The sequence below is a fragment of the Adiantum capillus-veneris genome, chromosome 18 (assembly GCF_014529385.1).
Source record: "Adiantum capillus-veneris isolate H3 chromosome 18, ASM1452938v2, whole genome shotgun sequence".
Lineage (NCBI taxonomy): Eukaryota > Viridiplantae > Streptophyta > Polypodiopsida > Polypodiales > Pteridaceae > Adiantum > Adiantum capillus-veneris.
This window is the reverse complement of record NC_140948.1, coordinates 38,405,092-38,477,180: the sequence shown is the minus strand read 5'-3', so window position 1 is coordinate 38,477,180 and position 72,089 is coordinate 38,405,092. Positions and strand designations below refer to the sequence as shown.

The following is a 72,089-nucleotide window of genomic DNA, read 5'->3' as shown; positions in this document are numbered from 1 at the left end:
AAGTCTTTAGGTTCAAGTGATCACTAATGTGGCTAAAAATGTCACTTGTTAGAAGTATATATTTATGCATATATGCAACGTTCAGGTTGTTGAACCAACCATATGAACATTGTATAAATTGTATCTCCGTGTATATTCAATTTTTTTTTAGTGCTATATATGTGGCATATGTACACAAAGTACTTGGTCAATAACATGGTTGTGGAGAGTATCTCATATACAAATTTCCATGTTGTTTCCTTTTGTCGAAAAATATTGTATAAAATCATAATATACGTATAAAGAAAAGAGGGAGTGTCATAAATATTTGTCAACTAACTCTTCATAACGTTGATCATAGCTATAGACAAGCCAAAAAAAGAAACTACAGTAACCATACACAAACGAAAAAAATCTATGTTAAAAGGTCAGTCATTATCGTGTGCTTCATCTCTCTATCATGTTCATAAATTTCGCATTGAAAATTTGTGTTTCATTCACAACATAATGCTTGCTTTTCTTTTAAACATATTGAAAGAAGATTATCGATTCATCTAAAAAATAAAGTTCATATGTCCTCTCTCTCTCTCTCTCTCTCTCTCTCTCTCTCACACACACACACACACACACACACACACACACACATCCACATGTCTCTAAAGAGTACAAAAAAAGTGAACATTTTTTAATATGATTAACAATCAAAATGTGAACTAATGACTTTGACAACATCTCTCTCTCTCTCTCTCTCTCTCTCTCTCTCTCTCTCTCTCTCTCACACACACACACACACACACACACACACACGCGCGTCTCTAAAGAGTAATGTCTTTGATAACATCTCCTTTTGATGGTTTAGCACATGATTTTCAAGTGTGACATGTTTTTAATGTATATGGTTGGGAAGATTGAACAAATGTATTTGATAAGCTTATCATGGTTTCACCAGTGTCTTTGATTATGTGACATGCATGAAATGTAACATGGGTGAATTGTGTAACATGCAAGAATTCTATTTTATTGGAACTTGGATGCACTATGCTAAACTTTTGAATCATTTTTCTTAATTGCCCCGTGTAAATATGACACCATAATGGAAAGAGATCGGCATGCAATCAATTTGAAAAGAGTGCATATTAGCAATGTGTGAAGATGCTAAAATTCATTAGATGAATGAAAGTGAGATTTTTCAAAAGGATTTTCTTATCACTATGTGAGAGAGTATGGAGTGTAAGCTACATGTAATGGAAATGGACTATGAACATTGAGAATAGCGGAATTAAGAAAACTATAGTGAGCATTTTTATGAGAATACTTTGAGAAAATAGAGGGTGAACTTGATTAGAGGTAGCAACATAATCATTTTACTTACTCAACTTGGTATGAACAATACTTTGCAAGAGAGAGAATTAGAGAACTTGACAATAGGTGACGACCGGATTTATGTGGAGTTGGTCCCCCCTCCAAAAGGCTTTTCTATTATAGCTTCTCCCATAACCAGAGACTTCGTACAATACAAGTTTTTTGTTACTTGAGACCTTGATGGTGCAATTACGATAGAGAGCTTCATGCACCACAATTAAGCCCATAACTTAGCTAATTGAAAGCATTAACTTGTCCTCAACCTTAGTCCCAAGACCTCAAACACCTTCAAAGGTGAGAGATCTAGTAGGGAATGAGGGTAGGGAAAATAAATAAGAAGTATTCTTACAAGAAATAAATAGTGTCCTCTCATACCCTTACTCATAGAGCTTAATATAGCATAGTAACATAGGAATGGAGATGAAGAAGATGGCCAGCATAGCATTGAAGCATGGATCTTGGTTGGATTTGCATTCCATAGCCAAGAGTTATTGGTGTAGGCTCTCAACTTCTCAAGCTTGGAGAAGGAGATGGAGTTCTTGCACTTTCACAAAGTGAGAATAAGAATATGAGGTGTGTGAGAAAGAGTATACCGCGAAGCACACCCCCAGCTTGCTTTGGTCGACCCCTCCTTGTAGCTCATTCTTGAATTTGATTGGACCCGTGCAAGCCTAGCCAATCACATGCTTAATGCATATCCATCAACAAGGGTAACATTTGGACAAGTGTTCTCCTTACCCCTTTGAGAGAGAGGACTTGGTAATGACTAGATAATTATTTTAAAAAATTAAAATCTCACTGGACCCCTTTAGAGATCAACCAATAGTCTTTAGGCACCTTATGAGGGCAACATGGGGAGGAGCTTGACATGTGTCCATGGTTCTGCTTTGGAATTGTCTTGCCTTGAGTTAGTATGTGTGTGTTCTCTCTGATGCACCTACTTGTAGGGATCGCCCCCCCCTTGTGTAGGGATGCATGTTGACTTTGGGAACATCGCACCCTTGAGCCCCTTAGTCATGAAGCCCCTCCAGAACCTTAGTCATAAAACATGGCAAGCACCTCAATAACCTTAATCATCAAGCATGAAAAACACCTCAAGCACCTTAGTCAGCAAGCACGGCAAGCACCTTAAGCTCTGGCCGAGTTCCCACCTCAAGCTCAACCCTATCTTGCCTAAGGTCTTAGGTCTAAGGACTTTTAACACTAACCTTTGAATTTTTTTAATGAAGCTAACCGTAAGGTATTTCAAGCTCCATTAGCTAGCATTGCTCTCTAACAGACCTCATTTGGATCTTTTGACTTTGGTCCTGTACTGAGACAGATCCATAAGCACATGTCTATATTCTAACTCTTGTTCTAATTTATTCTCCCATATTAAATGATCAGTTTAATATGAGAAAATCATTTGGGCTAGCTAGATATTATATTATATGACATTACCTCTCTCTTGAAATCATAGTCCTCCTTGACTATGAGGTAGAGGAGATAGAGTCTTAGTCATTAGTCTATGTTTTTTAGCAGGAAGAGGACCCTTTTTGCCCTACAAAGTCATTCTAGAATTGATGACTAGTCCATTTGGTCCTTGGGAGACTTAGCTACCACAAGCATGTTTGCTCTTGAGTCCATTTCATCTCCCAAAGCAGAGTGAAAAATTCTACTTGGTGTTTTAGAGACGGCGTCATCACAAACATGATTTTAAGCATGCATACTCCTTAAGTTTGTGCACAATAAAAAAATAACTAGTCTTATAAGACAAACAATTTTTTTCATTTAATAAAGTTTTTACATTTGCTTACACTATTGTATCATTGTAAGCATTGATCAGGTTCATACTATCTTAAGATGTGTTCCTTCCATCCATCTAGCATCTTCAAAAGGATGATTTTTGAATTTAATAAGATACCATCAGATAATCTTACCATGTCGTAGTACCTTGTTTTCAAATTAAACAATCAATTTGGGCTAATGCACCTCTTTTTGATCTTTGATCTCAGGCGGGTCCTCAATGATTGGTTCTTGTGGTGGCTATCCTTTGTAAGGATTAAGTAGGCTCATATAAAAAACATTGTGAATGAGCCAATGGCTGGGAAACATGAGTTGATTGGACATCTCATTGATTGTTTTTATAATTTGAAAAGGACCGTAGTATCTTTTTGCTAGTTCAGCATAATACTTTTAGTGGCCCGTAGGAGTTTTTTGCGTCAATTGAGCCTTGGGAAATTTGAGTAGGACCCAATCATTTTCCTTGAAAGTTAAGGCCCTTCTGTGCTTATTAGTAGTAGACTTTTGCCTTTTTTGCAAGATGGGTATAGCCTCCTTGATATTTTGGAAAGATTCTTGTAGGTCTCGGCTATACTTATCGACAGTGAAGATCTTTCCATGTACCTTAAGCAGAAAGCGACTTCATTTTTCAAAAGGTGCCTTTCCCGTAGTAGTATGGACAGTGTTATTGTATGCATACTCTACAAGAGGTAGGTACTTTTCCCATTGTGAACATTTATCTACTTCAATAACATAGGTCTTCAGTAGATCTAGAATGATAAGGTTGGCTATCTAACTTTGGCCATCCGTTTGTGGGTTATAGGCCGAAGAGAAATTGAGCCTAGTACCTAGATTCTCAAAGAGACCCTTCCAAAACTTATTGGTCATTCAAGGATCTCTATTTGACACTATTGATGATGGCAAGACATGGTGTTTAAACATTTGAGATATGAAGAGGGTTGCCATTTGGTGTGCCTTAAAAGACTTTTTTGACAGGTATAAAATGTGCTTGTTTACTAAACCTATCTACTACTACCCATATTTTTGTATTCACATGGATGGAATTGGGCAATCCAAAGATAAAATCCATGGATATACTCTCCCATTGTGAATTAGAAATTGGCAAAGGCTGAAACAATTCAGGTTTCTTTTCCCTATCATACTTTGTCTTTTGGCATATGACACATTTTGACACATATGTCTGTCTTTATGGCAAGCTAGTAGAAATATGTATCTACTCTAAAAAGGGTTGGTTGAATCCCTCAATTCCCCGCATAAGGAGGAGCATGGGATTCATACATCACTTTCTCTCACGACGAGAGTGAGTAGCACATAGCCTATTTCCATAGAGGAGATAACCATCTTGCAAGGTCAATGGTTCTTCTTTCTTCCCTAAGGCAAGGGGGCTGAAATTACATCTTCAAAAGCAAGGTCAGTAGCATACTCATCTATCATAGAAGATAGATCATTGTGAGTTTTTATGGACACCACCGTTGGCTCTTTGATGTCTTGATAGTGCATCAGCTACTTGATTGTGCTTGCCATCAATGAGAGCAACATGAAAACTGAATTGCGAAAGATAATTTTCCCACCTCATTTGTTTGTTGGAGTGCTTGATTTGCGTCATGAAGTAAAGACTTTGGTGATCCGTATGTAGGATGAATGGAGTCCCCAAAAGATAGTGCTTCCATGAGTTGAGGGCATGTAGGAAATCTAGTAGCTCCTTCTTGTAGATGCCCAATACTCGCTCATCAAAATTGAGTCTTTGACTCTCATATGATATGGCATGCCCTTCTTGAAGCAAAACTACTCTAAAGCAATCTCCACAAGCATCACATTGGACCTCAAATGGTTTTGAGAGACCAAGAAGTGTAAGCACAGGCTAAGTGGTAAGCTATTCAAAAGCACTTTTCTCTTTAGCAGTCCGTATGTATCTAGCATTTTTCTTGGTCGAGTCATGTAGTGGTCTTCCTATTTGGGAGAATTTAGCTATGAAGCGTCTGTAGTATGCACACATAGCAATAAATCTTTGTAGCTCATGTAGATTCCTTGGGTTAGGCCATCCTTTTTTTACCTCAAGTTTGGTTGGATCCATATGGATACCATCTTGAGAGATAATATGGCCTAAGTATTGAATCTCTTGGAGGATAAATTCACTCTTCTCTTGGTTAATGAAAAGTTTATTCTCCCTCATAGCTTGAAAAACTACCTAGAGATGTTGCTTATGCTCCTCCAAAGATTTGGAGTAGATAATAATATCATTGAAGAACACTCCAATGAACTTGCAATAGGGTCTAAAGATTTTCTCCATTAGGCGGTTGAACGTGGTTGGAGCATTTGTCAAACCAAAAGGCATGACAAGATATGCATAAAGACCAAACTTTGTACGGAACGCGGTCTTTACGATATCTACATTCACTATTCTTACTTGATGATAGCCACTTCTAAGCTCAATCCTACTGAAGTACGTCAAACCTTGTAGCTTATCAAATAGGTCTTTTAAGTATGGTATGGGAAATTTGTTTTTGATAGTGATACGATTTACTTCTCGGTAGTCCACACACATGTGGTGTTTGCCATCTTTCTTTTGCACTAAAAGGAATAGCCCAAAAAAAAGGGAGAGGAGCTAGGCATCACCATCCCCTTGTCTACTAGTTCGTGCACTTGCCTCATCATCTCCTCTTGTGGAGCTTGAGAAACTCTATAAGGAGGCTTATTTGATGATCTCCGAGGTAGAAGCTCTATCTTATGGTCATCATCCGCTTGCTTTGGAGGTAGCTCCATAGGAATTTCATCAATAAATACATATTGGAATCTATTCAAAAATATATAGAATTCCAATTCTTCTTGATTCTTACCACTTTCTTTTGTTAAAACATTAGCATCAGTTGGAGACTCTTTGACAAAAATCATGTACGGGGAAACTGAGCTTTTCATCGACTTATCAAAAGCAGTGAATTTACAAGTGGTATAGTACGCCCGGACTCATTAGCACCTATATACATGATCTTTTCCTTGTAGGTGAAGCAGATTCTCCTTTTAGGTAACTTCATGTTGGCAGCTTGCAGTTGAACCATGGTGCCCCTATGATAACATCCTCATGTTGGAGAGTCGAGATGAAAAAGTCTTCTTTGTCGACGTAGCTTTGGACATGAAGCCTCAAATTGCCAATCAAGGGAGTAACAGAGCCTTTGTTTTCCCTTGAAAGCCCCATCGGTAGTTACAGTGTCTCCCATCTTGAAAGCTTGTATGTCCAACTTTGTGGCCAACTCTGTTGATATGAAGTCATGAGTGGAGCCAAGATCAAATAGGATGAAGACATCATGCTCTCTCACCTTCCCCCAAGAATATGAAAGGGATGATCCTTTGCAATGAGCATCCTCTTTTGGAGCTTCAATCATGAAAGCTCTAGGAGTCTCATTGGAGGCATTTGTTTTGGGACAAGAACGATAACCATGTCCTTCCTTGCCACATTTAAAGAATTTGTGTTTTGTAAAATTTAGAGACCAACAACCCAATCATGTATGCTACATCAAGGAAGTGTTGCATGCTCAATTCCTAAATTCCCCCAATGAGGGTTTTTCAGCACAGTGGCACAACAACCAACCAAGCCGTAAATCTAGAGAGGACCTATCATGGAGGCAACATGGCAGATGTAGAGTGGGAGTGGGCAATGCAAGAAAAGGGAATTAAAACAGCTAGCAACGGGCTCACTCTATAGAAAACAGCTAGCAACGGGCTCACTCTATAGACAAACTCCCGCACACTATGGTTGGGAGGCAAAGCATCTTTGAAGGACAAATATGTAAGTTTTTCTTCAAATTGAGCCTAAATTGGTTCAAAAAGGTTTTAGTTTATAAATTTCTTTTGTTATTGCCATCTTTGAAAAATATCACTCTAAGTCGCTCAACCAAAGAGATGGTCAAGTATCAAGAGCAGCACACAGAATTCTATACTTGGCAATGGTTGTTGCAGAACCATCACATGTCTCACTGTCCTATAGCTTCTCTCCCATGCTAAGAAAGATACCAGAAAGATGCACATGGAGCTTATTTGAATTTTACTTGTTGATGAATGATCAGTGTTCAGGGCTTGCTGTTGAGAGGTACACTAGTATGTCAGTTTAGTAGTAAGTCGGATATGTTTTGCTGATTAGTCAGATATGCTATGTCGGATTGTAATGAATCATATTGTAGTCATTCGGATTGTGGTGAATCGGATATTTAACAATTATTTTGTATCAAGACTAAGGTTGTTATACCAGTTTCTGGTGAAGTAGTTATAAGTGTGCTTTGCGCTCTGTGAAGGATCTGACTGTAATGGGATGACTTTGTAGTTCTTTCCTTGATAAATGAAGCATTCCTTAATTCTATTTTAGTTACTTCTCGTCTCATATCATATCTTCTGTGTAATACTTCACTGTTTCTGAATTTATTTCTAAGCTTTGTGAGGTTAAGGATAGTATGATGATTTAGTTTTCTATATGTTGATGAACCACAACAAATTTTGCGATCCTGTGGGTCATGTTCTCTTTTCATGAGGACATAAGAATTTGTCAGGTATTCTTCTGCTATTTATGGATTCTTTTTTGGGATGTTGAATGTTCGAGAGGGGTAGGAGACTCTCTCAAATATATTATACAAGGGCTCAAGGCCAGGGTAGGCAATATAAATCCATTTCATTATGATGGTGTTCCTGAAGATGATGGAATCGATCCACCACCTGTTGAATTGCTGTTAAATTCTGGTGAGGAGAGTTCTGGTGCAGCAGAGGGAAGGGCAGTGAGACAATTGGTTGGGGTGTTACTCTTGACAGGAGGACTTGCAAGAAGTAGAAGGCGACTCCACGTTGACCCAATGAGGGTTTCTAACAGGTGAATACCTATGAGAATCCCTAATCCTATTGCCATGGCTCAACCACGTTCAACCGCCTAATGTCCAAAGAAGATGCAGATTGTCACAAGATGGCAAGCTAGTGGATATCAAGTGATGTACCCGGATCCTATCAAGCTACAACAATTTGTAGCTACATTGGAAGGTAAGGACATGAGTTGGTTTAACCAATATGGTATGGCTCATTTTCCTACTTATAATGCACTCAGTTTGGCCTTTTTACAAAGATTAAAAAAGGAGAGAACTCCTACAGATATTTTAAGAAAGTTGAGTCGTATCAAACAAGGTACAATTCTTGTAAAGGATTTTGGTCAAAAATTCAGGATTTTTGTTGAGAGATTACAGGGCAATGAGAGACACGCTGATGAAATGTTAGCTGGTTATTTTCTAAAAGGCTTGAGAAGTGGTATTAAGAATGTTGTGTCCAATATTGATATTGCAAGTGGTTTTAATAACCTGGTATAGACTGCATTCAGAATTGAGAAAAGGTTGGGTATGGCCAAGTCTGGCAAAAGAGGAACCAAGGATTGTGAATCGGGATCCGAGTCAGGAACATCTTCTTCTGCTGAATTGGATTTAGAGAGTTCATCTGATGAGGAGGATAAGAAGAAGAAGGATAAAACAGGTGATGAGGTTGATTAGATTTAGCAACTAAAGAGTATTGGATATTTGGTTATAGCTCCTAAATACAAAAAGCTATGTGAAATTTGCGAGAAGGATGGTCATACAACTGCTCAGTGTTGGTATAATCCAAAGCAGAGGAATAAACCATCTTCAGGTAACTGGTTTGGTAGTGCTTTAGCATAGACAAATCAGGTGGCTCCATTCTGAGGAAGACCATCTAGACACAGGGAAATCAGAGAGGACCCAATAGAAACTAGGATAACAATTAGAGAAGACCCCAAGTGGTAATTCCTTGTGTTTATTGTGGTGACACTAATCATTCCGTTGTGCATTATGGGTAAAACATAGAGAAGAAAGAGGTATCCCAGTTCTTCATTTTAATCAAGAGAACCAGCAAGCACGTCCTCCACAACCTCCTCAGAATCAACCACAGTCACAAGCCAATGTCATTATCATTGATATTCCGATTTATTCAAGGACCATATAATGGCTTAGCAACAATAGTTCAGATAGAGGAGTATGAAGGGGAGGAAATTGATTGCAATAATCCAGAGCAGTTGGAATAGGAGATTAATGTGTTGGCTGTAACAAGGTTTAAGGCCAAGGTGTTAGGTATGTCAAGCCCGTGGGCACAACCTATAGCAGGCAGTTTTAGTCTGCATGGCCATTGCATGGAAAGCTATATATGTAAATTCTTTAATCTATAAGAAAAGCGTGTTATTTTTTGGCTTGAGTACCGAGTCTCTCTCTCTCTCTCTCTCTCTCTCTCTCTCTCTCTCTCTCTCTCTCTCTCTCTCTCTCTCTCTCTCTCTCTCTCTCTCTCTCTCGTTCTCGTTCTCTGCAAGCGAGCTCTTCTGTAGACCTTCTCTTGCCATGGCACCCCAAAGGCGGCATCCCCCATAGCTGCAACACCAACAACTGGTATTAGAGCCCAGGTGGGCCGCCAAAGCAAGGAGGATCTTGGCTCGACTCAGTAACACGGGTACATTTGCTTACAAAGAAGAAAGCAGGGTCATCAACGTGCAGTAATTCCAGTACAACCTGCCTCAATCAGATCACCTTAGAATTTTGATGATTGTTTGACACGGGATCATCTCCAATTTCGGCCTCCTTAGCCCGCTGCGAAAACAAAGCGAGCCATCAACGTTGTCGTCTTCCCTGTCTGCAGTACTTCTAGTCGACACTGGTTTTTTGAAATGTCAGGCAATATTGAATTTGATTAAAAGCTTTTGAGTCTTGGCCAACCAAGAGGTCATTCATACGAGAGCCTCGCAAAACGCCGTGAGTTGCAAGTGCTACGAGCAAAGCGACTATAAAAGTTCTCTTTTCTCTTCTTCTAAGCAGAGTCATGGATGATATTGTTGCCTCAACCTTTGTTGGTCATCATGAGGAGGTTCAAGATAGGGATTGCAATCAGGAAGCCTATGAAGGTGTGAACTGCGGCCATGGAGGACGTTTTGGTGCAGTGGTGATGTTGAAGGATGAGATTGTTGTTAGCCGTCACAACATGGTCCTTAAATACATGGATCCAACAACCCATGCAAAGGTCACAGCCATTCAAGAGGCACGTAAAAAGCTCTGGTGCATCAAGTTGTCAGACTGCGATATGTATGCTTTGTGTGAGCCTTAGTTGATGTATTTTGGTGCTATACATCTTTTTCGAATCAAGCTGTTGATCTATGGAGCTCAAGCTAAAGCAACCATTGCAGTTGGCTTTGATGGATTTATTGTAGAAAAGATGTTTAAAGATACTCAAACCAATCGTGCTTGACAATATTCTTCATCTTCAAGATCTTTTGCAAATTCACATATGACATCAAAGATCGACAACTTCTCCAAAACATGCTCAAGCAACAATATGCCGAGTTCCAAATTAGTTTTACCGATTCATTATCATAGGTTTGCCATGATTTTGTTTATCATCATCTATATTTTGTCAAAGCTTTGTTTTATTTTGTCAATTGTCAATCATGGTCATGTCCCTTTTGTACGGGCTCTAGAAACTGCCACACATGAGTGGTAAGACCTCCCAATTTATTAGTTTTTGTTCTCAAGTCCCATTTTTGTCCCACTTCTCGTGAGGTTACTGGGTACACCTTAAACCCAAGGTTTGGCAGTGAACCAAAAACTCCATTTTTAGTAGCTAATTTTTTGACGTACACACCCTATGATGGAAAGGGGGTAGTTAGTGGACACTCAAAGATGACAGGGAGAGAGAGATACTCTGATAGTGTGAGGGAAAGACCTAGGGAGAAGGAATGCTTAGTGGTAAATATAAAGTGAGAAAGAGTTAGGAATTAGATGTGCAAGTGGGCGCATGTGTGTATAGCAAATATGGAAGAGAGAGATATATGATGCTAGTCGATACATAGAGATAAAATGAGCGAGATGATAACTTGTTAAAGTGATGCAACCAGTGTATGTGGTTGCAGCTGGCAGAGAGAGAGAGAGAGAGAGAGAGAGAGAGAGAGAGAGAGAGAGAGAGAGAGAGAGAGATTGTGGATATGGCTTCCTAGGGTTAACTCTATGGCACCATATTCGCTTAGGGGAAGCATGCATGAGCTGAGAGGAAAGTCTTCTTCACCAAGGATACCCTTCACAACTCCCTCATCGAACCAGGCCCATACTTGACTCATTGAGCATGGCTTTCCTTCCCCTGGCATTCCAATTGGATCCACACACAACGGTCAGTCATGCTAGGAAAGGCTCAGAGGATTTTGACCCCAATGTCATGGCCAATATTCTCGAGGGTGCCTTGACACCTGAACTTGATATTTTTGGTAAACATAAAGTCACCATTAACTCATGAGTGGTCTGGTCTCAATTGTTTGTCGTCCTTGAAAGAGTTGTTGTCTTGTTTTTCAATGGTAAACTTTTGGATTTAGCAGTAATTGCTAGCAAAATTGACTATGGTTTTAAATGCCCTATTGTGAAGAATTTGTTTTACTCAGGATCTAGTATTTTTGAGCTTCTCTTCTATAAGAAGGAAGATAAATGGGATCTTCTCACGACTCCCTCTGTCATACTATGTAGTCAAGTGGTGCATGTTATCCCTTGGTAGCCCATCAAACAATTGGACTCTAAAAGGGGCCATATAAAAAAGTTTGACTTTTCCTCTCTTGTCCAAAGTGGGCAACCCGGTGAAGTACATAGATGCTTTGTCAAAACGCTATCAACCAACACATCATTGGAAAGATCCTAAGTTTGGTGATGGAGATTTGAAGCTCCCCCCATACTGCGTTGGTATACTCTCTTCTAATTCCTTGTGGATGTTGTCTTTAGATCTAGGTTCTCTCGTATTATGGTAGTGGCATGGTAGCTCCCTTTTTAGCCAATGGATCACCCAATAATTCTTCTTGGACATTTTGGTTTCCGTGCACAAAATTTATGGTAGTGGCATGGTAGCTCCCTTTTTAGCCAATGGATCACCAAATAATTCTTTTTGGACATTTTGGTTTCCATGGCTCATTCTGAGCATGGATTTTTTGTAAGGATGTCTTTTTCTTATATATTTTAACTCTCTCCACTAGAGATAGTATTGTAAAAAAAAAACCCCATGCAATTTTTGTGTGGCATTGGCAACTTTTTTTTTTTAGTCCCATTCTTTGATCCCAAAAAGACTCTCAAAGAAAAATATAGAATTTTGTTTTTTTATCATGGACGATCTTTTGGGCTCAATTTTTAGCTCTTTTTGTTGAATCTCTTTTCCCTCTAGCCATAGATAAACACTATATTATTAGTTTATCCAAGGCACAATATTTTATATATATATATATATATATATATATATATGCATACAACCAAGTCATTTGTCCAAAAAAAATCAGCATACTTAACTAGTACGTACATCACTTACCATCTTTAATTCAGTTACCAACTAGACATATAGCCTCGACCAAAATCTATTTTCTAATATGATTACAACATTCGACACATCTATTGATAAACATTACCTCGGTTGCAAGTTTTAAATATTTGGTCGACAATTTTATAAAATCCATACTCCTAATATCTATCGCTAAAAGGAGCACATAAACATCTACACTAACCCTACTCATTTACATTCCTCATTGTTATCATATTCAAACAACATTACTTAATTTATTCTCTCCTATCAGAGAAATTTTCAAACTTGGATCTGTTCCATTGAATGTTCTCTTTTATGCATGAACAAGGCATGTCACTTTAGCAAGGCAAACCACAAGGACAAAATTAAGCCTTACATTGTAGATAGGCCTTATTAGTATGAAGGGCTAATATGTCGCTCTAATTTTGGGAAGCAGGACAATTAAGAGGAATCTGAGTGAGATGCTCTCATCTCTAGCAAGCAAAAAAAGAAAAATTGGCACGTGGAGGAGAGAGGGTACGAGAGGAGGTAGATTTTTGGAATGGGGGTCAATGGGAGAGAATTGCAGCTATCACAGGGGCGAGAAGCATGAGGTGAATTCTGCAGCGAGTCGTGCATGGAGGTTGCAGATGCAGATATCTCTCTCTCTCTCTGTACCAGTCGGCGCATGATGAAGGGAGATGCAGATATCTCTCTCTCTCTCTTTCTCTCTCTCTCTACCAGTGGACGTGTTGGCGCAGTGAACGCCTCTCTCTCTTGGGCCATCGCGTAGTCAAGGGCTCTCTCTCTCTCTCTCTCTCTCTCTCTCTCTCTCTCGGTTGTGTACAGCGAGGCCCCGTCTGCACTAGGGATGAGGGACCGCATGCACAGGGCGTCTACAAGCATAAAGAGACGGAGACGAGGATGAGGGATCCATACACAGGGCATCGCACAGCTAATGGACAGGCTGACAGCTCCATGAACGCAACAGGAAGATCCCGAGCCAATAGGCAGCTTCTGTTTATCCATGCTGCGTAGAGTGTGGTTTGCTCCAGGGGATTGTCAACCATAGACTGTATGGTTTGCTGCATGGCATTGTCATCGCGAGCAGCGGGCCCTTTCTTGCTTGTCATCGCGACCTGCAGGCCACGGGGAGAGACGGGGTCGAACGTAAGAACAAGAGTCAAGCTCCAAGGCAAACTTTTGGCTATCTGAGTGAAGAGAATCTACGCGTTTAATTAATGAAAACTAGTGAAAAAGACCCAGCATGATAGTATGAAGGGCTAGTATATCAAAATACTTGCAAGAGCTATAGCAGCTAGTACCAAACAAAAACAACTTTAAGGTTGAAATTAATAATGGGCTTTACTCCTTTGAAGATTCTTTTGCACATGCCACCGGCTCTATTCTGTATGTAGGATCTAGAGCACATGCCACCTTGACAATAGGAATTCTTTCTCTAGTCGTAGGGTTGTAGCAAGGGGGCAACGACCTCCCAGTATTTGAAACAAGGTTGCAAAGGATTATTTGATCGCCGATAGAGAGCGGTAGGATGTTAGCTCGCGCAACAGCATGCAAGTCTATGTACTCTGAGTTTAACCAATAAGGGATAGAGACTATGAGAGTATAGTCGTCAAAGACATGCAACCACCTTCCATGCTCAAAGTCATACTTGTACACAAAAACTCGACTTTTCTTGCACGTTGGATTTCGCTTAAATACCAAAAGCAGGATTCCGGCATCCATTTGAAGCACTTCATACCTCGCATCTAGCATGCTTTTCTGTGAATTGGTAAAGTCGTCGGGCATGCACACTTGGCGCCAATGTGATCCTTCATACAGAGAAAACTCCGGCAAGATGTGATGGTGCATGTGATAAACCGTTGCAAGTGTGCCTTGATGGTAGTAACAGACATGGGGAATGTTATTGTGCAACGGTGGAGGGGAGGAATGGGGGAACACACCCGGCACAAACAAACGGGCCTCTCTATAGCTCAGGGTATTCACATCACCCCTATCCTCTCGGAAAACACCTTCAAACACACAACTCACACTAGCAGACCACCGCCTGCTCGATCGCCACTGCTCACACACTCCACAAAACCACCACACAGGATACACCTACTACCACTGCTTGTCTCCACCCTTACACACGCTCACAGCCACTCAATCTCACTCTCTCACTCAAAACACCATCGGTCCGGGGGGCACACACTTCCACACAGTCGGCACCGGAGAGAACCATGAAAGCGGTAGAAAGAGAAGGGGGGAAGGGGAAACCACAGCAAGGGAGGCAACAATGACTCAATTGCACTCATCAAAAACACCTGTACAAACTCACACTTCCATCACCATGGCCATTTACACAAGAAAAATGCAAAGGGCTTGACAGGCACACCCCTCTGTCAGTGAGCTCCTCTTGCATGGCTTCAAAACGGCACAAAAACTAGGCCCAAAAGCCCCTATATTGATTATTTTTTGACTTCTATAGGGTGGGGGGTTCAATTTTGGGAAATTTCCCTCTAATTGGTCCATGTGGCACCTTTTTTTGGTATCTCTTGGGAGGGGAGGCACCGCCTTTTTTCATCTGCTCTCCTTTTCTCTTTTGTTCTTTGGGGGGGGGGGGCATTAGCGACGTCGCTATTGCCCTTGGCATTTTTATGTTTTATTTTTATCCTTCAATTTTTACCCTCTCTGGGCTTAGCCTTGCAGTACTCAAATTTTTATTTTAACTCCACTTGTCCGGCTCTTCTTTTGGCCTTGCATTTGGCTTGGCTTGGCTTTGCACCTTGGTTTGTCCTTCTTTGTCCGGCCACTTGGCCTTGCCCACTTGACTACCCTCGAGCTTCCGACTCTCCCTCTCTCTCTCTCTGACCTTGCCCGCCTGCTGTGGGAACTTCCCCTTACCTGAGGGGGGGAGGCAATAGCGATATCGCTATTGCCCTCCTCCTTCTCCTCAAAATTTATGTGCCCCTAGGGCCGTGTGACCATCCCTCACTAGGGTTGCCACGTCATCACCGCCAACCGGCGCCACCACACCCTCCTCCGCCGCGGGCGCGCCACCTACACCCCCGCCACACTCGCCAAAACCGTCGGCCTTTCACCCTGCACAGCGCCATCAGGGTTTGCACCATGGCCACGAGCTCCCAAGAGCTCTCCACACCTCCTCATACACCATATGGGCTTGACGCCCCTGCCCTTATAGCCCGCCACTCGAACTGCCGCCTGCGCATGTGGGTTTTGTGAGCACCACGTGGCAGCTGCCTATGAGATGCCTCCAAAAACCCCTAAAATCCCCTCATTTTTTAAACCAAAAACACCTCTTTTGCTTGCATCGGATGCCCTACCATTCCCGGCTCTTTTACCCAATTGTCGTGTCGCGAAACCATGCCGGACCTTCACTATATCGGGCCAGTGCGATGCAAACCTGGCAACCCTTTGACTTTTCTGAGTCCGCCGTTCGAGGCCGCCAAAAAAGGGAAATGTATCTGCAAGCATTCAACCGTCCAATGCTCCGTTTTTTCTCCACACTCTAACTCGATGCGCAGGGCTCAAAATCACGAGCCGTCAACTTCTGCTTGACCCGCATGATGCATGCTACTCTCTAGAACCTTGGCGAGGCCCAAAAAACGCCAGATGGCACATCTTCCAATGCGGCCAAGTGGGCTCAGACCCGACCCCCTGAAAATCTTCAATTGATCATATCTTGCTATCCAGAGCTCCGATTTGCATTCCGAGAAGACAGGCATGCTCCACAACTCGAGCACTACACATGTATACACTGACATCAGCCCGGGCCACCTGTCCCCAACTGCCCTGTCCGTCGAGGATCTGCTACACACTTCAACTTTGAACTGCAATATCTAGAACATCGGGGCTCCGTTTGACGAGCCGTCTAGACTAGCCTGGAAAGCACACTGAAGACCACAGTCTAGGACATAAAATCCACATGTCGACCACAGTAGGCCACCAACCTTCCTGGCTCTTTGCAGCACACCTTTGGCCTTAAAAAATCGCTTCGAGCATACACTACCGCTATCCTTTGGCTGCCTAGGGCTTTGGTACCTGCCCTAGCCTTCTGCAATGCACTCACATGCTGCCTCTACCTAGCATTGACCCTCTCCTAGCTCGAACCAACTTTAGCTGCACCAACGGTATGGATGTCTGTAGTACATTCTGTATGCACTGGCCTTGGAGCACCAATTGCAAAGACAAGAAAGTAAACACACAAACAAACAAACTCACAAAGTCACAAACAAACAAACAAAAGAAGAACAGACAAGAAAGTCAACACACAAACAAACAAACTCACAAAGTCACAAACTAACATACACACACACTTTTCTCCCTCTCTCGTGCACACACAAGAAAACAAAAAGTCAAAATTTTTTTTTTTTTGTTTTGTTTGTTTTTCTTTGTTTTGTTTCTCTTCATTACATTGCACATGCATCAAACATCCGCACACGTCCCGTTCACATACATTTAAACACGAATAGATGCATTTAGAGCTTCGAGAGTCAGATTTCATCCGAAATTGTCCGATTTTGTCGATTTGAGCTATTTTTAGCAAATTCGAGTCACATCACACACACAGACCTTGTTTGACACGGATTTTGATTTTGGGTCTACGATTTTTCAGATTACACGTTTTAGAGCTATTTCACGCGCAATATTGCATTCTGGCTTGATTTGACCGCAAAGTCTGACGATTGACCATATTTGACCTCGACTTGCGATACAGATTCGTTTTGGCCTTGATATTGACCTTATTTAGATATTTAGAGCGTGTTCACATGCGAGATCTCGATTTGGTCGCTTTTGGCTATTCTTAGCACACTGACGCGTGATTAGAGCTCGATTTGGTTACTAGATCTACATTTGGCTGCGACTTTAACAAAGTGACCAAATTTAGAGCCAAAAAAAGCCAGAAAGTGCCAGAAAAACCCAAAAAAAAGAAAATATAGAAACACCGGGGAAATCTCACAGCGAGCAAACAACGAAAAAGGCAGAAACAACAGAAAATCAGTAGAAAAAAAAATCAAGAAATGCGAAAATAGTTTTGGTGATCATTTGAGCCGAGGTCATCACAGTTCTAGCACAGATCTAGACATTGTTCCCACAGTTCAGACAAAGAACGAAGGGACTAAAAGTCATTGTGCAAATCGAAATTGGCAAGTGCAAGCAATTGCATTGCAAATTGAGCTTCTAATCGGACGAATAGTGGCACAACTCACATGTGATTGCAGATTAGGCTAGTACGAGCAGCAAATTTTTTGCTAATCAACAATAGCATCTACTAGGGAGATAGTTTTTACAGATTGAGCCAACATGGACTCAAATCGAGCTGTGAGTTCAAGTACAACAGAGCAAGCCAGTAGCAGTGGCAACACAAGCAAAACTGCAATAGAGCAGATTCTACAACTTATGGCTACAATGGGAATAAATTTTTATACACAGATATAGAAGGTCATAGGTATCTTATGAGCAATAAAAACACCACAGGAGCCAAGATCCTATTGATCAGAGTAAAGCCAGACTCAGAGAACTCCCAGATTTTCACTGACTTCAGTGGAGCCAGGTATTGCAAGCTTAAAGATGAAGTGCAGATAGAAGTGCAAAGAAGTGACCCAAATGGTTATCCAGAAATCTGCACAAGTCCACAAAGCATCCATTTGGTGCATATGCAATCAGGGTCATTGTACATGGATTACAGTGGTCAGACCTACAATCGAGAGCAAGAATTGCAAGATCCAACAGATCAACCAATAGAAGACAGTCTAATTGGAGAACCAAGCCAAAGACGGTAAAAAGGTAAAGATGGAGCAATCTATTGCTTGATGCTCAGTGCTCTGAAAGAAGATGCCAACATTTTGGCAAGCACAAAAAAAGAAGATTCTCAGCTAGAGCTTGACATGATAGAACCAAATGAAATACCACCAATCATGCGGTATTGCTCAGAATGTGGAAGAAAAGGTGGATATTTTACTGAAGATTGTCCAAGAAATCCAGACAACAGGGATACATCAAATACCAACAAGCAAGGTACAAAGCAAATTGGAAATGAGAATCTCGATGTAAGTGCATTTAACTCGTCACTTTTAGTGCAATCAAATGATTTTGCATTACCATTAGAAGCATGAGTTAAAGCATTGTAAGTTCAAAATGAGCGTAAAAATGCACAGGCACTTGAAAAGCTTAAAATTGATTCTTTGAACAAAAAATTCTTGCATGAATTTAGTAAAGGTGTTGAGATATCACCGAAGGGTGAAAAAACTATTAAATTTGCAAATGATTCTGCATCCATTTCCACAAGTGTGCAATCATTCACAAGTCTAAGGGACATATCAAACAAAATGATGTTAGCATTGTATGGTACACATCATTCATATGCACACTATGTAGACAAAAAAGGAAAACTGTACGAAAAGTATCAACCAGTGTTTGAACGGCCCACATACCAGCTCATAGAAGTACGTCCAGTGATACATCAAAAAGGATGGTTCATTTCAGAGGAAAGAATCTATTATAGCCCATCCTCTCTAGAGCTGAAGGATATTACCTAGGTGAACCTAGAAATCTGTTTAGAGCCAAACTCTCCTCTATCGAAAATCAAACTTCGATGTTGACCAAACAAGCATATATTTTGACCAAAACAATCGTAGATATAGACGAGAGTCTAGCATCTATGATGCCTTGGGTTCTGAAACCACAAAAGCTCATATCATAGGAGACCCAGGGGATAGACAATATCAGGGCAAAGATAATACTATCTACAGCTTGACTTGGGGAATAGTTTGTCATGTTTCACGAAGATACATAGGAAACTATGTAGAAGGGTTACAAAGGATAAATGTTAACAATGCTACCTAAAGTGTACCCTCGCAGTCCCAAAAGGTGAGACTAAATCAGAGCCAAACAATTATGAACTCTTACAATGAAGCAGGCTATGTGATCACCCTAGGAAGGGGGGAGCTGCACATTCATCAAGCTCAGCTCAGGCACTAGTAAATGCTACAGCAGTTAGAAGCCCTAGAGCTTCTAGCCAACATAACTCTTCAAAACAGAAACCATTGAAAGATCATATGGTTTTAGGAAGTTTTCAATTGACCGTGATTCCATCAGAGTCTACAGATAAATGCTTCTATGAAGATCATCAAGGACAAAAGTTTCAACTGATCTCCACAAGTCAAAGTCAAAAGCCGACAAGTCCAATAGTGTTCAAACAGTTACATGTGATCAAGCTCACATATGCATATCAAGATGCACATCGTAACGAATATTAGCAAGATCATGACCTTGTACAAACCCCTACAAATGGCCCGACTGAAGTCAAAGACTATCTAAAGATGGTGCAAAGTCTCAAGCTGCCAGAACAAGTGATAGAAAAGGCAAAGTCAACGAAAGCTAAAGTCTAGAAATCTACACAAAGGTCACCATCAAAATCTCCTCCAAAGAGACATAATTTTTCAAAAAGTACAATGGATCTTTTAAGGTCAAAGGTTACTCAAATGCAAAAGGACACTGCTCAACAATTGCAAAAAAGAGCAGTATCACAGTCAATGGAGCCAACATCAACGAAACCAGGTAATCAAAGCAAAGCAAATGCAGATAAAGCTCAACCAAAGGACACTGCCACAACGAAAGCAGTCAATTCAGACATGAATCCTTAGAAGATCAAGTACAACATCATTGGTGAACACGAAGAAAAGCTGTCAAGAGAAGTAAAGCTAGAGTTTCAGTTAGACAAGAACCTCATGTCTTTTCGCACTTGGAAAAGATGTGGCCAACCACAGTTGGAAGATGCTCCTGAATTTGTGGGCATATCTGAAAACAAACAAGCAGAATGCTGGGGAATCATCTCCACCACCATTGAGGTAAGTTCACACGTCATCACAACTCAATTTTATGTGATCACAACAAAAGATATGCTAGAAGACATCATATTAGGAATGCCAATGGCCCAAAAGATGTCAAAAATATAGAATTCAAACATGGTGGAGTCATCACAGGCATCAAATAATGAAGACCCAAGACTGGTCACCCACGGACGACAGCACAAAGTCCTCGAGCACAGTTAAAATGGAGACTTATATCAAAGAAGATCTTATGGAAGATGATTTATCTCCATCGGACAAAACTTCAGAAGAGCTTAAAGAAAATCAGGCAATAAGAAGTGGAGATCAAACAGAACAAAGAGCAACCACAATAGCTATTGAGCAGAGAATGCCACCAAAGCCAAAAGTTAAGAAGAACGGGGTTGCAAACAATCAAGAAGAAATAGGAAGCCCAAAGATCAATCAGATAGTGCCAGTCAAATCAGCAGACAAAGGTAAAGCTAAAATGGAGCTTCCACCGACTAGCAAAGAAGTTGTGACAACATATGCCTCTACATCAAAGAACCCTTATGGATCAGCTTCTTCAAGCAAGACAGGATTTCAAAACTTAAAGTCAATTGCTGACCCAACGGTAACCTCTAAAGAGCCACCTAGAAGAGCAAATATATTTCAGCCAAAGTTATCAAGAAAGCAAAAGATAATCAAGAAGGTGTTTGTTCCGAGTAGTTTAGTCAAAGTCAATGATCCGGTTTGGATTAAAGACAAGAAATCAACAGAGAAAGACAAACACATGGGATGGATAGCATCACATTGGAGCTTAAAGGAACAAGAGTACTATAGAGGTAACAGACACATATGGGTACCAAAACCGCAGGTTAGAGCATATGAAGTAACTTCAAGATCCTCCCAAGAAAGAAGGCCCACAAGGTATCAACTCCGACAATATCCTAGGATACCTAAGAAGCAGGTATACAACAGAACCACATTGAAAGATGCTAAATTCTACCACGACTCACAAGAGGATACAGAACCAGGATGGATCTCAAAGAATGTTTCTCTTGGACAAGGATTCTACAGAGGATATACAAAGATTTGGCTACCAGTCAACTGCAACTACACCAGATCTGCATGAAGATCTCAAGAACTCAACAAGACCTAGAGTGAAGCAAAGTCAACAAAGGAGTTACAAAGGTCCTCAAAAGATTTGGATTCCTAAGTCTTCCAATGCTCCTAGTCAAAAGCCAGATGCTGACAGCCAGTAGAGGCCTACGACAACATCAAAGACTCCTATCAATAGGCCTAATTGGAGAATCAAACAGGTAATGGAGTCTTCACAGTCAAAGAAGGACGACCCAACCAACACAAATGCATATTCGAAGAAGATAAAACAGGTACAGAAAAAGAAACCTTCAATGCCAGCTTGGTCCTTCACTAATCCTCTTTTTGAGGATTCAAGCTTACTTTTACATGACGAAATGTTTTTAGTAAGCACAAGAATGTAAAAAGTCAAGTCACCAGGGTGCAAAAAACACTTTTTGGCATAGTGAGAGTCGAGCTGCTAAGCCATAAAATGAGCAAAGCATTAGTCCCAAAGCTTCAAGTCATATTAAACTATGTGCTAAGAGTCGTAGTTATTAAGCTTACGGTCAAGATGGAAGAGTTGAGAATATATAAAGTCATGTTGCTCATGCTGGATGAGATGAGCATAAGAGTCGAAGTCTATTAACTTACAATTGGTGGAGTGTCGTGGAGTCCAACACTCACGCATAGTGCACAGTAAGATGAGAGCACATATCTTCATCAATGAAAACCATTCTTAAAGGGGTGCGAGCTTGCAAATCCATTCCATATTCTTTTATAGCTACACCATCTTTCTGAATTACCCCTCAAAATCTTTCTTGCACAGCATATTATTTCCCATGCATTTATGTGCTGCATAAATAGGATGTCCCATCACTGGACATATGCATTAGACACTCTTTTTTGCTTCCACCTATGCACCTTGAGTGGACTACAACAGGAAAACCAATGTTCCATCATGCTACCCTCTCACATTTACTGCCTTTTTAATTCCATATCTATCAGCAAATAATCCCTTCAGTACTTTATTAATATTTCCCATGCTAATAAGTACTCCAATGATGCACGTATCCCAAAGGCGCTTTTTTTCCACTGGTTTTTTTTTCTTTGTTCATCCAGGTATTATACCCTAATTTATAACCTCATCATTCTAATTCCCTTGTACATATTTTTCATAAATAAACATCAACCTCATCATGATGCTATTACAACGGACAAATGCAACATCATCTCCCAAAATTGACTACTCAAACCAATGAAGATGTTGTAGCAAATTGAACCTCATCAACAAATCTAACGACAAAATGAAGATCCATCCATCAACAATCAATCAAAACCTTCCACAGTCTCCATGGACACTTTTCAACAGTGCCCGAGAACGGGCACTAAAATAGGAAGGGGGGAATGTTAATTGAGTCAACATCAGTTAACAGAAGACGCACGGATGCAAATCGAGGATGAATACGAAGAAGCAGCAAAGATTAGAATTACACATTTTTCACATTTTCCCAAAATGGTCACGTATTGTAAATTCCCGAATTATTTGAAACCATTGTAATATTTCTAATGTGTTACGGGCTCAATGGGAGTTCCAAGTTGTAAAGAATAGGTCACTTATTGTGCTTAGGTTGCAGATTCAGTAAGTGGTGAGCGCTAAAGGCCTTGGGCGCCCGGACATTGCATATTTTTAACCTAGGTATATAAGGCAGTGTGTAAAAGAAATTAGGGTTCTCAAGTCATTTGTTGAGAGCACTCTTTGGTGAGAGCTCTTGAGGTGTATGGCTATGGAGTCCTTGAGATTCTCCTTGCTCATGAGATTTGATTAACACTAATCAATGATTCATTCTCTCTTCCTATGCCTCTCTCATGCTTCTTATGATTGTCTATGATGCTTAGATTAGCTAGATCTACACTAATTAGTGGTTAATCCCTCTCTAATCTTATGTGATTACCCTCTTTTGCTAGTGTGTGCATGTAGGTTTGATTGGAGTGTGGTGCTCGATAGATCTATGTGTGTGTGCTTGCGATTACTGTGATAGAATTAGTGTTGTGTGCGTCTTGCAATCGTAGTGTGTGTGATTGGGTTGATTAGAGGTGAAGAGAAGTGGATATGGAGATTGACCTTCATTGCGGCTTAGCTCCTCCATAGGCCGAGAAGCTCACCTCGTAGAGTTAACCATTTGTGTTGCCACGATTAGCTCACTAACCGTGTGAGTGTTTCCATGCCCTAGCCGGGTAGCTCATCCCTCCGGATTGATAACTTTTTTGGTCATTGAAACTATTGCAACGATGGGATGCCCAACAAGTAGCGAATATATATCCGCTTGCCACACGTATATCGATGACACACCATTGCCGTGCCTATTATCGCTTATATTACCTCCAACGCAAAATAAAACTTCCAAATCCAAAAAACCATGCAACTCTTGATACCCTTTGCTGTACTGACCCCTCATACTTGCTATTGTGCTTTGGCATATATGCACCTATATACAACCTTGACTTGGCTTAGATCCATTGCTAGCTCTAGAAATTTTTAGTTGCACCATCGTCTGCCAAGATACACGGCTCTCCTTAGAAACCCAATTTCGGATTCCTATTGGTGGCTGCAACTCCTTGCACAGCTAACTCTGTTCAAAGGGGGAGACATGAGTGTGCAATTGGTGGAGACTCCTTTTTTTGGTGATGGAGTTGTGAAGATCCCCCCATATTGCGTTAATATACTCTCCTTTAATTCCTTGTGGGTGTTTTCTTTAGATCTATATTCTCTCGTATTATGGTAGTGGCATGGTAGTTCCTTTGTTAGCCAATGGATCCCCCAATAATTCTTGGTTTCCATGGCTCATTCTGAGCATGGATTGTTTGTAAGGATGTCTTTTTCTTATATATTTTAAATCTCTCCACTAGAGAGAGTATTGTCCAAAGGAAAAGCCCATGCAATTATTGTGTGGCATTGGGAACTTCTTTTCTTTGAGTTCCATTCTTTGATCCCAAAAAGACTCTCAAGGAAAAATATAGACGTTTGTTTTTTTTATCATGGACGATCTTTCGGGCTCAAATTTCAGCTCTTTTTGTTGTGAAAACTCCATCTAGATTTCTCTCTATTTCGAGGAACGTTATGATCTCATATAACCTATCTTTCCATATTTTTGGTTGTCTTATCTTATCTTGTCTTAGCTTAATTACAAACGCCTCATAGAAAAATGGAGACGTCCATTTTTTATCTATCATTAGGACAATATTTTCTTGTAATATATGTGCATACAACCAAGTCATTTGTCCAAAAAACTCAACATACTTAACTAGTACGTACATCACTTACCATCTTAAATTCAGTTAGCAACTAGACATATAGCCTGGACCAAAATCTATTTCTAAATATGATTACAACATTGGATACATCTACTGATAAACATTACCTCGGTTGCAAGTTTTAAATGTTCAAGATTGGGATGAATATTTGGTCGACAATTTTGATAAAATCGATACTTTTAATATCCAATAAGATATGTTACATATACACTAAAAGGAGCACATAAACATATACACTAACCCTACTCTCATTGTTATCATATTCAAACAAAATTACTTAATCTTAATTTATTCTCTCCTATCGGAGAAATTTCAAACTTGGATTTGTTCCATTGAATGTTCTCTTTTATGCATGAAAAAGGCATGTCACTTTAACAAGGCAAACCACAAGGACAAATTAAGCCTTACATTGTAGATAGGCCAAAACAAAACAAAAAAGCGTTACCAGTATGAAGGGCTAGTGTACAAGTCAGAATTATCAAAATACTTGCAAGAGCTATAGCAGCTAGTACCAAACAAAAACAACTTTAAGTTTGAAATTACTAATGGGCTTTACTCCTTTGAAGATTCTTTTGCACATGCCACCGGCTCTATTCTGTATGTAGGATCTAGAGCACATGCCACCTTGACAATAGGAATTCTTGCTCCAGTTGTAGGGTTGTAGCAAGGGGGCAATGACCTCCAAGTATTTGAAACAAGGTTGCAAAAGATTATTTGATCGCCGATAGAGAGCACCAGGATGTTAGCTCGCGCAACAACATGCAAGTCTATGCACTCTGAGTTTCGCCAATAAGGGATAGAGACTATGAGAGTATAGTCGTCAAAGACACGCAACCACCTTCCATGCTCAAAGTCGTACTTGTACACAAAAACTCGACTTTCCTTGCACGTTGGATTTCGCTTAAATACCAAAAGCAGGATTTCGGCATCCATTTGAAGTACTTCATACCTGGCTAATACGACCAGTCTCATTACTTTGTTCCAAGCACAATTCACCTCCAAATCCACGCATAACGTACCTCCTTGTAGAGAGTGGCAAAGTCACCTTGTCACCGGTAAAGGGGTTGCTGAGGATTAAAAAGTGGACACTTGTAAATGGCCTATGATCAAGAATGTACTCCCAGCAGACCAAACTCCCCAAACTGCAGATGGGTTGGATACGACTGGGATGCAAATCTTTGTTCAAGGAGCGATGTGCCGGGTGTGGTAACGAGTGCCATGTATTGCAGCCTAGGTCAAATGCTACGGTGTCATATTGAGGACGACGGAGGGTACCTTGGGTTGCAGTATCAACCATGCAGTAAACCAGGGCAGGTACAATATGGGCCTGCCAGCATATATATCTTTGAGAGAAACGCATGAAGAGAGAGAGAGAGAGAGAGAGTTAGCGTTAATAACCTGGACTGGAATTATCTGTAATAAACTGCAAATGCAAGAGTATAATAACTTACGGCTTGGGCTGAGGATTAAGGCTTGGGCCGAAGAGTGTTGCAATGGCCTGGGTGAAGGAGGGATGAACTGCACGCAGGCGAAGCAACTCGTAGACTAGAAGATCTTCAGACAGGAAGATGTGGTCATGACCTGCAGTCAGGATGAGGTCGAATGTGGGAGCGCTGCAGTTATTATTCTCGGTGGTGAAGTGGCCGTTGTTATGTTTTGCAGTTGCTGCGCCTCACCCTCCATCAAACGCTGTCTCTTCATTTTGCAGAAAGACAATGTTTTAACTTTTCACACAAGAAATTACACGCGACAGCTTTTATATATATATATATATATATTGGGTCCAGACTCCAGAGGCTAAGAACTTGCGGATGCCCTCACCCATTGTGGGAGACTCAAATTTATTCCTCCTAGAGATGGGGTAAAAGTCATTTCCTCCTAGCGATGGGGTAAAATAATTACGCGTAGGCGATTTCCCAACAGATCAGGGGTAGATCACGTGCCCAAAGAAGTCCGTGCGGTAGCTCCCTTATTTCCACAGGGCCTGAAGACCGCACACTCTTTCAACAATGTCATTGTGGCGTGTTTCTTGCACCTCACTACCCCCCAACACATCTCCTAAGCTAGAATGAAGGATGGTCAAGTGGTGGTTCCAAAAGGAGGCGTCTCCGACATCACTTTGTTCGAGGCTTCAAAGAGAGCTAGTCAATTTTAGGGAACAATAAGTCGGGGGAGAGAATGAGTTTCAAATTGTTGTCCGACCTTAGATGAATATAGTGGTGGGGGGACCTTCATTAAGCAGATGCCAGTCCGAGCATTCAAAACTTCTGATTTGTTCTTCATAGTGCTTCCAACTACTTTGAAATGCTTCATATATAGTGCTTTGAAGTGCTCCACAGTGCTTCCTCCTGCTCCACAGCGCTTCTACATGGTGCCTAAGAGTGTGTAACATTGTTTAATAGTGCTTCAAAATTCTTCCAAGTGCTTTGGAGTGCCTCATAGGTGGTTTACAATCATTTCGAGTGCTTTGAATTTATTCAAAATGTCTCAAAGTGCTTCGCAACGCTTCAAAGTGCTTTAGAGTGCCTCGGAGTACTTACGGCTACTTTTGAGTGCTTCGTACTGCTTCTTAGCGCTTCAATGTTGTTTTCAGTGCTTTCAGCTACTTCTCCACGTGCTCTATAATTTTCTCCACTACTTCTCAGTGCTTCATAGTGCTTAAAGCAATGTGTGCTTGAAGTATTGTCTACCTGCATGTGTGATGTTCATTCTTTTGTTTACAAAAGCAATTTGGCATCTGAGATTTTAGCAAGCACATCCGGACAGAAATATCTGCCTCATACTCTTTGAGATCTGTGCGCAATTTTAAAGATCACAAGACTTGCAATTGTGAATATTGTATGCAACCCGTGGACTCTAAGAAAACCTTCAATCAAATGCGTAAAAGGAAATTATTAGATAACATGGATGGTGATGCGCTTTGCGGTTGCCTGATTTGCACTAATAGACATGTTAATTCTCTATGCTACAAGAGCAATAGGCAAGTAGATCGATTAAAATGAATATTTGCGGAACTTTCCAGATGAAATTGTGGGTTTTGCAGTGAACCTTTCAAAAATAATGCATTCAAGGTGCAAAATGAGATCAAGCTAGGTAACCAAACCTATTCAAATCTCTTTTGTGTGCTAAGTGGCGGGTGAGATTCATAAGACCACCCATTTCTATATTTCGGATGATAAGACCCATGACACGTTGTTTATGCAACACCATTTTCTACTCGATCCACAATGAGTAGGTGAAAGGCAATGAATGGAACGTGAAGCACCACTGGGTATTACCTGTGCCGCATCACAATCTAAAGCAAGACACTCAATGTTTTTTTGTTGCCAAAATCTTCAATTTTACTACTATTGAGATGACATGAGCACGATATCTTTAAACCTAGGCATGGAAAGGGAGAGCAAACATGGTGTTGGCACAGTAATGAAGAGGGACATCACACAAGAGAAATTGTAACGTGATGGCTAGAACCTCGATAACGCTCCAAGTGTGGTGGCCTTTCTCAATGGAGCTAACAATAAGACAATCAATTTTGTGCTCTGGGAAGTCAAGGTAGGTAGTATAAATAGATACATGCAATGGGACTGCATGCATGTCTTGGGGAGGGGGTCACTACAATTTTAAAAAAACATATCATGTGGGTTCAAAAGGAGGGATTTTCTTATATTCTATATTATTTTACATTTTCAAATACAGAAGGGTATTCAAGAAAAAACTATAGATTGAGTTAGGAAAGTGTCCTATTTATTGGTGAAAAAATCACAGCTAAGGGGTTTTATAACTAGTCCTTGAACGCATGCGATGTATCTATGGTGTACATATAGTGAATCTCCCCTCCTTCCAAGATCCGTGTGAGAGGCTCTCACTCTTTGCATTATGTGATGCCTACATGAAGGCTCAATGGAGAAGGTGTGTTTGCAAAGAGCATGTGGAGTCTAAGATCAAAGGGAGCCTGAACTCTAATTCTCTACCCATCGATTGCCCTCTATATAGGTACCTTTGAGCCTTTGACTCTGGCCCCTGGCCTCTGGCCCTTTTCTTGACATTACTCCTCCCTTGTAGAAGCATTTATGTCCTACAATACAAAAGTGGAAAATTTCTTCTTAAGAACGCTAATGGTTTCCCAAGTGCTACCTTCCTCAAGTCTATCTTTCCACTTGATTAATGTTTGTCGACATACATGGATGACATGTACATAGACCATGATACTCGCGACAAATAGACTCGGGCTCATGCAATTAGGTTAGAGGTTCAATGAAATCAGGGAAAATCTACCGATCAATAACATTGTTGTCTTTATGTAAGCATTTTTGTAAATGACTTACATGAGATATTGAATGAATGCTGAGAATGAATGCAAGATTGCACAAATACTAAGAGTTTGTAGGTCATATCACCCACTTTCTTGAGTGTCTTAAAATGCCCACACTACCTCGGAGATATTCTAGGTGTTGGGTTAATAGAATCAATATCCCACTTTTCAAAAGGTCCATACGAAAGTATGGGAGTTTTTGTGATCTCATAAGTGCATCGCCTGTCACCAGTTTTTTGACACTCTTGGCATGTTTTACAGCAGTGATGTACATCCTATTGTACGCTAGGCTAGACAAATCCAACTTGCAATACTTTCTTGCTAGTGGTATCTAATGCAAGGTGACCGTCGCAAACACCGTCATGATAGAAGGGATTTAATAATCACGTGATCATGTGAATTTCTTGTGATCACAATGTGTCTAGCTAAGAACTTACGTCTTGTCGAAGACTAAAATTTAATCCATCACTAGATAGAGAAAAGTCATATAGGAACCATTTCCTCTCGACAAATCAAAAGCTAATTTCACTTCAAAGTTCATGATCTCCTTTCATTCCTAAAGCATATATTACTCAGATACCGATTTATGGGCGCACACATACATTTGAAAAGTCACGAGAGCGGGAAAAGACCTTGGTTTTCCAAGCCGATGTCTTAGACACATAATAGTAGGACTTCATACAGAGTTCAACACTGCAACTTAAAAAATACCGTTAAATCTTAAGGCCAAGAGACCGATTTCCCTACACAAGGGAAGTCCATGTGGTAGCTCCCTTATTTCGAGGCGGACTTGCAGTCAACCTTCATTTCCACACTCTTTTAGCAATGTCACTATGTTGTGTTTCTTGCACATCTTGGACACCACTTTCTTTGAGGATTCAAAAAGGGTTAACTTTAGGGAACAATAAGGCGCGGGAGAGAATGATTTTCAACCGACGTTTCTCCGAATATACTGGTGGGAGAGTATCATTAAACGGATGCGAGTCCAAGCATTCAAAACTCCCCATTTATTCTTCATAGTGCTTCATAATGGCTCCAGCTACTTTGAAATTCTTTATATAGTGCTTTGAAGTGCTTCATGCTGCTCCACGATGCTTCTACATGGTGCCTGAGAGCGTGTAACACTGGTTAATAGTGTTTCAAACCTCTTCCAAGTGCTTTGGAGTGCCTCATAGTGCTTCAAAGTGATTTACAATCATTTTGAGTGCTTTGAAGAGATTTAAAATGCCTCAAAGTGCTTTGCAATGCTTTTAAGTGCTTTAGAGTGCCTCGGAGTACTTAGGACTACTACTTATGAGTGCTTCTTCCTACTTATAAATGCTTTAAAGTTTTTTTCAATGCTTCAACTACTTCTCCAAGTGCTCTGTAATTTTCTCCACAACTTTTTAATGCTTCATAGTGCTTAAAGCAATGTGTGCTTCAAGTATTGTCCACCACGTGTGATGTTGGTTCTTTTGTTTGCAAAAACAATTTCTTCAAAGATTTCAACAAGAACATTCGAACATAAATATCTTCTTATACTCTTTGAGCTTTGTGTGCAATTTAAAAAATCAAAAGACTTGCAGCTGTGAATATTGTGTGCAGCTTCTCTGTTCCAGGAAGCCTTCAATTAAATGCCTGAGAAAATAGTAGGAAAACATGGGTATTTGCCTTATTTGCACGAATAAACATGTTAACTCTTTATGCTTTTTTCATCTGGGTACACATTTCCAAGCTTTAAAGACCTTTGGGAGCCTCTATCGTGTCCAAAGCCCAACCTTTCGTGAAAGGAAGTGTGTCTGTACTTGAAGCTTGCAAACAATATGGCATTAAAAGGTTTGCAAGCTTCAAGTACATACACACATACGGGTCTGCAATGCTTTAGTTAATTAATTAGTTGGCAAGATTCCCTGCAGTTTAACAATTAAACGCAAGGTCTTGGTTGCATGCGGTGCACGCGCCAAGTTGCTTGCAAGCGGCGCTCTCTCCAAGCAGCTCTGGCATCATCTCTTGCGTGCACCTCGTCTCGCCCTTCTACACACGGCTGTCTCCACAAGGAGCTCCTGCTCATGCGACCTGCCTGATGCTCTCACCCCTACCTCCTCCATCTTTTTGTTCTTGCGCTGGCGTGCGCTCGATCTGAACCAACTCCACTCTCACACTCCCTGCGCACTCCTACCCTTGCATACCCTACGTGCCCACTATCGCGTGGATGCCTGCAGCTGCGTCGTGTCTCTCTTATTCTCTCCCCTTGTCTGCCTCTGCTCGGCGCGCGCTTCCTGTCCCCCCTCCCACCTGCACTCAGGACAATATCGAACAGTATCCAAAGGCAAAAAATCCACTGCCCGACGACCTGCCACAAGTCGTCTCTCTCTCTACACGCGCCACGCTCACGCTTTTTGGGCCTTATCCTTCACAAAAATCCTCAGCATCTTCTCATATTCGATTTAATTCACGTGCTTGCAAAGATTGGGCAGACATACTGGCATTAAAAGGTTTGCACTTTATCCAAGTGAAGAGTGCTCTTTGGTGAATGTGAAGGTTTTTTCTTGATGTTTAGGGTGTTTGTGTTTGGCCTGCTGAAGAAAGGCTTTAGTATTGGGCTAGGTTGGGCGTCCTTTGACGAATGGCGTCCACATGGACGATTAGGGTTCAGAGCACGTTTTAGAGCCTTTAATACGATGCGACATGAGCTGAGGACAATATGGAAAACTTTCAACTCGCGAGAGAGCACGAAATGTGGGCAGGCCGGTGGTGAGGTCTTCAATACACAGTGAGGGGTCGATGGTGATGTGGCACAAGCATTAAGAGTGCGAATCGGTGATGGCGATGTGGCTTGCTGAGGTGTGTAGTGAGAAGGCGGACGGGTTTCAGAGTTTTTTGTTGAGCTGTGCGACACTGTGGAGAAAGCGTGCTGTGGTGAATTGTCTTTCTCTCCTGTGGTTGAGAAGTTTTCATCTTAAATTGTCTTTCGCTCTTGTCTGATTCCGGCCCTGTGATTAATTGATTCTAGTGTGTATGGAAGCACAAGCCTTGAAACGCTCTCCTCTTTTAACTCTTTTGGGCTCAAGGACCATTTTCTTCCTGAAGTTAGTTTTATGTATATACACAAGACATTTGCTTTCTATGCTCATTATGCAAACGCATGGATCTTGGGTGTCTGGCCAACTTTGGAAGGTTTATGGTGATAAACACTTGCAGGCTATTGAGTTAGCTAGGGCAACAAGGAAGAGGTCTTGAGTATCATCTTATGTTGTTTGAATCATTAGAATGAAAGGAAGACTGAAGTAGGTATATGGCTTATTTGCTCATATACTTTTCAATAGTGTTGTACGTAGTGGCGATGGTATTGTAGAGTTGCTACTACATTGGGTTGCATTACCTCTTGCAGTTAATATCTGTGTTGTATCTACCAATCCTCTCTTGAGATTTTTATTTTACACAGCTGTTGATTATTTACATGAGCATGGCACTTCTGCATTGCCAAGTGACCAATATGCTTGAAAGTCTATCACACACCAATAGATGCTCACACTTATAACCTATCTTTCTGTAATTTCGTTCTCTAATTTTGAGAGGAGGCTAAAAGGCTAGATCATATTTCTATCATTTGTCTTCTGTGTATCATTTTCTCTTCATACACATACCTTCGTATATATCAGCGGTGATGCTTGTGATCATGTAGCGGTGATCTCAAAATAGTGTATTATGCAAGTCTTCATCTTACCAAGATAAAGCGTCAATATATGGAGCCCAGAAATCCTCGTGGCAATTTTAGAAAGTGAAATTAGAAGCATCTATCTATAATAATAAGGGAAGGGATTACGGCCCCTCCTGTCAGCACGTCCTTCACCCGGCAGGTTTCAAAATTCAATCCAATGTGCCCTGCATAATGTGACACAGTGCTGAGTGTACACGCGGGAGCAATCATCGTACATTGTGCGGGCGGGAGAGAGGGAGAGAGAGAGAGAGAGAGAGAGAGAGAGAGAGAGAGAGAGAGAGAGAGAGAGAGAGAGAGAGAGAGAGAGGAGGGAGAGGATGCGATAAAAACTTGGGACCAGGAGTGAGAGACTCCAACGACATGGGTTCGCGGGCCCAGCAAGGACATGGGTTCCCAGAGGATACGGGCCCAGCAAGGTTGCCATGGATTCTTGGCACTTCGGCCTCACCATCTACTAACTTCACCAGGAGCTCCTTCTCACTAAGGTAGCGGAAAATCCTTTTGATAGCCTGCCAATGCTTAGACCCTGGGCTATGCATGAATTTGCTGACTTGTGAGACTGCAAACTGAATATCTGGCCTCGTGTTGCATACATAAATGAGGCAACCAACAGCAATGTCTCTATGTAACTTTTCTGACACAAGGCAATACCATCTTCACACTGCTTAAACTGTATACCCAAATAATGATGCAACAACCCCAAATCTTTCATCTTGAAATTAGCATTCAAATCAGCCTTAAATTCAGCAATATGTCTCTTATTTGGTCCGGTGATCAGCAAATCATCAACATAAAGAACCACAATGAGAAGGACATCACCCTCACGCTTTACATACAATGTGCTTTCTGTTGGACTGTTACGAAAGCCTCGTTTAACCAAATGAGTGTCAGCTTTCTCATACCAAGCACGAGGAGATTGCTTCAACCCATACAGATCCTTCTTACATCTGCACACTTTGTACTCTTGTCCTTTTATGACAAAACCGCGAGGCTGCGTTACATAAACTTCCTCAAATATGTCACCATTCAAGAAAGCAGTAACAATGTCTGATTGATGTACATCCCAACCAAAATGAGCTGCCAATGCACATAGAAAACACACTGTAGTCATACGAAAAGTGGGAGCAAAAGTCTCTTCATAATCTATGCCTTTTTGCTGTGTATAACCCTTTGCAACAAATCGAGCCTTGTGGCGATCGATCTCACCATCCGACTTGCGTTTCAACTTGTAAACCCATTTCGTACCAATGGCCTTTTTGCCAGGAGGCAAATAACATAAAGTCCATGTGTCATTTTCTATAAGTGCATCATATTCTGATTGCATGGCAGCCATCTAATTTTTGAATTCTGTGCTTCATCAAAAGATAGAGGCTCCTCAACATCATGTAAACTGGACACATCCAAAGCATAACAATCTGATGCATAAGATGCATGGAGAGAGCCTGAACGAGTACGACTAGACAAAGGTGCATCCAATTTACTATCACACAAAGTGTGCACCAGCCATTTTGGCATACCTCTAGCCTGCTCATTTTCAGCCCTTTCCTCATCAAGTACATCATGTACATCTGCATCAATAATAGGCTGATCTGTAACATTTTTAGAAACCCCCATAGGCTGTATATTTGCCTCATTGGAAATTACATTCGTATTTCCACCACTGAAAAGAGGCAACAAAGTGTCATAAATGTCCTGTGAGCTTATATTATTATCTCTAGTACATGGCAGCAAGGGCTGAACAGAATCTTCCACAAACACTACATCCTGTGAAACCAGAATACGTTTTGTTTGCGGATGATACAACCTCTAACCTTTGCTTTCAGCACTATAATCAACAAAAATACATTTGATAGCCTTATCATGCAATTTTCTTCGTTGTGTTTGTGGCACCAAAGCATATGCCAAACAACCAAAAACACGCATGTGCTCAATAGAAGGCTTTCTATCATGCCATGATTCATTTGGAGTAATAGACTGCAAAGCTTTCATAGGACACCTGTTAAGTACATATGTGGCACACATGATGGCCTCAAGCCAAAAAGAATGCGGCAAAGCTCGACTTTTGACCATACATCGTGCCATTTCTATAAGTGACCTGTTTTTCCTCTCACCAACACCATTTTATTGAGGTGTATAAGGCACTGTACATTGGTGTTTTATCCCATGACTAGCCAAAAATGCATTAAATTCATGAGACATATACTCCCCCCCTTGATCGGAACGGAGGGTGCCCATAGTACATTTCGAGACATTTTCAGCCATAGCCAGAAATTGTTTGAAGCACATAAAAACTTCGAACTTCGCTTTAAGCAGAAATACCCATGCATGCCTGGAGTAATCATCAATGAAAGTCACGAAGTAAAGGTAATTGCCTGGACGGAGTTTGCATGGGCCCACAAACATCACTATGCACAAGCTGCAACCTGCATGTGGCCCGAGCTGAACCATCCTTTGGAAACTTAGAACGATGCATCTTACCCAAAATATAGCCTTCACAAACATATTTGACAGGTGCTTCAAGAGGCGGCAAAGAAGCAACCATATCAGATTTCTGCAAACGCAGCAAACTGGCAAAATTCAGATGACCAAAACGTGCATGCCAAAGTTTTGCATCTGAAGTATCCCTTGAATCTGCAACAGCATTTGAAAAATTTTGTCCACATTTTTCATACAAAGTGAGCTTATATAGCCCACGTCACAAAAGGCCAGATGCAACAATTTCATCACCAAAACTGAGATCATGAACTATACATCTGTCATCCACAAATTTGACTACAAGTCCAAGTCTAGCAAGTGCAGATACAGACAAGAGATTCTTCTTGATCCCAGGTACATAAAGTGCATCAACAAGTGTGAAAGAAGTGCACAAGTGACTGAATTCCCATGAGGGACAGACTCGAGAGAGGTAAACAATTCACGATGTGAGGTAATGTGCTTTGTAGCACCACTGTCGGAATACCACACATGTGAATCTGCAGCAAGTGACAAGCATGCATCATGGACAGCAGGATTGTAAGTGCACTCTGCGCTAAAAGCCCATTCTGCATCAACATCAGCATCACAGTCTCCTTTCACAGAAGACTCAACAATGGCTGCATTTGTAGTGGAACCAGCATTTGCAGTGGAACCACCCTCTTTCTTCTTAGCCTCTTTGGCCTTCAACTTAGGACACGACTTGAGAAAATGATCATTAGCTTTACAATAATGGCAACACATCTTCTTTTTTCCCTTATCACCAGCATTGCCACGCGAAGTGGTGCCAGCAGAAGCGTTAGGAACAGAAGTTTTGCCACTCACAACAGAACCATAAGAAGTGGCTGCATTACTATTACCACCCTTTCTTTGAGAACTAATAAAAGCCTGTTCAACTGCACGCTGCCTAGTCCTGTTTTTTTCTGGAAAGTGACTCTTGCAACAGTAATGTGCATAATGCATCAAACTTGACACTTCTCGATTTCTTTGGGTCATAAGTCTCCAAGTACTAGCAAAAGTCTGGTAAGAATCTGGTAAGGCATCAAGAACAGTCTGCACAAGGGAACTGTCTGAAATGACTTCACCTGCAGAAATAAGCTGCTCATTGATATCCTTGAAACTAGCAAGGAAAGTGTCCATATCATCTTCCTCATGCATAATCTTCGACTCCAGCGCTTTACGTAGCAAAGCAATTTTAGCCTCATTGCGACTTGCATAAAGACCAATCAAGATATCCCAAGCCTGTTTTGCAGATTTTGTTGAACGGATGTGAGGAACAATGATGCGCTTCACAGACAACACAATCAACGCATGAGCCTGTGCATCCTTAATATCCCAACGAGCTTGTTCTGCCATAGTCAAAACAACTCTAACAACAGAAATCCTTGCAGTAAGACCTGCAACATCCTCAACATCGCCTACATCCTTAGAACCAGGACATACATCAATCTCCTGCACAATGTTCCAGACGCCCTTTGACACAAGAACATGTTGCATCATACAAGCCCACATAGGGTAGTTGTCCCCATCCAACCTGTCCTCAGCAGCAAACATCTTGAACGCATCTGTGTTGTTGTTGTCAGCCATGGTAAATGCTGCACCTGATGTGAAAACTGCCTGAAAATAGGAGAAACGGAGCGGGAACAACACGTGCTATATAGCACAAACCGTAGAAGACTGTAAGGCATTGTTATGCAAAAAATGACACTGATAAAAATTCTACACAAAATGACAAAATAGCATGTGCAGTACTGCCTATAGCGGAAATGGAGGCCGAAATGAGCCCAAATAAAAAATATGAGTAGACCAAGCTCTTTGAGCATTCCCAAAATATTTGTCGACCTGCGAACGCTTGCCAAAGCTCACTGAAATCGAATAAAGTGAGCAGGCATTTACTGGAGCAATTGGCGACTAACCGCGGGAGGATGCAACCTGCTCTGATACCAATTGTTGGAATTAGGGTTGCAGAGAAACGCACACAGCTTGGAGAAGATGAAGGAAGCTCAAGGCACACAATAGAGAGTGTATTACTTAGTGTGCAATAGAAAGATGGATAGCCCTAGAGTGATGGGTGTATATACAATGCACGGGGGGAAAAACCTCCTAAAGAGGGAAAAAATGCCCCGGCGGTCCTAGTGTGCTCACACACATCACTACCATATGTATATGGTAACAGAATCAAAAAGTCAAGAAGCCCCAAATTTTGGTCAATTTCCAAGGTTTATGTGCCTTTTGCTCCAATTTCTCGATTTGAGTGAGTTTTTTGTGTTAATTTCTCATCAAATGTGTAAATTCAGTGATCTCAAACCGCACTGGACCCAATGATATCATTTTTTTATCAATTGGTCACAAGGGGACATGGAGATCCATGTTCCTGTACCAAATGGCATGAAACTTTCCAAATTGACTCTTTCTGGTTTTAATCCCTTTTTGCACTTGTTTTTGGGTTTAGATCAACTTTTGAGTTGTGATCAAATTTATAAATTTTCAAGTTTTATGGTCTTTTTTACCAGAATACGATTTTGCTCAGTTTTTTCCCTGAACGGTTCAGTCCAATTTGATGTTTTGGATGTTAGCTAACCTACTCCTAAGTGCTAGAATGAATTCTAGGAACAACAACAAACAAATGATATAAATTTGAAAGTAAAACCTCGGGGGATTCACCATTTAGTACCCGACTATATAAGGTGCGTTTGTGGGGTATTAAAAAAATCCCTCTTTTAACATGTATGAATGAATAAAATGACCCCTTATTTTAGTAATTTTTCCCAAAATTGAATATCAAAACCCCTTATTTTAATATATCTATGTTGAATTGCCTAAATTTTTTGCATTTTAAAACCACTCCTTTTTAACTCACGTTATACATTAACGTGATTACATAGTGCACCCCCTGAGAGTAAAATGGATGATGGAACAATACTTTCAAAGCATTAAAAAATGCAGAATAAAATGCTTTCATTTCTCTCTCACAACTCCCTGTGCCTCTCAAGAGTAGACCTAGCAAGTCCCTGACTTCTAGCCTCTACTAATCAAACACTGAACCTTGTTGTGTCTAGTTGCCTGACTACTAAAGTATAAAAAAAATGGAAATTAAAATCAAAGGTCTATATAGTAAAAGCTATGACTAGGTCACTCACCACCTAAGGATCACTATTCTCGGCAGTAGTGCCAATGTTGGCATGTCACCTGACGAATGTCTATGTCATAGTTATCTAATACTAACATAATGTCAATACTCAGGGAAGCCACTCAGATGGGGCACAAAATATTTGAGGGTGTCAATCTCAAGAAGTGAACAAAGTCATCTCTAGCACTAGCAAATCTATCACTCTCAAATTTGCCAAAGCTACTTATGTCCTATGTCACTGCTCTCAGTCAAAACAAAGTCCAAATGCACCAAAAATTAAGGAGGAGGTCTGAGACACCTAGGGACACTATCCTACCAAGTATGGTTTCATTCAATAAGGTACCAAATCACAATCCCTCATGATCAAGGTCCTAAAAACTATAACAAAATAGTCCAGAATGGTCGCCCTATGGTCAAAAAGTTAAAAAAAAACCATTAAAGCACTCAAAGAAATCGATTTACCTCGCTAATGCATAGTTGCAAACCACAACAAAATGGACAATGATTACACTTAAATTAAAGAGTAGTAGACAACGAACACAATGCAAGTGTTGAATTTGAATTCGGATTACCAAAGCTCAAGAAAGATGGACTACAATGCATGAGAGAGTAGCCGCTCTCGGTTGTACGCGCTCCAAAACTTCAAAAAACCTTGATAATGATGATTCTCCAGACTTACAAAAGTTAAGCTTTATACCTAGAGATTTTCTTGGCCAATGGCCGACTTACAAGGCTCAGACTCAAATTCAGACTTTACAACAAAAATTTTACATAGGCTGGCTCAGAGATCATTTGGATAACATCAAAGACTCTAACTTAATTACAAGGCTTTTGGGAAAAATAATGATGAGCCATTGAAAATTTGTGGCACATGATGAAGGGGTCGACTAGGAGGGCGTCTGTCTGGTTCATCTGCTAATAACTCACCCTTCCACCTCCTATGCAAAACCTTAGCAGAATGCTTTGAAGGTGCCATCAAGATGCTCCCAAACCTTGCTAAATTTAGACCTACTAAATTTAGCCATTTTATGGCAAGTTAAAATTTCAACCTAATGCTTCCCAAACTTCATACTTAGAGTCTGACAAGTTATTCTAATGACTTGGGCTTAGCATAGCCACTTTCTATTTTTTAGACTTCTATAATTGCTCTCAGTCATCTCCTTTGTCCTATACCTTTGATTAAGGCTTCTCAAGATACATTTATCCTTCCTTGACCTGTACCTTTGACTGAGATAATTAGTTAGAAATTACCCAAATTGGTCCCAAGCCTTGACTGGTTGGTTTATTAGCACTTAATCAATTTTTGATTGTTCTATTTTGATTTTCCTTGGATTTAAGTGGCCAATTTAAGTTGAAAAATACATTTGGAAGGTTAGAAATGAATTCATGATAACCACACCCCACCATATTCAACAAGTATGCTCTTCTACTAATCACAAACAAATATGTACAACCCACACTGTACAAAAAACACCAAATCAACCGCATGGCTCAAAACCAAAACAGATTGTTTGCAAATTGTGGTGGGGCTCTTAGGAGCATCAAATCTTATCCAAACCCAAAAAGAATTTACCAGGGAGCTCTTCAAGCATGGCAAAATCTAAATATGACATTAGAGTTCAATTTAGGGGTGGAACATGGATCGCGATCCATGTTCCTCCCCTTCCAAATCCACAAAAAATTTAGCAGAATACTCCCCCCAGGTGTGCCTATCCACTCATGCATTCATAGTTGCAAAATTCTTTCAAACATGAATGGCGATTTATGTACCCAACAATATCAGAATCCTACAAAAAGTTGACCAACAAGTAAATCTCAGTTAGCCGATATACATTAAGAAGAGAATAGGGTCTAGGAGGGCCTCTTTATTTGGCAGTTCAAGGAAGTCAAACCTGTAGTATTAAGAAAGTAATCAAAGGACAGTTTTTGAATTCAAACAGGCAAAACATCTAGTTTATTTGAATTCAAAGTCTCCCCCCAAAATGGAATTTAAAATCTAGCAGGTAAAACCATATCATGTAGCATATCTATGGAAAGATCTTGATGCGTATTGCAAATCTATGATCTTCGCTCAAATCGGAGATCATATGTGGGAGGTATGGAAGGCCAAAAATCATAAAATTTTCCATCTCTTTTTTGGGGGAAAAAGTGCATCCTTTGACCACTCTTACACATCTCTTACACACCCACCATTCTCGCACACATGGCGTACATCTATTCATCAAAATATTAATCACCTCCATAAGCTCATGGCATATAAAGAGGCCCTCCTACACCCCATCCTCTTCCTAATGCACTATGTAAATTTGGGAAGACATGGACTCTAATAAACCCTAAAATACTAGAAAATTGGAAAGTCAGCCTACAAATGGTCATTTTGACCTAGATAAAGAAAATTTGATCCAAACTTCAAAATAATATGACCAATAGCTTAGGGGCCTTATCAAGAACCTTCTCCCCAAGTTTGGTGTTATTTGGCTCTAGAACATGGATCGCAATGCATGTACCTAAGGGACAAATTTGATAGAGTAAGAGTCCATAGAGTTTGTAGAGGCTAATATTAGCAAGTTATTAAGGAATTAATGCAAGATTGTTCCAATTCTAGTAGTTGTGCAATTTCAGAGCATTCATTTCAAATCTGGAGCATCTTTCCAAAACAAAGGAATAAGAAGTTAGGGTATGCTTATATGAATCAAAAGGAGTCCCAAAATGCTTACCAAATGGCCAAATTTTTCCAGCTCAATTAGAGGGGTCAAACAACTCCAAGTGCAACGAAATTGGATAGTCAGCTGACCTTGGGAAAAAACTTTAATCTCAAAGCATCAAATGAACAAAATTCAACACATTCTAGCCACGGGGATCAATCCAACTTGGCCCTAGGAAACCAATATGGCAGAAAAAATTGGGCCATAGAGTGGGAAGTTGGGTATACTTAGGAAAAAATTTCCAAATTTGAAACGATTCCACCAGTGTGCTAGGATAACCTATCGGGACATGTCCTCAAAGTTTCATCCCCATACGTGACTAAACATGGATCGCAATCCATGTACCTTTTTCACATTTCTAGACTAACACATAGCCATCAGCTCCCAAATGCCAAGTAAAGCTTAACCTTGAAGTTTAAAGTCATTTGGATATAAAAACCCTTGTAAAGATGCCAAATTTCTCTAAGTTTATGAAAAATTTCCAAATTTTGGCTTAGATTCCAAATCAGTGATCCAAATCACAAAATTTTTGAGCTATAGAATCCCCATAACATGCTAAATGAGATGGTGCAAGAAGATCTTCAAAATGTGTTCCAACATGGATTGTGATGGATGTACCTCTGACCTAGAATTGACCTGCAACCATTGACCTAGTGCCCATAGTTGCTTTAGTCATACTGGCGAATTTTGGTCAATTTGGAATTGCTTTGATCAAATTATGCTCATTCTTCATTTTATGGTAAAGTTTACATTATTTCAACTTTTCGACAATATGTAAACCAACCAGGCCTAAACAATTGATTTTTGTAGTAGCAGGATGCCTCGTCAAAAGACTCAAAAGGAATGGGAAGCCTCTCCCTACGTCGTTGAAATTTTCTCGAATGAAAAATCCCCTGTAGCAAAGATACTTGTCAATGTGTTCATTAGACAATTTTAGGCTATGGATGGCATGAAGGTGAAGACACAATATTCCCCAAAGAACTATGGACCCTACATCAATAGAAGGAGCAAGATGCATGCAATTGGATGGATTCTTTTGACTACCACCTTGGGGCACCAACTACCAAAGAGCACATGACATGATGAGCTCAATACCATAAAATGGTGAAGCAACCTTAATGGACAAGAATGGAGCTACTATCAAATTTAGAATCATAGAAGAATTAATCAACTAGGCCCTCCACTTACCAGCAAGCAATCACAATTTACTCCACAAAACAAAGGCAATTGACAATGATAAGGCCTTCGTGAATTAGCAGGGGCATAAGTTTGCTTACAAAGGACCTAATCTACTCAAAGATGGAGTTGCCCCTCCAACTTATCTCACAACACCTCAAAGTCCAAAAGCCACTGAGGTACGCCAAGCCAAATCTCCATATTTTAGTGGTTATGGCAATGGGCTTGGCAGAGAGGAGAGTCATTAGATGAAACCTGGGGAATTACATACTAGAGGGCTTGGTCGAGGCAAACCTCAAGGGTAGTGAAAAAAACAAAACATACATGAATGTTGATCTAGTACTAACTCGAATTTCTTATCAAGCACTGGGTGGCATGATGTATTTTCTATCAGAGGGAGCTTGATAGAAAGCTCAAAAAACTCAAGGAAGACCAAAGTTGAAATATTAAACAATAGAAATACCAGAAAGCTTAACATCCATTGCAAAGGAAATCAAAGCATTGAAGACAGAACTGAACAAGGATAAGCTACAAAGACAGATGTTGATGGCTGGATCAATGGCAATAAACACTCAAAAGGAGCAAGAAATCAATGAGATCCGAGGACAATTAGCCAAAGCCAAAATAGATTTGACCAGCTAGGTAGATCGACACACTAAAGAGTTGCAGGCTAAAGATCTAGAAATTAGTACTCTACATACAAAAGCTATTATACCTGCCCAATCAACACAAAAAATGATTGAATTTGAAATTATAGATCTACCCCTTGTAGATTTACCAAGCACATCATTTGGGGGCGGTCTTCATGACTTTGAAGAGGAAACAAAGTAGAAAAATTCTTGTAATGAGCTAAAGAAGTGGATGCTAGTAGGCTCACATAAAGAATATATGCTTTATGAGCTCAAAGTACTAGAATCAGTGGCCTTGTTGATGATCAAGCTAAATGAAGTAAGAAATAACTTTGGCCACGAGATGATGCCACTTCCATTGATGAAACAAGAAGCCATATCGTGGAAAAAGAAGCTCTTATTAACATTGGAACCAAATGAAAGGGGAGACTACAAGGATTTTCCAATTACCACAGACCAAGTGCTTCTTATCGTGGAAAGTCAGCCCTTGAGGAGAAAGAAGTGGTTCAAGAAAAGACCACAAGGTGAGACCATGTACAAAAATACACAAAAACACCTCAGGATTGACCTAACCTATTGTCCAGTCCCTAGATGGAAATCTTGGGAGAGCTATTACACATGGAGGAGTAGGAGGCCCCAATTTTGAATTACCCAATACTCTAAAAGCCAATCAACAACTGCAAGTTGACAAAATCGTACATGGTCCATACCATGAAATTGATGATTGCTCAAATGAGGGATGTGCCTGACCTCACATGCTAGATGTTGTCAAAGATAGAAAAAAATGATCATCACATATGTAGGCCTTTGAAGATATTCATATAGAAGAACATCCTTGGTAGGTGTTCCTTGAAGGCACCGAGCGCATTGCATGGAACTTGGAAACTAAATCCCCCAACATAAATATTCTTATGGGGATGTACACAAGGATCATGCTCCTCCCCTTGCACTACATGCACACATTCAAAAGAAGCATGTATGACAAGGTTCTTTGAAATGGAATACACCATCTTCAATCCCCTCACCAAAGATCTGCATGCAAGGTACATAGCATACCAAAGTGCCATATTGAACAACCCTTTCAAGGATCTGTTAGTACAGGACAACATATTAGCTCGAACTACCAAGTTTACTTGAACCACAAAGGAATTATTTTTCAGAATTGCATTGTGCTCCTTGTCTCTTGCTCTTTCATTTAAGTATAATCATTCTCAGGTTTGTTGTGGTTCATGACTACCTGTCTGTAAGCTAAATCTATAGTTTTGAGTGAAAAAATGGTTCTTTTTTGACATTTGACCATAAGATAGTACTCCTAGACCTTAGGGCAACCTATTTGGACTAATTTGTTGTACTTTTCATAACCCAGACCATGATGGATTGAGATTTTGATAGGATAGTGTCTCTAGGCCTACTATAGATCCTCTTAAAGTTTTGTTGCATTCCGAGTTCATTTGGTCGACAAAATGGCATGATGACTGAGAGTGATGAGATAGAACATAGGCATATTGGACTTAAAACTAAAGATTTTGGGAGTTTTTGTGTCTAGAGGAGTCCATTTATGTTAATATTTGAACTTGGTGATTTCCCATACTGTGCTCTAATTGTAGGTGAGTTTTGGCCTGATTATGGCATTGTGGGGGAAATGGATCATGATCCATGTTTGGCAACATTTCTTATTTGTGATTGTAATAGTAGTTAGGCACTATTGAGAGCATTCGGTAGATGATTTTTTTTTTTGGGTTTTGAGGTGGAGAAACTTGGATTGCAATCCATGTTCCAAACCCCAATCCCAACTGTGATTTGATGGTTGGATATCTCATGGCTTGGGGAGTCCAATGGCAAAAATTTTAAGATTTGGACTTCATTTTCCTCCCCCCAATGACCTCTGACAGTTTTCCAAAAATCCCGACATTGTTTCAATTGATACAATTATTCTAGTGGTTGTTGGTATAATATGGGCTACATGCATTTGTCAAGGGATAGTAGATGAGCATGCTTGTTGAATCTCGTGTGCTCAGGTGGCTTGGAATACCCATAGCAAGCGAGAAAGTGGAAATAGCTCTAGGTCACAAAATCTCTCTCTCTCTCTCTCTCTCTCTCTCTCTCTCTCTCTCTCTCTCTCTCTCTCTCTCTCTCTCTCTCTCTCTCTCTCTCTCTCTCTCTCTCTCGTTGTGTTTGCTACTACCCTTGTATCCAATGGTGTCTTGTTTTTAGGTTTCATTGGTTCACTTATTTTTTTTCCCCTTGTGCTCACTTTTTTCCTCCTTTTGAGGTATCGGTACTTCTTGTCTAGGAATGCTTAGAATTTTTGGCTGCATTAGAGATTGGGCTGCCTCTATGAGCCATCTGCACATTTCCAATCTTCTTGTCTAAATTTTTGATGTGCAGATACGTCAGCCGTCTTTGCTCTATGGTCTAGTTTTTCTTTAGTCTTGCCTCATAGGCTTGGAACATAGCATCTAATGGCTATAATACCTTTTCTACCAAGATTTACCCACTTGATAAATTTTTAGACTCTTTTGCTCCCTCAAATTTTCCTTTGTGTTGTTGGGCAGATATGTTGCTCGCACTTGCTAGCAAAGTGAGAACTAAGCCAACAAACAAGATTTCAACCAATGATGGAGCTTGACCCATAGGCACATGGAAACAAATAGATGGATTTTCAATCATCTACTTGACCTTGTATGGTCAATCACTAACAAGGAAAATCAACTCAAAGCACCTGTGTATGCACAATTGCTATCTTACCTATGACATCCACGCTCTCCAAAACAAGACGTAACATTGTCGAATTGTCATGAAACTCAAGAGATGACCTCTACACACCTAGAGGACACTACCCTAAAAGTCTCTAATCCAACTTGCTACTTGTAACCACTTGGTGCAGAAATTGCAAATGAAGACAAGCCAAAAATCACGGGTCACCGATTCTTAATATGATTAATCATAATGTGTAGTTCTACTTACCGTGGACACGTTGGCATCTAGAAGTCACAAAATGGATGTGTGGTTAGAGAGAACAATCATCTTGAAGCTCGTGGGAGAGCTGTTCACGAGGAGACCGAAATTGTGCAAGCTTGGCGTTTGCACGTAGCTCTTGCCGTTGCTAACACGATGGTGTAGATGCCTTCACAATGTAGCTTTTGTAGCACATAGAGAGAGTAGAAGAAAATCACTCACTCTCTCTCACAAAACTCATGGTATGCTTAGTTGAGCTCAAAAGATGATTAATTCAAAATTTCTTCTTAGGGTTACTGAAATTGGCTTATATACCTCAGTCTTGGAGGTTCTAACTAATCAAAATACCTCCTACTTTCTACCATGGGTTTGGCTAATCTGAATATTTAGTCTATTACAATATGGAAGCTAAATCAAGTCCCAAAAAATAATTACATTGAGTTTGATGAAATAAATAATAAAAAATTGTACTTTCCCATGTTCAATGGTTAACACTCCCCCCCTCTATGTCCATGTAGTCCGTGACATGACGAGTCTTCGTCTTTCTGAGCTTCTGGCCCTTGTGTCCTGATGTTATAGCAGTCTTCAACCGTTTGTGTCAATGAAAACCTTGTGGCTTTAGCAGCTTTAATTATGACTTGTATCTGATGTTACCCAAGGTGACTGTAGGGTTGAAAATCTTGCTATCTAAGTGAAGAAACCAATGTAGAAAGATTCCTCAAAGGCTTGCATGCAATAGCTTGGCAGGAACATCAACCTTTGATAAAACAGATGCCGCACACCGCCAGGGATGGCTGATTTGACAAATCATATGTCATTTTGGTGACAATGTCGCATGTTGATAGTTATGTGGAGTCCATTGCTTTGGACGGGTGCGAACACTTTGAGGCAGGCCAGGAGGGTCTTGCATATTTTCTTGATCATTACACATGTCAAGTCAGGAGAGCCTGTGAACATCTTAATGGGGCCCTTTAGGATTTTCACCATATAAGAAACACTTATTCTCTCTCCTTCCTTGGGTGGTGGCATTGATGGCTAGTTGAGCCAGGTGGGATGCTTCTCTTTGCCCATGTGCATACATGAGGTACTAGACAAAATAGAGTGTCATCCCTTATGCTTTTGGGGGGGCTTCTACCAAGTACTTCAAAAATCTGGGGTACTTGAGGAGCCACCCTTTTCTCCACTTTTGTTGGGATTCCACAATCTTCTTTGTAGCTTTTGGGTCCTTGAAATCCCCTTCATTATACTGGCTCTGTTGCTTCTACTTCAACTCTCTTTTTTATGGTGAAAAATTCATACTTCAGGAGAGGGTAAGGGAGTGATGGTTGCATCCACTCTTCCCTAAGCACATTTGTGGCCATCCCCTTGGACTCCAACTGAGTGGATCATCCATTTTTTCCACTCCAAGGCCGCCTTATGGTCTTCTGCTGTGGCTTGTTCAGTCAGATTTTAGAGGCGTGCCTCCTCCTCTATTGTCAGTGGATATTCTTCCTGCAAAAACTAGCTGTGAGACATCATACGCTGTGAGCGGGATGAAAACACACACAGCGCCTCTATAACGACCCGACACACACTCTTGGAATGATACACACACACACACACACACACTATGGGGCACCACTCGGTTTAGACAACACACCTGGCCGAGACAGGGAACACACCTCTGGAGTGAGAGGAGAGAGACTATCCACTTGCCCACTCCACACAGACACACACACACACACACCCAAAAAACTCAGCTCAAAAGAGGAGAATTTCTGATGTTTAGATACAAATGAGCTTGGGCCAACACCAATGGGGCAAACAGCTCACACAATGTGGGTAAACGATACCATATACAATCACAAACTAGAGCAGAAACTTCGCTCATAGGAGATACTTACACAGAAAAACAGCAGGAAAAGAGTGAGGAATTTGGCAAAATGGACAACGCCATTGCGTCCAGAACGGCCCAAAACCCCAGTCTACAATGTCAAAGTGCTCAAATCCGACCTCGGATGAGCAGTTTAGGGCCAAAACAGGCTCCAAAATGGGCAAAAACACACCTGCGGCTGTTCCTCCTCTCTTCTCCACGTTTTTTCTGGTCTTCTCTCTGTTTTTTCAGCTCCCACACTTAGCTTTATTACTTGGGCACCATTGGCCTTTTAGATGACCTCAAACGGACCCCGAACAGGCCAAAAACTGACCTTGCAGTGCATAGTTGTCACCTTTTGCATCATTCGCACACCTGGCACTCAGCTTTTTTCCAATAATGCATCTCGCCACCACGTGAAGTGGCCCCAAAAAGTGGTCTTTATGATGACCTTTCTGCATAACTCTCACAAGAAAACACCCACGTTGTGTCCGTCCTCATCCGCGTGCAAATATTGACCTCGTTCGCCCTCCTGACGCCACTAGATTCCATCTGACGCACCTGCTGAGCTCATGTCGTCGGCCCGCGGATAGCTTCCTCGAGAAGTTTTAAGCACTACCAACTCCTCATTATTGTAGAAAAAATACACTGGTACTGATAATAGTGAAAATCGATGCACTATGTACATGCTGCCCTACCTGTACACATGTGCGCCCCACATAACCACCTGGCTCTAGAAAATGGGCAATCCTTTATTCGATGCACCATGCATGGGTATGTACATATGCGCAATCCCTTGCTCCAAAAAACTCCTGACATAATTTGCCCACCCCCTAGCCTGCTAGATCATTCATGATCAGCAGCAGCAAAAAGAGATATGAGACTCGCTGCATCACAGGTCTCCTCATCCCTCACCAACACTCCTTGATCCACATACAGCTCATCCTGCTCGACCATCATCAACCTGGCATGATACAATTTAAGACGCAATCCATTTACCCTTGACTTATGTAGAAACCCATCCACGTTAGCCAGCTGATATGCGCCATTTGGAAAACACTCCACTACCTTGAAAGGGCCTTCCCACTTAATTTGAAACTTCTTTTGGAAGGTGTTGTCCAGCTTACTGTTGTAGCGCAAAACCAAGTCATGTTTCTTGATACCCTTACTTTTGACCTTTTCATTTATCTTTGCCAAAGCCTTATCCTGCATCTGCCCATAATGCTCCAATGCGCTCATCCTATCCAACTGGACCTCTTGTAACTGCAAGAGCCTCTCTTTGAATGCATCACTAGGCGGCCCAAGAAACTTCTCTAACATCTTGACCGCAAGCAACTCTACCTCCACAGGCAATAGTGCTTCCTTTCCATACACCAAATGAAATGGAGTAAACCCTGTACCTGTCTTCACCGAAGTACAATAAGCCCATAATGCACTAGGCAATTCCAAATCCCAATTCTTTCCTTGGTGCTCTGTCACTTTAGAAAGAATTTGTACCAACTCACCATTGAATCTTTCATTTAAGCCATTACACTCTGGGTAATAAGGAGTGGTATGCTGGTGCCTACTCTTCATCTTTGTGCATAAGAAGTCTAGCAGTTTAGCTCTAAATCCTGGCCCCTTATCTGAAAGTAGCTCTAATGGCACCCCAAACTTGCAACATATCTCATCATACACAAATTTTGCCACATCCTTTGCAGTGATCTGTTTTACTGCTATAGCCTCTACCCATCTAGAAAGATAGTCCACTGCCGTCAAAATATAGCTTTTGCCTCTGCTTGTGATAGGTAACGGGCCTATTGCATCAATCCCCCACTTTTCAAACACATCAAACGCCATAATGGTTTTTCGTAGCTCTGGCTTCAAAACTCTCTTCCCAAATGCTTGACACCTATTGCAAGACCTACACCAATGGTGAACATCCTTGTGCAAACTAGGCTATACATACCCCTCTTGCAAAATCTTATGCAAGGTGATCTTTAGAGAAAAATGGCCACCACATGCGCCTTCATGATTCTCTTCCAACACTCTGTAAAGCTCCTCCCGCCAAGGTACACATCTCAACACGAGATCAGCCCCTTTCATGTATAAGACATCACCAATCAATTTGTACCTGTATGCTCTACGCACAAAGCCATACTTCTTAGACTTCTGAATCTCCTTTGGAATGATTCCTGTTAGCAAAAACTCCTCTTCTTGAGCCAAACTTTCCCGGCCATGATAAAGAGGTAAATTGGTCCTCAACACGAATAGCTCCCCAATCATGCCTTGAGCTGCTTCATGTGCCTCTCCATTTAGAGCACGTTCAATGCGTTTGATGCTCCATGCTTCAAACTTTTTTAACAGGCCTTTAATTCTAAAGCACATTTCCTTCAATGAGGTGTTCTTGCTCTTCCACACACCCAGCACTTGCTTCACCACTAACAAGGCATCACCTTTTATGCTCAACCTTCGAACCCCATGCTTCAAACAAATGTGTAATCCGGCTTCCAATGTAGCATATTCAGCCTCATTGTTACTATGCGCATCCAATTTGAACCCTCTCTTGCATACTAGCTTCCCCTCTGGATCATAAAGTGCTATACCCCCTGAAGCTGCATCATGGCTCTTTCTGTATGAACCATCAAAGAACAACACATGTGCATTGCTGATCTGTGGCACTTCTTCAACTACCTTTCTCACCACCTCTTCCTTAACAATAAGGGGATTCTCCTTGTAGGTCAACAAATCAGCTAGGGTAGCCCTTGTACTATCTTCCACTAGAAAAGAGAACTCAAACTCTTGCAGCTCAATTACCCATTTCTTCACCACATTTGACATGTTAGTACCATTAATTAACTGTGGCAAAAAGGCATAACTCGTCAAGAAAACAAAAGGCCGTGGTAGCAAGTAATGACGAAATCGTCGACAAGCAAATATTACACTGGCCATCACTAGCTCTACTTCCGATAACTTTCTCTCCGCTACCAACTTCACTCGGCTTGCACAATACACTGGCCTCATATAATGGCTGCCCTTCCCCTTTTGCAATAGCATGGCTCCAATGGCATCATCCCCTACTGATGGATTTACATAAAAAACTTTCTCCCAATCAGGAGCCTGCATGGCTGACAACCCCCCTAACACCTCTTTCACCTCTTGAAACACTTCTTCACACTTGTCATCCCATTGCAATGGATTATGCTTTGCCACTTGCTGTAATGGATAAAGAAGCTGCGAAGACAATGGAATAAACCGTGCCATGTACTTCACTTTGTGTATAAAGGTTGCCAATTGCTTCGTACTCATAGGTGATGGAATTAATAATAGACTTCACCTTATCTGGATCAGCCTCAATGCCATTTTCTGACACCATATGGCCCAATAACTTCACCCTTGGCTGTGCTAGATGACATTTCTTTGGATTTAGTTGTCCTCCACATTCATCATATCGAGCCAATACCATCTGCAGCTTCTCATGGTGATCAGCCCTACTGTTATAGACACAGAAGTCATCCATAAAAGCTTTAACACAACTACCAATGAATGGTTCCAACACCCAATTTTCTCTCTCGTGATAGAAGGAAGGTCCATTTGACAACCCAAATGGCAATACTGTGTAGCAATAGCAGCCCCATGGCATAATAAAAGTTGTCTTTGTGCGGTCTTTAAGAGCAATCTTCAATTGAAAATAGCCTGAAAAACCATCACACACACTGTACCTCTCGTAACCTGCCACTGAATCCAAGATCTGATCGATGAATGGAAGAGGATATGGGTTCTTCTTAGTGGCTGCATTTAAGGGTTTAAAATCTACACAAATTCTCCACTTCCCATCCTTCTTTGGACTGACTACAACTGGACTCACCCATTCTGTGGTCTCCACTGGAACTATGAACCCTGCCTTCAATAACTTGTCCACCTCTACCCGCAAGACTTCCATTTGCTCTTGACCCATCCTTCTTAGCCTTTGCCGCACTGGCTTAGCACCTTCTTTCAGCTCTATATGCATCTCTTCACCCTTGAACCCTCTGATCTCTTCATATGAAGTAATGAACAAATCAGGAAAACTAGCCAGCATATGAAAAAATATATCCTTCTCCATAGCTGAGAGGTCTCCACTAATCATTTGCGTCATTAACTCCTGCTTCTTTGACAACTCAACCTTGGTTTTCATCAGCCCTTCAATCACTTCATAAGGCCCTTCACTTTCATCTTCAACTTCCTTCGCAAATGCGACTAAACCACACTCCTGGATTTCTTTATCCATCAAAAGAAATGCAACATCAGCATCCTCATCACTGCTGGTAGTGCTATCACTGTCCTCATCTGTCACCGTGGAAGAGTCTTCATCACTAGACTCATCCTCATCTTCATAAAGCTCCTCTAATCGTTTCCTTGTGTCCATATTATAAAGCTTCTTGGTACCTGTCTTTCCATAGAGGCTAATCGTACCATGTCGCCAATCTTGAACAGCTCCCACTGCACGTAACCATGGTCTGCCGAGTATAATAGGATATGCTCCCAACCCTGCTGGCATCACATGAAAATCAACCACTGCCTTTGCATCATATGCCTCCACTTCTAAGCTCTTTACAACACCCAAGCATTTTACTTTTTGATGGTTTGCCAATCTGATCCGAAACCCTGACACCCCAGCCATTGTGAGACCCATCTTCTCAACGCATGAGTGTGTTATGATGCATATTTGGGCTCCGCCATCCACATAACCTTGTCCCAAATTTTTCCTTTTATGCCACACATCTACTATTGGACAAATGTCTGGTAGCTCGTCCATTGCCAACACCTTCACTGAACCTCTCTCTGGCTCTTTCTCCATTGGGTTAACCATCCTCTTCCATTGTCGCTTTAGCTTAGGCACCATCTCTATAAGCTGCCCAAAAGTAACATCTGCCTTCCTGCTCGTCAGATCCTCCTTCAAGTCATAGCTTAATTGCCCATCCCCTAGTGGAAAATCTGAAACATGAAACTTTCGACGAGCTCTCCTTTTCCTCTTGGCCTTGACATCCTCGCCTTCATGGCTCTTTCCTTTCTTCTTACTAGGACCTGGGGCACTTCTTCCTTCCTTTTCCTCTGTGGTCCTCTTCCCAATAGGCATCACTAATGTATCCTCTAGCTTTGATGCCTTCTCCAAGGTGACTACACTTAGAACTTTTGTCTTCCCTTTTTCCTCTTGGGTCAGTCCACTGGTTCCTTCGTCTCCCTTAATTTCGATGCCATAATCATTTGACCTAGTTAGCACCTGTCTTGGCAATGGATACATGTCTCCCCCCATCCTTGGTGGCTTATCACATTGCGGGCTGATGTGACCCAACTATCCACAATTATAACATGTGGGCGTCTGCCTCCAAAACCTACCATTGCTTTGTCCAACACCATTCCTAGGCCTTTCTTCACCTCCTGGCTGATTTGCAAACCGCCCTCGACCTCGATTATTTCCCACTTGACCTAGCATGTTTAGGCTGAGATTCTTCATCAAATCAACCACTTGCGTCATGTCTTGCCTTAGGCCATCATCTTGCACTGCTGTAGTGACCACTGCTGGCATAACCTGAGTAGTAACAGGAACCACTGGTTCATGATGAACCCCTGACATACGACCTTGTAAAGAGTCCATAGGCTGAAATTCAGACCTCATGGGCAAAGACTCCACCCCTAACTGGCTCATTTTCCTCAGCTTCCACTCTTTGTTCCTTGCTACCTCTAGTGCATCCTCATATGTCCTAGGCTTCTTTAGCTCCACTCTCCAACGTATATTCTCCCAAAGACCAGCCAAGAACCTGTCCTTCTTCATCATGTCAGGCGGGGGTACCTGTGGTGCTAAAGCCTTGCACATTCGCTCCCATGCCAATGAAAACTTACGTATGTACGCATCTACTGGCTCACCTTCCTTCTGCACCAAACCTTGTACTTCTTGCCACACTTTGTCAGGATCTTCTATCTTCACAAACTCCACTTCCAATCCATGCCTTAGATTGTCCCAACTCAATCTTATAGGTGGATCTACTGCACGCAACTCCTCTTCAAATGCCTTGGACCAAACTCGTGCATCACTCTTCAAACAAGTTTGGAGAAGGCGTAACATTTGTGTAGGTCATGAATTTGGTATAAATATTTTTGGTGTTCTAATTTTTTACAAAAAAAACAAAATAGATGTAGGAAGGGAAAAATCACAATAGTGAAAAAATATACACATAAATAAAACTAGTTTTTTGGATTTTTGTTGGGGTGGAGTTACACCAAATATAAGAGAAGCTTACATGAAAATATTTCTATATGGAATAAAGAGTATGAAAAATGGTAAGAAAAATTGTGGTAATGGTGAGGCAATGTACAGAGCATAAATAACACACACCTAGGTAGAAATATTTAAATAAATACCAAAATAATTATGAAAAAATCTTTTATTTAGGCCCTATATACAAAGAAATATTTGCATACGCATGGGCCATAATATACTTATATTTTTTATTTTTTTGGCTCAACTAGCCCAATGACTAGCTAATTGAGGGTTTTTTATTTCAGTAAGGAGATATGGGAAAAGTCCCCTAACTCACACGCACCTATATACAGTGAAAGGGTGAGGGTAACCACAGTGTTTGAGTGATTTGATAGGGTGAGATAACTCACTATGGCAATTACAGAGAGCCGAAAAACGGCTATCATTGGCCCTCCCCCATGATGATGGTATATTCATGTACCATCATAAAGAATCTTTTCCAAAGAGAGTGCTTCAGATTCCTTGACAAGATCTTCATTGTTTGGTCCCTTGGAATTTTGGTTTGTGTTACACTCATGCTTCATGGAATAATACTTACATGAGATAGTTGCCTTTTGCTCTGGTAGATCCTTTGGTAGAAGGCGACTCAAGTAAGGCTTCAAGCGATAGCCATTTACCTTCCTGGAGTGCTCTTTCCCATTCAAGTCCATAAGCTGATAGTAACTAGAAGTGAAAGCCTTCTTGACTATGTATGGCCCTTGCCATCTAGTTTCAAACTTGGCATCAAAACGATTTTCAAGTCGATTGTCATACCTTAGCACAAGCTCTCCTTCCTTGATGCCTTTGTCCTTCAGTTTCTTGTCGTGCGTTTCTTTCGCTTGTGTGGCTTTCCTCTTGTAGCACTCGTATGCTGCTTCTCTTTTCCACTCAAGCTCCACTAACGTAAGAAGTCGATCCATCCATACCTCTTGATCATCTTGTGCTCCTTTTCCATGAAGTCGCATTGTTGGAATGTTGAGCTTGATAGGCTGCAAAGCCTCTTGACCATAGACCAAGTGAAATGGTGTGAACTCCGTGGCTTCCCTATATGTGGTTCGATATGCCCACAAGGCACCATCCAAGAAGTCATCCCATAATTTTGTCTTGTTTTGCACCATCTTTCTAATGATTCCTGCAATGACACCATTAGCCTTCTCCACCAAACCATTTGACTGTGGGTAGTATGGTGTGCTATGACGATGTAGAATGTGAAGCTCTTCACAAACTTCTGTGAGTAAACCCTTCTTGAACCCTGGACCATTATCAGAAACAATCTCCAAAGGTGTGCAAAATCTGCAACAAATGTGATTGTACACAAACTTGCTAAGTGTCCTCTCATTCACTCTTGCCACACTTTGAGCTTCCATCCACCTAGTCATATAGTCTACAGCCACTAGAATGTAGAGTTTACCATTTTTTGTCCTAGGCAGAGGACCCATAGCATCAATGCCCCACTTTTCAAAGGGTCCATTTGCAAGCACTATTTGCCTCGGGCCATGCACCAACCTTCTATTTCCATTTATCTGACAATTGTGACAGCTTTTACACCAATGTTGAACATCCACATGCAAGCTTGGCCAAACATACCCCGCAAGCAAAATCTTCTTCACAGTTGATTCTTGGGCAAAATGACCACCACATGCCTCTTCATGCAAACCTTTTAGAATGGCTGGAATTTCCTCGATAGTTGGTACTCTTCTGCACACTTGATCCTTCCCTCTTTGATAGAGGGAGCCTTCTAGGAAGAGATAGAAACTTGCCTTCTTCATGAGTCTCCTCTTCTGAGCCTTCGTGAAGTCTTGTGGAAACTCACCCTCCAAAATGTAGCCAATAATGGGAGCCAATGACTCCAATCCCTGGTATCTCGGTTGCTTGACAGCTGCTGCCACCATGATGACCTGCACTTCTCTCTCAACACATGTAACTGCTTGTTGTGCAAGTAAATCGGCATCTTCATTTTGTTTCCTCGGAATATGATATAGTTGCACTTCTTCAAACTGATTAAACATCTTACGAATGGCATGAACTTTTGTCCTTAATCTTTCATTCTTGCATGCCCAAATGCCTAAAATCTGTTTAACAATTCAAGCTGGAATTTCTCTTCCAGCTTAAGGTTTTACATTGTGGCACTTTTGATTTTTTTTGTTTATGCGTTTTTAGCATTTTAATTTTGTAACTTTGGGGGGTCATATAACACTGTTACCCTTCCCAGGCTCATCACACCAGTAAACTCCCTTTATAATACTTACACTAAAGGTTAATAGGGACTAAGCCCACTAGAAAGGCCTAGTACATTGCACACAATGCTGCCTAAATCAGATTAAGAACCTAAAGTAACCATTGATTATTATTAGGAAGGCATTCCCCATGGTATTAAGAGAAGATCTCTAACTCCTAACTTGGTCAAACTAGCTTAGTCAGACTGCTTGATTCTAAAACCTAAACAAGGGATTATGATAGAAAATTATACAAAATATAATGTTTAATCTAAGCAAATGTGTGGAATATTGTGCTACCAATCACATTTAAAGCAGACAACCATGGATGCAAAAACAAAGACAAAGGGCAATGCTAATGGTCAAGAAACACTTGTTTGTGTTGATAATCGCGCTTGATTTAAAGAGTGAACAAGAGAAAGATTCGATGAAGTTCCAAATTCTAACAGTAGCAACACATTCCTATACACACTAGGAAACACAAAGAATACCTATAGGAGGCACATCAGTGGGAAGAGGCACCAACCCTTATTGAACATAATCAAACGACATAAGGAACCCTAACCTAATTATTTGCACTCCCCCTAGAGATTCAAGGGAATAGGATATTGTAGAGGTTGGGAGGTAGCCCTAAGGCTAAACCTCTATCCTCGTCATCATCAAGAAAAATAAAGTCATCATCCATGAGACCATATGTGCCATCCGTGTAATCATGTAACTCTTCTTCATCATTAGAGGCACAAATGTTCACTAAGAACATCACTAGACATCTATAGTCATCTTGGTCAAGAGGATAAGTTTGTGCAATCGGAGAGACATCCTCTACTAAGTATGGATCACTCGTGGTCAAGAGACGTATCAACCATCCTAGCTCCTCAAAATTCCTCTCACATGCTAGCATATCTACCAAATCCCATTCACATGCAAGCACCGGGTAGACTATGTGAAACACTTGTGAAAAGTGAAGAGGGTACCTCTCACCCAAGGTAGGAGTGGATCACTCTATCTTACTAGCCATATTTGTACATACAGATAGATGATGATTAGAGTGCAAATACTATAAGGGTCATGTCATAGGTCGTGTCCTTATGCATAATGGGTTTTTATGATTTTGGGTCATGTACTAGAACTTGTACGTTTCTAGCTTTTTGTTTGGTGGCTCTTGCTGTTTCACTTTTTTATTTTTGTTTTTTGTGAGTATAAGGCTATATATATACATTCCCTAAGATAGGGAGATTGAGAGGTCATGATGGAAGGTTGAGAGGGGAGTGAGTGAATGATGAATGTCAACAAACACTCCCCCCTTCCTTGGATAGATGGAGTGATGTCGTCACCTTTCGAGACCAATTATTCCAAGTTTTCATGGGTGAAGACTTTGACCAATAGTTGTTGACCTCCCTAGGCATTTCCTCTAGTTGCAAGAATGGTAAGGTATTCTCCCATGATTTTATTTGCAACGTTGTTATAGGTGTTGAACTTACAACGGGAGGTGCACACTCTTTCTTGTTTGTATGGACATGTACAATGGTAGGTGGAGGTTGTGTCAAAGCTTCTATTTTTGTATATGAACTACATGAACAGCAAGAAGCTTCATTTTTTTTTCTATGATTGAGCTGAGCAAAACAAGCCTTTCTCGCTTGGGAACCCATACTAGCTTCGGATCTGGTGTATACTGTTCTATGATTTTTCCTTTCCCACGATCTTTTATCGGCTTTGTTGTCACAGGATTTGACTCACATGGGTCAGGTGATAGGTAAGAACACAATTTACGTTTGGCACCCAAATTTGATCATTTCCTTGATAGTAGCCTTGGGCTTTCAATAGTCGTTTAGGAATCCAACGCCACGTTTGTTTACATTTTTGGGAGTGAGTGGGACGTTTCTTAGAGTGGGGCTGAAGTAAAACGCTAAGTCAAATAGGTTTTGAACTCCTGGACGCCACATGAAAAATTTGCACACACTGTACCAGCCAACGAGTATATGAATCAAAATTACACGCCTTAATTTTAAAAAAAAATCAGTTATTCAAACTTTTGTTCGTCACGACTCCTCGTGCACCTCATTCCTCTTTTTTCTCATACACCAAGCCCTGCCATACGTCGCTCTAGCCTTCTCGACTTCTCAAACCATTTCCAACAAGCCCTACACACGTCTCCTCGTGCACCTCATCCCTCTTTCTACTCGTTCACCAAGACATGCCATATGTCGTTGTGGTCGTCTCGCCTTCTCAAGCCATTTCCAACAAGCCATACACGCACGCGCACGTACACACACACACACACACACACAGCACTGCGTAGTAAGCCCCCAGATAGGAATTTGTAGCAGATTCCAATTATAACGCAGCCTTTAAAATGGGTACGAATTTGCAAACTGGCTTGTCTTTTTTTTTTTTTAAAGGACTCTCGTTGATCGAGTATACTACTGAAACCAGTCCGCACCGGCGCGGACTGGTTGCAGCAGCAAACCGGCTAGCTTGCATGCATGTACGTTGAGCTCACTGGTAGAGCCGGTCATGGCGGTTTTTTCGGGGGCAGCATATTTTTTTGAGTGATAAAGAGCTACAAGCCACTCGATGCATGCAAGCACGTGCACGTAGTGAAGCGGTTCGAAAACAGCCTGCTGTGAATTGTGATTAGCAAGTGCACGAGTTAGAAGCACGTGCCCTGAATTGTGTTGACTTTTAGTCAACTGCTGCTAACTGGAACAGCCTATTGTGATGAGCAAGTTCGCGAGTTTGAAGCACGTGCCCTAAATCATTTAGTGAACTGCTGCTAATCGTGGGCGATGATAAATTTCGAGCGCTGCTGCCTCTGTGGCAGCAGCCATTGCCATTAAAAAGCTCTGCATTTTTAAGATCAACGGCGCCTGCTAGTGCCACATAGGGCACTAGCGCTCGAAATTTAACCACAAATCTAATCGTGTGGCAACCGTCTCCGACTGCTCTGCCAAATCCACTATGAAGCTATTATAGCAAGCGGTGCCACATGCGATATACAGCGGTGCAAGCAATGGTTTGTGGCAGGAGATCATTCCTCTTGGGCAAACGATGGCAAGGTGACATGAAGTTGAGGTATTGAGATTGGACATCAGTACAACCATCGCAATGTGATGGTGAGAAATGCGAAGGCTTTTTTTTCCATGATTGAAGGGATTGGGGCATTGGATTGCAGCCACATATGTTTGCATGTAGAAGAAACAATTTTGCTCCTATGACGGTTTCTCTTGTTCTGCAAAGGATTTGGTAAGCTTTGGAAGCTTCAAATCGCATCATAAACTCACCCTTCACTTATGCACTTAAGATGTTTTGAAATTTTTTTAATTTTTTCAAGATTGCCGCTTCACTTTTGTCTTGGACTCCTCCCTTAAAATATAGTACAATACCTCATGCACGTCAACAACTATGTTCACAAATCCAAAAGACCACAATCAATTTCCACAAGGTTAGGGGAATCTATGACAGATAGATATGTTAACCTCTCAATCAATTTAACTTGTTTGTATAAGCACCTACTAAATTCTCTGAAATGAACGCCTCTTTACTTAGATCTTTCACTATAACTGTGACTCTGTCAATTTCTCTCTCAAGCACAAATATCCAGTTCTCTTCAAAAGTATTAAATTCCAAAGGACCACTCTCAATTTGATGTAAACACTCTGAAAGGAGCTGGAAACCTTCTATGCTTCCTTTGTTGATTTTTTTTATTCTTCAGGCTAGAGAACCCCTTTCATGGTCTTGTCCATCCAGACAAGCCCAAATTTGCACTTGCAAGATTCAATGAAGTAATGTCTCTTTCTGTAAAATTGTTTGAGTAAAGGAGACTTTAGGAATCAACTTTTGTCACAACTGAGCAAAGAAATAACTAAGCATCTACCGGTTTCACATGAGCCTCATAGAATGGGACCTTCTCTTGAGATTCTTAGCAGACCTTAAAATGGAGTTATTGTTAGTCAAGTCTGGTAAAAAGCAATAAACAAATCATACCTCAAGAATCTCATTGAGATGGTCATAAGGTAGTTGGGTATGCTTGAGTGCATCATGCATTAGGCACTTCACTTCATCATTTCCACTACATCCATCATCGATGTAGTTGCAGTGGGTGTATCCACAACTTGCTGGCAAGGGTAAAGGGAGGGCAGCTCGAGGGCATTGTGAAGTGAGAGAGAGAGAGAGAGAGAGAGAGAGAGAGCAAATGTTTCCAGTTTCTTTAGCAAGTTGTTTTTGTTTTCTTACAAAAGTGGAGTTGTTTCAGGCTTTAGGACATTCTTGGATAGCATTGTAGGCTTACGAGGTTGTGTGTTGACTTTTTGCAAAATCTAGGTGTCAAAGTTTTGGTGGGCTATTTTTTAGTGGAGGTATGCCACATGGACTTGAGTTATATATGTTTCAAGTATGAAGAGATTGCTTGTGTCTTGAGTATTCAATTTTTGTCAAATTTGTGGTAGTGAAAGTAATGTGCATGGCATAATTTTTTTCTTTCACCATTGTTGCTCTTGTATCAATTTGCTCGAATTTATCTTTTCTTGGTTTTTTTTGCTCGGTGATTAGAAAACCCCGTTTATTAAAAGGCCCCTATTTTTTAGCATCATCCATGGTCGCTAAAGAAGCTTTAGGGACCCCCTTGTATGTTTTCTTTACTATATTAGATGCGTCTTGTGTGTCTCAAACTTTGTTTCAACTAAAGAAGCTGAAGCTCTAGAGAGTTGGGCTATAGGGACATGTGGTTCAACCTCCTGGACATGAAATTATTTTTTGTTTATTTCCTCAGGAGGTAATATCTCAGGGACTATGGCTTGAGTGATAGGGCTAAGAGGTTGTTTCTACATTGTGACACTCCCTATCCCCTAATCAATAGTGCATGTGGTCGCTATCATCCACGTGCATCCTAGGTTTATATGACCTTCCATAATTCCAATAGGCATGACCAAAAAGTATTGAGCTACAACCCCGTTGTCATAACTGACAGAAGTGTGCCAAATATAAAAAATTGCAGTTTTTTTCTTGTGGACACCCTTGACTTGGATAGTACTCTCAGATAGGGATGGCTTTCCCAACTGACACCACACTCCGTATGACAATAGATTAAATTTAGCACCCGTGTCTAACAAGGCGTTATATAGCACTTTCCCATAGCGCTATTTAGTTCAATAGGGTATCTCAGAGGTGTGTTAGAGTCCAACCAATCATCCTCTGTTTCAATGTGGAATACATGTTTAACTCCAAGGTTGGCCTCTCGTTGGCGTCTTATGCATTGTTGTCTCTCCTTAGCCTCAACTTGAGCTTGTATTTTATTCAATTTTGTTTGTACCTTCGCTGCCTTTTTTTATGGATTCCACGTAGCTCCTCTTCGCTTAAACGATCATAATATCTTTAAATTTGCTCCCATTGACGAATCCAATGGTTTCAACTCCATCAAAGCTGTTTTAGCTTGGTACTCTAGTGCAATTGTAATTTGATTGTATCCACAGTACACATCTAAAAAGCTATAAGCTTCCTTCTTTGGAACTCTTTCAAGCACATGTTCTGAATATGGCAAGGGGTAATGGTCCCTCCTAGTGGCAGCATTGACCTTTTTAAGATCCACGCACACTCTATTCAATCTCTTCTTGAACAATCTTTGCATACTTAGGATTCATTGGGTAGGATCATTGGTTTACTAGTTTAGCCAGGCTATTCATGGGGATTGTGTGTTGCACCACAGAAGGTGGAACACCTTTCACATTATGATATGTCCAAGAAAATATATTCTTGAATTCCTTGAGAAGTTCTTTAAGTACATACTCCTCAGTCTCTGTCAGATCTTGGGCAATGAAAACAGGTTTGTACTCTTCTCCTGGGTCTGCTAACTCTATCTCCTTAAACCATCAGACTCCATTGCTTCCATCGATAGGTTTTCTTTGAGCCTTTGTATACACAACTTTATGCGCCTCCGTGGTGTAGGATTTGAAATGATTGGGTGCAGGGTGTAAGTATGTCGGGTCTTGTTGTTCTGTGGACTGTGATTTTATTTCCGCTTTCTTTCGTTGTTGAGCTAACTTTTGATTTTGTCGCTCCTTACGGTATGGCTCAACTTTGGCTTCTCTGTAGCCTCTAGTTGTGGGATGTCAATGGGTTGTGGACTACACCATATAATGCTTTGAAGATATTCACCCCAATTATCTACCAACTTCTGATGAGCATCACATGCCCCTATATAATTAACCCATTTTGTGGTAGATTTCCTTTCATTTATTCTAGCACGCACATTTTCTCGATAATGTCGACTCTTATATCCCTTACTCTTCTTGTTTGATTTTTTATTACGGCCGATCTCTAGTGAAGAGTCACTAGATGAATCGCTACTTGTGTCTTCTGCTCTCCTAAGTAGATTGTCATGTAGGGTACCACTGGGCCCTGAATGGTTTGTCCTCACATTTGCATTAAAGATTTAATTCAAATTCTTTGTCCTCATAGTCAATTGATGATTCTGACTCCAAATCGTGTGGGCTATAGTCTTGTGGAACGCTACTGGTTCCAATGTCAGTTAAGCCTTCATTCTGTAGGTCATCAGAAGGTATATGCATTGCTTCTTGCATATTCAAGGGTACGAGTTGTGGCATTTCATCCCCCTTAGGTGTTACCTAGGTCATCCCCCTATTTCCCCCAGTGTCTATGGTTGTTGTTAGGTGGACCCAATCCACATTGTCAGACTCAATCATCCCAAGTAGAACATCCATGTAAGGAGAATCTTCCCCAACATCAGTGTCCACTTTACATGTGTAGCAATACTGCAATGGGGCCAAGTGAACTGCGATGTCAGATCTATGATCAATTATAAATCTGCTACCTAGAGGATGTGCTCGACCAGTTACAAGATTCACTCAAATGACAGAATCTTGAAACTTCAAGTAGACATTATTTTTAGACCAGTCATGCACCATTTTTGCTTCCCTCATGAAAGGACGTCCTAAGATCATCTCAGATGTCATAGTGTGCTTGGAGAAATCCATAACAATGAAGGTATTTCTTATTTTGTGTCCAAAGACCTTCATCTTGAGATCTTCTAGCATCCCAATAGGTTTAACAATAGTCCCATTGGCCATCTTTCCTACTATGGTTGTGGTCCCAAGGTGAGGTCTTCACGTAGTTTCCCATCAATTTCTAGTCACAATGCTACCCCAGCACCACCATCAAGGATTCCCTGCACAGGTAATCCCTTGGTACTGATTGGTATGGTCACATTGGATTCATTGCCCTCAAAGTATTGTCCCAAGTTCTTAACAGGTATTTCTACAACAGAGTTCTCATCTAGGTTGGGTTGTGGATCTAAGTGTTCCTCCTCTATTGGCACTTCCCTAGCTCCATCCATATGTGCAAATTGTGGTAGCCTCCAACTTTCAATTCTCCATTGAGGAAAGCTCGAAGAGCTAAGAATAGATCGAGGTCTCCATATAGTTTGGACATGATGGTGGTTCTAACTTCTGAAGCCATGAAATCCATCAATTTGGCAATGTTTAATGGCACCTTTTGGGCTTAAGTCCCTTGATGTGGAAAAGATGGGACCTCCATTTCTTCAATAGGGTCAGGTAGTCCCTCTATAAACATTCTTTCCAACAAAAAGTGAGTATGCCCACTTTCCCATGACTTTAAGTCACTTTCTTCTTGAATGACACTAGGTATGGCTAGGGGTCTATGGACTTTGTGAGGTTGTTGTTGCGTAGGAAACACTATGTCTGTAATCTGGATCTGCCTAGGTGTTGTCTCTAGATCCCTTTGGGTCTCTTCTACCAAAATCCTTAATTGCTTGACTCGCTCAATCTCCTCTATAAGGTTTCCGTAAGTTTCTATCTTCTTCTTGGGTTCCGGCCATTGTGGCTCGTGACAATCTTCCTTGTTGGTTTCTTTCCTGGTGTTCGTTTTGCTCTCCATGGTTTTACCTGAATCAAAATTCTCTTTAGTGTCGTTCATATATACGTGCTTCTCACCAGTCCCTATGTTGGTCTTTGAACTAGGGTCTGGACTTTGCTGCTTTTTGTGATCTCTTTCTTCGTGTTTTCTTCTTCTTCTGAGATTGGGCAATTGATGACGTATCTCTTTTCTCAAGAATATAATTTTGTTTTTGGAGCATCGACCGTGTGGGCAGCGTAACCGTGAAACGCATTTCAGCAGGCTTGAAACGCGCAACGGGTGAAATGGCCGAAACGTTTCACCTGCAAGGTGAAACGCCTAGAGTAAAACTCCTGAAATAAAAAAACTCCTTTGGAGAATTTGGCCATTAAATAGTTATTTATTTATTATGTATATGCTATTTCAAGGTTAACATAGCATGTGTCTCTACTCACTGCATTGTGAACACCTACTTTGTCGATACGTAACTCTATATATACACAAAATTGGCGTTTCGGTCACATGTTTCAGTGAGGCCTTAGCCTAGGGTGAAACATTTCGGGTTGAAACACCACATTTTGGGGTGAAACATTTTTGTCTGAAACATTTCGCGGTTACGCTGCGTGTGGGTACATTCACTGGTACCACATGTGTACTTTGTGATGGCTCCTCATTAGCCTCAATCAAGTTTAATGGCGTGATCTTTGGCAAATTTGGATTATTCGGACATTGGGCAATCAAATGATCTATGCCACATTAATTACACATGAGTATCGGCATTGTAGACGTGCTTGTTTGATTGGTTTGCATTAGTGTAGCATTCTTTTGTATCCTAATAGGGCACTCGGCTACACGATGTGGACCTCCACACTTATAGCATTGAAGATGTGGTCTCTTGGCAGTGTAATTGATATTTTGGCCTCTTACAGCAAGAGCAGCTATTTGATAGACAGGTTTGACTTGTTCCCAATAGTCCTCAATGTAGTATTGTGGACTTTCTTCAAGTGCATCAATCCCATAGGAAATATTAGGGTCTATATCTTTCTCACATCCTTCCAAACAAGCAATAGATGACTCACAACCCACTTGATTCACAAAAGTGATTCTCGGATGTGGTGGTTGCAGTCCTAGCACTGGAGGTGGTAAGGAATGTTGTTTGAACAACATTATGGGCCCTAGGGACCATGTGTTGTGACGTTTGTTCAAGAGGTGGGGCCAACATCAAGGCAGGCACTCGAGGTGTGTCCGCCCATGCTAAGGTTGGTCTATTGTCCATCGCGCGCTTAAATACTATGCAATTCTTAGCTTGATGACCATACCTCCCACAGGCATTGCAATTCCCATTAAATTTTACTCTAAACATAGGGCATTCACTGGTACCATGCAGACCATAGAAAATTGAGCGCCATTGTTGCTCCCTTCTTGGATACATATGATTGTTTTGCGGAGCATGATTGTCTCTACTTGACTCTCTTGAATGGCCTTGGTGAGATCTGCTAAAATCATCTCAGGTATCTTTGGCTTCTTAGCAATAGGCTTTAGGGTCATTGGTTGATGCACCGATGCTTGCAAGCTAGTAGGTTTAGGCTTAACAGACACTCTTTCTCCTTGGATCATTAAATTATCCTCCAATTGGATCGCATTGGTGGTGACTGCTTTCCAAGTGGTGGTACCTCTAATGACTAGGCCATTGTAGATATCCTCAAGTCATAATCCCCTGATGAATCTATCAAGCAATTTCTTATTATTGAAGCGCTCATTTGGATTACAACAAGAATTCAAATGCTTCAAGCGACTAATAAAGTCTCTCACGTACTCTCCTTCTCTCATTGGGCTTCTTGAAGTTGAGATACTACACCCCAAAGCACTCCCTCTGGTATGTATTCTTTCAAGAACAGTCTCCTAAGAGTAGGGTAAATCTTTTTTTTTCCACCCTTAGGGTTCTATACCAATCCCCAGCCTTCCCACTTAAGGTTAGGCTTAAAGTATTACTCTTATGCAGGTCATTGTGTTCTCCTAGATAATTGCATATTTCTTCAAACACTTTGATATGCTTTCTCATATCCCCATCTCCATTAATATTTTTGTGTGAGCTTGGCTATTTGTATTGCCTTACTTCTAAACTCTCTATCAGGCATGTTACGCATATTCTTAGCAATAGATCGATAGATAGCTTGAGCAAATGTTGCCAAGTCACCTAAGTGAGTAGGCATCGTGGGTGAAGGCGCTCTGGAGACTACATGTGGAGTAAGTATTGGCATTGGTCTTGGTGCATAGGAAGCCCTTGGGTTTCAAGTTTGGTACGGTGTTGTGCCATGTGGTGGCCCAAAGTTCATATGTATGGCCCTAGGCATAGTAGATGTCGAATGTGACATGCTGATGCTAGCCGGTACCGTCCCATTGAAATAAGAGCTTGGATGTTATGGTTGTGGAGCATAGGTTGTTGAAACAATGGGAGGGGTAGGAGCTACATGACTACGAGGACTCATAGGTGTATATGATTGGCACACGCTTGTAGGTACTATTGCAGGCATTGAGCTACCATGTCACGGTACTTTACTAACAAAAGAGGTCCATGGCATGTTTCTTGGCATGCCCATCATTGGGGTAGGCATGGTAGCCATGGTGTCATCAAGGGAAAGATGAGCTAGACATGGAAAGGTAAAGCTATCACTCATGGGCTCAGATTGCACTGAGACCCCTAGCGAAACAACATATGGATGGTCCATCAAACTTACCGAGGGAGTCTCCATTTGCGATAAGGTTGGTTGTTTAGACTTCCCTGTATCCAAGAATATCATGAGACCCATTGAAGGCATGTGGATTCCCTTGTTCTGTCTCTCTAGCTCAATAATCCTATGGATGACCTCACAAACTCTTTGTTGTCAATCTTCTACACTAGTAGCACCCGTTGTGGATTGTAGGACATCTAACCAACCCACGTGATAGGTGTGACCTGTGTATAGGTTGGTTAGAGCTTTAGTTTGTAGTTTGTACTCCCATTTCTCATTTAGGAACGCTCCATCTAAGATTGAGGTGCTAGGGATGTCCTTTGAACTACATGCAATGTGGCTCTCTATGGGTTGACCCTTAGTGGTTGCTAATTTAGGAGCACTCGATTGCTCGCCTGGCATGGATGTTGACATAGGGGCTTTTGCTTTTAACTCTCTTCGTTGCTTTGCCTTGTGACAGCTCTCGATTTCTTTTTCCCTAGCCGCAATGATATGCCACTCAACCTCTTGCACTTCGGCAAGGCTTCTACCATCAAGTAATATAACCTTGGAGGGGAATAGCTCTGAAGAGTCAGGGGTGCAGCGAATGGAGTATTCGCATGCACACTCTCCTGGAGCATGGGGTCTACATTGGTCATGAATGAAGAATTTACTTCGCCACCCCCCATTTACATCGTTAGCTCCATGTTCAAAGCACGTGGCTCGACTAAAGGTTTTCTTCAAGTGGCTAAGCATGCTTGGCCCGGACCGTGGGCCCATGGCATGCATGTCTTGGCTTGAGCTATCAGGATTAAGCATCGGGTAACCCTCCATGACGTCATAGTCGGAGGACGAGTCACTAGACGCAATATGTGGATCCTGAGTGATACTACCTTGGGTTCTTGTTGAGGGCCTAGAGCCTAAGGCAGAGGAATAATGAGTGCCCGTGTAAACGGAGACACTCTCGATGTGCTCGTCCTCTAGCACATGAACAGAGCGTAGGTGCATGTGACCTCGACACTCTAGAGGTGTTGGTGAGTGCCCGTGAAGGCCGCTCACCTAGTTTTTTAGGTGTTCACAACCCAATTTTTTGTACTTTTGGTCCCTTTTTTTAACAAAGCCACGGAAGGTAGTGTGTGATAGCTCAAAACGAGCATCTTGGCTAGGGGGACATGTCGTGCTTTACAACCCCCCATTCAGTTACCTACAGCCCTCGGAATCCTAAAACTAGTTTTTTCCTAGGTGGGGAGAGAGCTAGAATAAGTAAGTCCAAAGGGTGAGTGTGAAGGGGATGGTGGAGGACTTGAGGAGCTTGTCCCACATGCCCTCTCTTCACTTGAGGTCCTAGTCTTTATATATAAAGTGGTGTGTATAGAATATCATAAGATTGAGGACTGAGGCCTGGGCCTGAGCTTGTTTGGGCTTGGACTTGGGGAATGATCCGAATCCTTTCTTTTAGGATAGGGTTTTTTTAATTTGATTTTTGAATTTCTTTTTGGTCTCAATATTCTCGAGTGTTTTTTTTATTTATTTTTTTATTTTTTTTAAAAAAACTTTTTGTGAGGATAATATGGCCGCGTGGACGCCGAGCTCCCACGTGCACACAACAGCTCCTAGGAGCTTTGTCTAACCACCTTGCAACTAAGTAACAGCTAATTAATTGTCTAACATAGAATTGCACACTCACAGACAGTCAACTCTACTGCTCACTGCCTACTCTACTTCTCACTGTCTACACTCACTAAGAGATCTACTAACACCTGCACATTACAGATCTTGCAAAACTAACAAAAACCAGTACAATGTAGCACTAACAGAGCTTACAGCCACTAACAAAATCTGACAAAAACCTGCTAAAACTACGCATTACAGTTACTTAACAGAATCTAATAGAAACCTGCTAATCTGTCCATTGTAGCCACTTAACAGTTCTCAAAGAACTCAGCAAAAAACAAAAAACAGATGGAAGAAAGGCTTCCAGAGGTAGCACTGAGTCCTCCTCAAGCTAAATGCAAGGCTTTCTCCGATAGCGGCACCAAAAATGTACGCTTTCTCGTACGTGTCGAAGCTGGGAACTTGGATGTACATTGTGTGCAAGCCTCGAAAGCCTACAAACACACAACTAGAAGAGCCTAGCAAGCTCAAAGAGATAGGGGTGTGTCACTCACCGCTCAATGCTTCCGTCTTAAGGATCTTGTGTTGCGAAGAAGAAGGAGCCGGCATCGATGCCGCGCTCAACTATGGATGCCACCACCAATGCCGCCGCAATGCTCTCTCTCTCTCTCTCTCTCTCTCTCTCTCTCTCTCTCTCTCTCTCTCTCTCTCTCTCTCTCTCTCTCTCTCTCTCTCTCTCTCTCTCTCTCGCATACACACACACACCTGTGAGCAGACAAAGGAGAAGGAGACACAGATGGCTCAAGAGCACTTCTTATCTTACACCTCAGAGAATGATGATTTTTAGGTCAAATGGACCTTTTATAAGAGTTTGGCCCATTCACACATGGACGTCCACAGTGGTCGGTCATTGTAAAAATAAGACAAGTGGTGCGCCTCTCATTGGCGATCCCCTACACACCTATTGGACTGACAAGCCCGGTCCATGACTCAATCAAATAAATAATATGCATCTGTCGAAGGTGATAGGGTGCCCGTGAGGGCTAACTCTTCTTTTTGGGTCCTGGCCATTGTGGCTCATGACGATCTTCCTTGTTTGATTCCTTCCTAGTGGTTGTTTTAGTCTCCATGGTTTCACCTAAATCAGAATCCTCTTCAACTTCGTTCATATATACGAGGTCATCCTCAATCCCTATGTTGGTCTTTGAAGTGGGGTCTGACTTCGCTGCTTTTGGCAATCTCTTCCTTCGTGTTTTCTTCTTCTTCTAGGATTGGGCAATTGATGATGTGTCTCTTTCTTCAAGAATATAATTTTGGCTTTGGAGCATCGATCGTGTGAGTACATTTACTATTACCACATACGTTCTTTGTGAGGGTTCCTCTGTAACCTCAATTAAATTCAATGGAGTTATCTTCGGCACATTTGGATTATTAGGACATTGGGCAATCAAATGATCCATGCCACATTGATTACACATGAGTATCGACATTGTAGACGTGCTCACTTGATTGGTTTGCATTACTGTGGCATTCTTTTGTAGCCTAATAGGACACTTGGCTACACGATGTGGACCTCCACACTCATAGCATTGAAAAGGTTGTCTCTTGGCAATGTAATTGATATTTTGGCCTCTTGCCGCAAGAGCAGCTACTTGATAGACAAGTGTAACTTGTCCCCAATAGTCCTCCATGTAGTATTGTGGACTTTCTTCAAGTGCATCAATTCCATATGAAATATTAGGGTCTATATCTTCCTCACATCCTTCCAAACAAGCAATAGAAGACTCACAATCCACTTGATTCATAGAAATGATTCTCGAGTGTGGTGGTTACGATCCTAGCACTGGAGGTGGTAAGGGTGTTGTTTGAACAACATTTTGGGCCCTAGGGACCATGTGTTGTGATGTTTGTTCAAGAGGTGGGTCCAGCATCACTTGAGGTGTATCCGTCCATGCTAAGGTTGGTCTATTGGCCATCGCACATTTAAATACTATGCAATCCTTGGCTTGATGACCATACCTCCCACAAGCATTGCAATTCCCAATAAATTCTACTCTAAAAGTAGGGCATTCATTGGTACTATGAGGACCATAGCAAACTGAGCACCATTGTTGCTCCCTTCTTGGATACTTATAATTGTTTTATGGAGCACAATTCTCTCTTAGACTTTCTTGAATGGCTTTGGTAAGATCTGCTAAAGTCATCTCAGATATCTTTGTCTCTTTAGCAATAGGATTTATGGTCATTTGTTCATGCCCCGATGCTTGCGAGCTAGTAGATTTTGGCTCAACAGACACTCTTTCTCCTTGAATCATTATATTATCTTTCAATTGGATCAAGTGGTGATACCTCTAATGACTAGGCCATTGTAGATATCCTCATGTCGTAGTCCCCTAATGAATCTATCTAGAAATTGGTTATTAATGAAGCGCTCATTTGGATTACAACGAGAATTTAAATGCTTCAAGGGACTAATAAAGTCTCTCACGGACTCTCCTTCCTCTTGTTGGGATTTTTGGAGCTGAGATGCTACACCCCAAAGCACTCCCTCTCATATGTACTCTTTCAAGAATAGTCTCCTAAGAGTAGGGTAAATGGTTTCTCTTCCACCCTTAGGGTTCTATACCAATCCCCAACCTTTCCACTTAAGGTCAAGCTTAAAGCATTACTCTTATGCAGGTCGTTATGTTCTCCTAGGGAATCGCATATTTGTTCAAATACTTTGATATGCTTTCTCACATCCCCGTCTCCACTAAATTTTTGTGTGAGCTTTGCTATTTGTACTGCCTTACTTCTAGGCTCTCTATCAGGCATGTTACACATATTTTCAGCAATGGAACGACCAATAGCTTGAGCAAAGGTTTCCAAGTCACCCAAGTGAGCAAGTATAGTGGGGATAGGCGCTCTTGGGACTGCATGTGGAATGGAGGTTGGCATTTTGTTTCGCGTATATGAAGCCCTTGGGTTCCAAGTTGGGTACGATGTTGTGCCATGTGGTGGCCCAAAGTTCATATGTATGGCCCTAGGCATAGCAGACATCATATGTGACATGCTAATGCTAGCCGTTATGGTCCCATTGAAATAAGAGCTTAGATTTTGTGGTTGTGGAGCATAAGTTCTTGAAGCAATGGGAGGGGTAGGAGCTACATGAGCATGAGGACCCATAGGTGCATATGATTGATACGCACTTGTAGGTATTGTTGCAGGCATTGGGCTACCATGTAGCAAGGCTTTACTAACAAATGAGGTCCATGGCATGTTTTTTATCATGCCCATCACTCGGGTAGCCATGGTAGCCATGGTGTCATCAAGAGAGAGATGAGCAAAACTTGAAAAGGTAAAGCTATCACTTGTGGGCTTAGATTGTAGAGAAGTTGTGGCTCTCTATGGGTTGACCCTTCGTGGTTGCTAATCTAGGAGCACTCAATTGCTTGACTAGCATGGATATTGACATAGGGGACTTTGCCTTAAGCTCTCTTTGTTGCTCTGCCTTGTGTAGACTCTCGATTTCCTTTTCCCTAGCTGCAATGTTATGTCGCTCAACCTCTTGCACTTCAACAAGGCTTCTACCATCAGGTAATATAACCTCGGAGGGGAATAGCTCTGAAGAGTCAGAGGGTGGATTGAATGGAGTATTCACGTGCACACTCTCCAAGAGCATGTGATCTATGTTGGTCATGAATGGTGAATTTACTTCCCCACCCCCTTCATTCACATCGCTAGCTCCATGTTCGGAGCGAGTGGCTCTACTAAAAGTCTCCTTCAAACGGCTAAGCACGCTCGGCCCGGACAGTGGGCCGATGGCATGCATGTCTTGG

At 41.3% G+C, this 72,089-nt stretch overlaps 1 pseudogene; it reads right to left on the bottom strand.

Annotated features, from left to right (window-relative positions):
* Positions 1–13,809: 13,809 nt before the first annotated feature.
* On the bottom strand, positions 13,810–26,372 carry LOC147435518 (uncharacterized; annotated as a pseudogene).
* Between the last annotated feature and the right edge of the window lie 45,717 nt (positions 26,373–72,089).